The 72089-nt window shown below is 40.8% G+C and overlaps 1 protein-coding gene and 1 long non-coding RNA gene across 2 annotated transcripts; one reads left to right on the forward strand and one right to left on the reverse strand.

Moving 5' to 3' along the window:
- Window positions 1–11844: 11844 nt before the first annotated feature.
- On the reverse strand, window positions 11845–14322 carry LOC115014328 (ubiquitin carboxyl-terminal hydrolase 37-like). The gene is made up of 9 exons (XM_029441091.1): window positions 14196–14322; window positions 13981–14104; window positions 13744–13895; window positions 13176–13275; window positions 13009–13085; window positions 12765–12873; window positions 12570–12630; window positions 12284–12444; window positions 11845–12166 (listed from the first exon to the last, which is right to left on the reverse strand). The coding sequence occupies exons 1-9, from the start codon at window positions 14297–14299 to the stop codon at window positions 12161–12163; spliced, it is 894 nt and encodes a 297-aa protein (XP_029296951.1). The 5' UTR covers window positions 14300–14322; the 3' UTR covers window positions 11845–12160.
- A 5126-nt stretch (window positions 14323–19448) lies between these two features.
- LOC115014329 (uncharacterized) lies at window positions 19449–31218 on the forward strand. Its single transcript, XR_003832885.1, has 3 exons — window positions 19449–19600; window positions 28000–28091; window positions 30396–31218. It is a non-coding gene; the product is annotated as an uncharacterized LOC115014329 (long non-coding RNA).
- Window positions 31219–72089: the final 40871 nt, after the last annotated feature.

The raw sequence follows: 72089 nt of genomic DNA on the forward strand, positions 1-72089 counted from the left end.
GTGTTGCCAACTCCTCAGTAAAGGAAAAGAAATATCGGCAATACGTTGATATAAATTAAGGGTAAGTTGTGATCGTTCGAAGGACGCAGACGATACGCCGAACATGCCAGACATACGGCCCTGTCATACAGTTCCATATGGCAGAAACATATGCCGGCGTATATGAAAAGTAGCTCAAAATTTTAAAAAAAGAGTCCAAATACGTCCAACTTTTCCACAGCGGTGTTGTAGCTGACGTATACATAACGAATACATAACAAATTATTATATGTATGTCAAACCTATTGATAGCATATTTAAAACGTATCAGAGCGTCTGGCCAACGGAGCTGGCATTTGCCATTTGGTTCACATCATGCTGATGCTGGAGAACGGCTAGAATGCTGAATGCTGTACTGTAGAAACACGTTTAATAAATTACTTCGTCGTCAGGCATAATCTTAACATAGGTTATGAATAGGTTATCGACTCGTTATCGCTGTAGGATTTACCGTCAGCCGACGTAGCCTATATCTAACGTACCTCTAACGTAGTCACGTAGGTATTGACGTAGATATTGTCAGAGTTCAATTTGGAAGACATAGAGGCTGCAGCGAATCAATCTAACAAACGTCTTGTTCAACAAAGCATTTATTAATACGATAAGATAAGGATGGGTGACCATCCTGTTTCACAAGTCTCCTCTCTACCCCGGTCAACAGAATGGTCCCGCCTACTGGTTACATCCGTGTATATATCATTTCTGGTCTTTGACGTAATCACGTCACATCCTACGGGGTCTTCGAACGACTCTGTCAGGGGCGCTCTCATATTACGCAGTCACAATATCAGTGATTATGATCACAATGAGTCACAATTATCCCTGATATAATAAGACATTTATGAGTGAGTTGAGCTTCTTACAAGTTTAAGTATGAGCTTTATTTAATACATATAGTACCTAACATTTCTTCCCATTAGCTATATAAATACGAGCACTTGTCAGTTACTACACAAGAGGATACATACAGTATATCTCAAAAGTGAGTACACCCTTTAGATTTTTGCAAATATTCTGTTATATCCTTTCAGGGGATAACATTATCCTACTGAAACTTTGATATAACTTAAAGTAGTCAGTGTGCTGCTTGAATAACAGTATAGATTTATTGTCCTTTGAAAATTACTCAGTACACAGCTGTTAATGTCTAAACAGCTGGCAACAAAAGTGAGTACACCCCATAGTGAACATGTCCTAATTGTGCCCAATGATGTTGTTTTCCCGCCCTGGTGTCATGTGACTCGTTAGTGTTACAAGGATTCAGGTGTAAGTGATAAGCAGGGCTGTTAAATTTGGTGTTTTGGGCACAATTCTCTCTGAATGCTGGACAACATGGCACCTCATGGCAAGGAACTCTCTGAGCGGCTGAAAAAAAGGATTATTGCGCTTCACAAAGATGGCCTTGGCTATAAGAAGATTGCCAACACCATGAAAATGAGTTGCAGCACAGTGGCTAAGATCATACAGCGGTTTTCCAGGACAGGTTCCACTCGGAACAGGCCTCGCCAGGGTCGACCAAAGAAGTTGAGTCCACGTGCTCAGCGTCATATCCAGAGGTTGGTTTCCAAAAATAGACGTGCGAGTGCTTCCAGCATTGCTGCAGAGGTTGCAGAAGTGGGATGTCAGCCTGTCAGTGCCCAGACCATACGCCGCACACTGCATCAAATCGGTTTGTATGGCCGTCGCCCCAGACAGAAGCCCCTTCTGAAACCGATGCATAAGAAAGCCCGCAAACAGTTTGCTGAAGACAATGAATCCAAGAACATGAGTTACTGGAACCATGTCCTGTGGTCTGATGAGACCAAAATAAACCTGTTTGGGTCAGATGGTGTCCGGCGTGTGTGGCGGCACCCTGGTGAGGAGTACCAAGACAAATGTGTTTTGCCTACAGTCAAGCATGGTGGTGGCAGCATCATGGTCTGGGGCTGCATGAGTGCTGCCGGCACTGGGGAGCTGCATTTCATTGAGGGACACATGAATTCCAATATATACTGTGACATCCTGCAGCAGAGCATGATCCCCTCTCTTCGGAAACTGGGCCGTAGGGCAGTTTTCCAACATGATAATGACCCTAAACACACCTCCAAGATGACAACGGCCTTGCTGAAGAAGCTGAAGGTTAAGGTGATGGACTGGCCAAGTATGTCTCCAGACCTAAACCCAATTGAGCACATGTGGGGCATCCTCAAGAGGAAGGTGGAGGAGTGCAAGGTGTCCAACATCCGTGCGCTCCGTGATGTCGTCGTGGAGGAGTGGAAGAAGATTCCAGAAGCAACCTGTGCAGCTCTGGTGAATTCCATGCCCAGGAGGGTTAAAGCAGTGCTAGATAACAATGGTGGTCACACAAAATATTGACACTTTGGGCACAATTTAGACATGTTCACTATGGGGTGTACTCACTTTTGTTGCCAGCTGTTTAGACATTAACAGCTGTGTACTGAGTAATTTTCAAAGGACAATAAATCTATACTGTTATTCAAGCAGCACACTGACTACTTTAAGTTATATCAAAGTTTCAGTAGGATAATGTTATCCCCTGAAAGGATATAACAGAATATTTGCAAAAATCTAAAGGGTGTACTCACTTTTGAGATATATTGTATATATTAGTTAATTATATCACAGTTTCAAGCCAGTACTGAAGCAGCCGGCAATGTAGATTTTATGCGGCGCTGGCTTGAACAGGTCATATGATCTGATCGCGCTGGCGTGACAGTCGACTCTGTGAAGTAAATTACTCCTGATTGTATTAATCCACACTTGAAAGACTATCATATGTATTTGTCTACCTCAATCAATATGTATTTCTGCACTATTATGTATTTTCTGCACTGAATGTATTACGAGCACAATATTGAATGTAAACACAGTAGGAACACTTCCCCTTTAAGAGAACAGGTCAACAACCATCACTGCTGACCAAGGAGCGTAATGCCGCCAACGGGGACCAATGAGGAGAAGGTTAACGCCTTCTGCATGTATTTCATGAGATGTTTATGAGCCTTTGTACACACTTGGGCGGAGCCGTCAGACAGCAACCTGGGTGTTTCTTAGCCATTCAGTCTGTGGAAACGATGATGTGATTAGTGTCCTCAGGGTTAAAATGAATTTCAAACATGAAAAAATTAAGTGCATCATGGTACACTTTTTGCCTGTTTTCATGTTCATGCTTAGTCAGGACTTCCCGTCTATATTCAATAAGGAAGTCTCCTTTTTGCTTTGGTAAAGGCCCTGTCACACATGCCCGTATGGCGGAAACGTATACGAAAAACAGCCCACAATTTGTCAGAGTCCAAATACGTCTGACTTTTGATCGGATCGGATCCGGAACGTGTACAGTCGTATGTCTAACAGATTGATACGCATACATAACATATCCCATACATGCACAAAACGTATTCGACTAATACATAACATAATGGTTCTGCCACACAGGTCCGTATGGCGGAAATGAATGCAGGCGCATACGAAATACACGGCATTACGCTGGTGTGCGTCGATATAAATTAGGGGTATGTTGGACATAAGTAGTATACATCAACCCAGTATCAGAGAGCATGGAAGATGCGGAGAGGCTGCGTCAGGGGTACATCCTAGCCGTTCTCCAGCATCAGCATGATGTAAACGAATTGCCGTTTTTCCAGCTCCGCGCCAGTAGGAGAAGGAGGAGAAGAGGGCAACGGATGAGGATCTGGATCAGAGCATGGATCGGTAGGCGACGGCAGTATGGCATATACGACCGGCTCCGGAACGAGGACCACGCCTCCTTCACCAACTTCATGCGGATGCCCCCCGAGATGTTCGACGAGCTGCTAGCCAGAGTGGGTCCCAGGATAATGTGAAGTAAATAAACTCCTGATTGTATTGTGTCACATTTAATGATTATCACATGTACTCGTCCACCTCAATCAAAATGTATTATTGCACATGTATTTCTGCACAAATGTATAATGAGCACTATATTAGTTATGAATGTGAAGCACTGTAGGTTCTCTTCAAAGAGTTTCAGGTCTACCTCCATCTCGTCACAACAAGACTGCCCACCATGGGGCATAACCGCACCAACATGGACCAATGAGGGACGACGACACCCTTCTGTAGAGAATATAGCAAAATGTTTATGATGTTTTTGTACCACTTTCACTTTTACCAACAGACAGCTAACTCGCTCTTTATTGATTTGGACTGTGGACTTGGTTTGTGAAAGTGTCCTCGGCTGAGGGTATTTTTGAAATGCTGTCATCATCACTTTAAATAAATAAGTATCTTGATCAACTAGAAGTTTACTGGATTCATTTGAAAGACAATCACAGCGCCCTTTGGGCTTCAAGACCCAACAATAACCAAGCAGCATACCTGGTACAGGGCGCCGATTGAGCCTGGCCTGAAGCTTGCCCTGACTCTCCGTCACCTTGCCTCTGGGAGCAGGTATGCATCGATGAAGTTTGGCTGGAGGGTCCCTCACAACACCCAGTCACTCATCGTCCGAGAGGTGTGCCAGGCAATCATTGATGAATACCTCCACTCCTGATGGATGACGCACCATTTCCAACGAGTTCCGCATCAAGTGGAACTTCCCCTACACCTTAGGGGCACTTGATGGGAAGCACATTGCGTGCCGGTGTCCTCTAAACAGTGGGTCCATGTACTACAACTACAAAGGATTCTACTCCATTGTTCTGATGGCGCTTGTAGATGCGGACTACAAGTTCATCTGGGCAGATGTCGGTGGTGGGTATCTTGTCAAACCGCTTCCAGGTCCTGCTGAGTACCATGCAGCATCACCCGTCCACTGTTAAACTCATCGTCACCACATGCGTCATCCTGCACAACATGATGAGGATGCGGCACCCACGGCTCCAGAACCAGCAGCTTGACCGTGCAGAGAACACTAACCACAATTATGTCCCAGGTGCATGGAGACTAGGCCAGAACCTAAAGGACACACAGACAGTGTCTGGACCACCCAACACCGCCTTCATGGACGGAAAGACACAGAGGGAGCTCATCAAACACTGGGTGAACTCACCAGGAGGTGCAGTTCCGTGGCAATACAGGATGATCTAGGATATGAACATTTTGACATGTTGACCACACACGTTTGTATGACAGTATTATGTATGAATAAAATATGAATATATCTATCTAACCCCGTGTTATTACGGTTATTATTATTATTGTTTGGACAATGTCATTATATGTCTATATATTAACAGGAAGGAGACACTTATGCAATTTGGATTAACTGTAAAGGACACCACATTGAAGTCTGAACTACAAGCTACGTTTAATGTATGTATATGTTATGACGAACATATAAATGTAGATTGGAAGAGATTGGAATAGGTATTGGTGATACATTGACACTTTTAAACAATGAAAAGAAGGGATTACAGCCATTCAACAACTTTTATTACAATGAACATATTATAATGGAATATATACAATAATGGAATCCCTGGCAACACCTGTACACACACAATCACTCATCCTCCCTGTTGTTGGGTGGTGGTGTGTTCAGGTCACCTGAACACAGGTCCTGAAGCACATTCCCACCTTCCAAACCCAGGGAAACGTGCGTTACGCCTGATGTTGCCGACAGGTTTGGCAAACTGCTGCTGGGGTACGTAGGCTGAAGAGGAGGTGGAGGAGGCATACACTGCTGATATTGCACAGGTTGAGACGGATGATTGAAGTGCTGCTGCTGCTGCTGCAGAGCATACTCCGGTGTCTGGGAGGTCCATGATGACGCTGGTTGGGGCTGGTGTCTCCACATGCATGGAGGTGGCTGGTAGGCGTCATATGGTGAATGCGAAGAGGTGTGCGATGCATACGAGGTGGATGGATGTGCCGAACCGCAACCCATCACCTCGGACAGGATGCGGTTCATGGCCAGTTTCACCGTTTTCTACCTCCGCTTGGACATGGTCACCAGGCTGTCACGCACATAGTTGGCGAAGGCGGTACGCTGGGTGAGCGGCTGCTGGTGCTCCTGTCTGACCTGCAGGTCTCTGAGGGCTGCACCAGAGTCAGCGACGTGCTTTTGGAGGGATGATAGAAGGGCCTCTTCGACATCCTGCGCCCGCTTGCTCATGGACCCGCCAAGCCGCAGTTCCGCGCACGCAGCTTCAGCATAGTCTAGGTCACCGGGATGTCCAACGATGGCAGCTTTGATCTGCAAAGACACAATAATACAAAGAATAAGCGATATGACGGAAGATTATATAGTCATTAAAAGAATGAGGTCACAGATATATGTCATTCTTAGGGCCGTACTTACACTTTTGCAGGGCTCACGCCTGTGTCGGACAACAGACGTCAGGAAGACGAACTTGTTCTTGATCCACCGCTCCCTCTCTGTCAGCTCAGCTGCCCCATCCCCACTCTTTTTCTTATGGAGATGGGTGTTCGTATCCCTCAGGGATTTGAACCAGACTAAAAGATGGAAATCTGATGGGAATACAAATGATTGATATTAGTGTAATGCAGTGGTGTGCAGCGGGACTGTGAAACAATTAGGCCTATAGCATTTAACTATACACACGGTTATGAATGATTTGTAATGTACTTCAGTGTTGTCCATAGGTTTACTGCTGGGGGGGGGGGGGTGTTCAAGCCTTCAATACTATTAGTTAGGTTCAAATAATAGTGCACAACTCAAGTAATACCATGATTGCTTCTTTTTCGGTCTTCGATCAGGTCATCACTTCCTCCCGATTCGCTTGCATTTAAATGCAACTCCACCATCGCTCTGTGTGTACCTGGCCTGTACCACTACACCCGCCGTCTTCCCCCTTACTTCTTTCACATAATGGTATGACTCCACATGTGGCCGATCGTATGGTGTGCCCATCAAAATAAAGTCCCCTGCCCCTGCATGGACCGTCGCATAACAACAGTACTTTTTTATTATTGTTCACTCTTCGTTCGGAGGGGGGGGGGGCACAGGTTGGTCCAGGCTCTGTGTTACAGGGGCACAGGCCCCTGTTGGCCCCTATCCAGAACCGGATTCTTTACGTTCTCTCCTCTACCTTCCTCCGCTGCGTCTGACTGTAGGTGTGTGTGTGTGTGCGCGGAGTTCTGCCCTTTGCGATGCAGCACAGAGGAGTGAATGTAAATACGCAAAGCAAACACCGAAACGTGCACATATATTAATTAGTTAAATAACATAAGCATTTAGTGTATGTAATAACATAAGCACCTGTTCAATGTGACAAGTGAGTTGTGAATATAAACAGAATAACAGTCTTGAACTTCAGGGGGGGGGCACAGGGAAACACTGTACATTCGGTACTTTGTCCTACACAGTTATTTCACAGGAACAATAGGCCTTATATGCTTCGGCCTACATATAACGGCAACAATCATTAAAGAAAGACACCTGTTAAAGCGAGCCCCGTTTTAGCCATTTGCGCATGGTGGGAAGTATTAGAGTGTGCCACATCAAAGGCTGTCCGCTAGTGTGAAGGAGAATAGCTAGCAAGGCTAAATAAATGTGTAATAGAGGGTAATATCGGATATAAACACAGGTGTGCCTTGAGATCCCGGCTTGGTCTTTGGAGGCCTTGACACAGAAAGTTTGAAGACCACTGGTCTAATGACATGTGTATATGTTAATGATAAACGTCAACACAACAATATTATCTTACCGGTTCTGCCCATGAGTGCAGCCTGGTCTTCCCACAGCTTGCTCTTCTTGTCCGCCCTCCTGTAGTCACTCCTCTTGCAGTCCCAGATGATGGGATTCTCCCTGAGAAACTCCAGCATCATCTCCTCATGGTCAACGGACAATGAGAAGTCCGACTTCTTGGCCCTCTCCTCTTCCTCTTTGTCGCCTCTTGGGGCTGCACAGAGGAGTTGGAGGCGACAAAAGACTCACAGGAACCACAGGCGCTATCACGAGAAGGAGACGGAGACTCTTTGCGGCCTCTGGAGGAGGATGTTGATGGTGATGATGCAGCGGCCGGTGGAGATGGTGGCCTGGTCCTCTTGCCCTTTCCTCTACCTCGGCCCCTGGGTGCTTTCTCGGCCACCTTTCCCGTGTTCACGGTCCTCTTGGGTCGCATGTTGACTGCTTGGGTAATGTTATTTCTGTGATGGGATCGGCGACATATTTATAGGCACAGGTCACGTGATCGTTCGAAGGCCGCAGACGAAACACCGAACACGCCAGAAATATGGCCCTTTCATACTGAATATGTTGCAGATACGACAGACATAATTTATGCATAGCTATCAATTAGGTTGTCCACCCGGTATAAATTTGTTGGCTGTTGGGTTCACGTCACGTATATCGATTTACGACTGCCATACTTCGAACGTCTTTAATATGCTCGACACATGTTTACGGCTTCAGCGTTCAACACAGTACCCCAGCGTCAAAACGCCGTGTTCCTCACGAATACTACTTATGTCCAGCATACCCCTAATTTATATTGACGAACACCAGCATAATGCCGATATTTCGTATGCGCCAGCATTCGTATTCGGCATTAGAGTCAAGCAGTCCTTGGCAATGACATTCTCAGATCTCAGGCTCCCTCTAACTGTGCTCTGACAAATAAAAATATTTACCAATATGTAAAATATTATACCTTTTTAAAGTGACAAGTGTGATATAATAAACTCCTGAATGTATTAATCCACACTTGTTTACCACTATATGTATTTGTTTATCACTATCAAGAAGTATTATGGTACATGAATGTAAACTGAGCACTTTTAAATATGTATGTGAAGACATGTTAGAGGTACGACTGAAGATGACGTCAGTGCAAAGAGGCGTGGACACGCTTATGCGCCAGCAAGGGGCCTATGGAACGTGGTCCCCAGCCAACCAATACTTTTAAGGCTACCGTCATTTGCAATCTGATTTGATTTGATCTTCTTCTGGCACGGACAGGCTTGATTCACCTGGTTTGTTCACAAATGGGTCGCGGATCTATTATTTCGCAGTTCGTGGGTCATTTGTGGTTTGGAAGTACCGCTCAAACTCTTTTAAAAGCAAAGACAGGTGATCGTGCATCAGCTGAGAGAATGATGGCCTATGCTCAGTCTCTTCCAAAATTCCTGCTAATGTTTAAAACTTGTCAAATATCCCTCCGTTCACTCGCCGTCCCCACAATTCCAGTTTGGCTTTGAATGCAGCCACTTTATCTGCCAACTTGAAGACAGTTGCCATTTTCCCCTGAAGTGACAGATTGAGTTCATTGAGCAGGTTGAATATGTCTCACAAGTAAGCGAGTTTTGCGACCCATTCCTCGTCACTGAAATGTGCAGCTAGTGGTGACTTTTTTTCGGAAAGAAATCTCTGCAGTGGCTCTCTTAACTCAAACACTCTGGCCAACGATCTCCCTTTAGATAGCCATCTTACTTCTGTGTGTAAGAGAAGACGTTTGTACTCTGCTTCCATCTCACTGCTCGAATAGACACGAGTTAAGGGCATGTGCTTTGATGTAGTTAATAACTTTAATGACATCATTCAATACGCTTTTAAGTTCAGGTGACATTTTTCGGCTAGCCAGCATTTCCCTGTGAATGAAACAGTGCATAGACTCACATTCAGGTGCAACCTCCTTAACCCAAGCAGTTAGACCAGAAAGCCGTCCAGTCATGGAAGCAGCTCCATCCGTGCATATGCCGACACAAAAGGACCAATTCAGTTTTCCAGATATGTAATCATTCAGAGACTTGAATAGTTCTGAAGCTGTGGTGTTGGTTGGCAACAATAGTGCACATAACATATCCTCATGCACATCCTCATGATATATATATTGAACATAAACAAGTAGTATTGCTTTGTTGATATCAGTAGACTCATCAACCTGGATTGCATACCACGGTGATTTATTAATCCTTTCCAACTATTTTGTCTCAATGACCTCTGCTATTTTCTCAATTCGCCTAGTCACAGTGCTAGCTGAAAGAGGAACCTGTGCTATCTTTTTAACTTCCGCTTCTCCTAGAATTCACGTCAAATGTCCTTAGCATCGTGCAGGATCAATTATTTACCAATTGTAAAGGGCTCCTTCACCTTAGCAATACGGTTAGCCACTAAGTACGATGCTCGCAGTGCACTCACATTTGAAGATGGGTGGCCAGCAGTAATTGCTTCTGGCCTTCTTGTTCATGTTTGTTCCTTTCAAAAAAGTCCAAAGGCTTATCTTTTATTGTAGGGTGCTTGGTCTCCAGGTGCCGAAGCAGTTTTGAAGGCTTCATTGCCTCATTTACGAGTCTGTCGCCACATATTATGCAGAGTGGGTTTGGCGCATGAGAATCCACTGTAGCGATAAACCCATATTTTACAAAGGACTCCTAATATTGTCTAGTAAATGCCGCTTTCTTTTTTTTGGAAGTCGTAGGCTGTTCTTATTCTTCTGTCTTCTCATTGGGTCTTTTCCCCTTTCCAAAAAAGCTCTTTAAAGATGTTTGTCTTCCACTCATGTTTGCTAGCTTGTGGGCTAAGATTTTTAAGTAAAGTATCACATGGACAAGACTTGACCTATGGCCTTGACATGTCATTTCTCTAAATAAAACATCTTTCAGACTGATTATTTTTTTATTAATTATTTCTGTGCGGCCCTGTACCAAATGGCCCACGGACCGGTACGCGGACCGGTGGTTGGGGACCACTGGTCTATGACACCGATTAATGTTTGAATCTCTAACTGTTGCATTTGTTTAACACTCCTGAATAAAAAATGTATTTGCCCTCATGGCGTATTAGGGCAATTGAAGGTAAAAACAACAACAAAAAATTATTTTAATAATGTAATATGTATTATTATTTAGAAATGTTATTATGTAACTTCAATCTCAGATAATTTAAGTTTTTATAATAACATAAGATAGCAGCTTAATAATAAGAAAAATATTATAAGAATTTAAATACAAAATTAATACATTTTATTTGATGGGGGGGGCGGTAAGGGACCTGGATAATGGATAGGGGGGCGCTGGCCCAAAAAAACAATACAATTTTCTGTATTTTAGCAGGCTACGCTTGAACAGGGGCAGGGAGGGGTGACTGTCATCAACAGTAATCCAAATTTCTAATTAGAAATGAGTTAAGTTATTGGTTACATTTGGATTCAGCTAAACTTAATATCTTCAGTACTTTCTAGCTAGCTCAGGTTAGCTAACAAGAAGTGAAAAGCAACAAGCTTGTTCTACTGAAAAACGTTTCATAAATCTAAATATTATAATGCTTTTATTATTTTTAGCCAGCTTGACAGGTTGTGCCTGATTTATTTAGTTGATTTAAAAAGGAATAAAGCTGCCAGGAACTCAAAACACAAGAAGAATTACACAGGCGCCTAAAACATGTACGAAACGTCTACAATGTACTAAAAAAAGTTTGTAAAAAATGTGAAATATTACTTGTTCAAAAAACACATTATTTTTCTCCTGTCTGTCTGAAACACTCTGTTTTAGCGCCTGTCTCTTTAAGACCACCCTCCCGAAAACACCCAGTTTTTCATGATATGTCCCTTTAACACTTCTTCAACTGGAAAAATGTTCTCCGAAATTGAATAGGCAAAATGATTTTGGTGGCATAGAAATGTAATGTGTGTAGGAGACGGCTGTTTGTGGCCACACCCGGATACCGCTGTCATCTTAAGTTACTTTACACAGAGAATGTTGTTGTGGAGACATTAAAGTAAATTATGGGAATTACTTTTTCACTTTCAACCACAAAATGACAACAAATGAATGCAAGGAAATATTTTTAAATATTTATTTTTATTTATATATTATCAATAGTTATATATTATCTATATTTATAAATATATATATTTACAAAGTTAATATAGACCAACTCATCTCCAATTCTAATGATGAAAATGAACAATAAAAAGGATAGCTCTAGTCCAATCTACTGCCAAATGAGCCTGAAGTATGTTGGAGATGAATTCTGATTTGGCCTGTCTAGATTTTAGATTTAGAGGCAACGGTGGCGAGAGAAAAACTCCCTGTTATAGGAAGAAACCTCGGGAGGAACCTGGCTCTCTGGGAGAAGCCGCTCCTCCTGAGGGCTGTGGGGGCTACCTTCTGCTGATCCGGAAGTCTGTACTGGTCCTCTGTGTTCACCTTGTCTGAAGTCCCCCATTGCCGGGCTGCTCTACATTTGAGAACACATGAAACCCTTAGAGTCAGTACAGAGATCTAGGAATTTGGGGTAAACAGTTATATATAAACAAAATCAGAGTCAGTTGGACTCCAGGATGTGACAGAGTCCTCTCACCTGTCTTCTTTGGTAGAAGAGGATGAAGGCTGTATGCTGACGTTGCTGGATCACAGAGTCCCCGGTTGTGTGTGTGACCTCTGCATCGTTGAAGGTCAGCCAGTGGTCAGCGGGGTCATCTAGCTCGGTATCTGGATGAATCCCATCGCTGATGTAGTGTCCTGACAGGAGACAAATCATGGTGAGATCAGGTGTGTTAAAGGAAACATGTGTGTGTAATGTGTCTGAGGACCTGATTGAGGACTACAGAAGGTCACAGTCTGACTTGAGTGTGTGATCATCTTACCACTGTTTACTTCAGAGCCCAAGTGGCTGATGATGCTAACCAGACTGTACCAGCCATCATTCTGAGAGGGAACGCAGTTAGCAACAAGTTAGCTACACACAAACACACACACACACACACACACACACACACACACACACACGTAGAAATCACACCAGTACACACAGACCAAATGCTTCCTTTGTTATTCCTCACCTGGCTGGAGGTCAGCATCAGCTCTCTGTAGATGTGGACCAGGTCGCTCAGCTTCTTCATCTGCTTGAAGGGAGTGAAGCAAAAACGCTTCACATTCAGCATCAGAACTCTGTGGACAGGAAATAAAAACATATGAGCGGGTTCCACAAGACTGTTGCTATTTTTTCTTACTGAATTCAAATCAAGCAGTTCATTAATAAGGACTATTAAATAATCGATTACACTATCAACTACAGTCACTCACTTGGGCAGGGTCACGAAGGTGGACTGCTGGCTGGATGTGTTGGCAGTGCAGTCACACCTGAACTCCAAATCTGTCTCCTGAACAACACACAGACAACATGCTGTGAGATACACAAGGACTGTGTGTGTGTGTGTTCATGTCACAGAGACAGGATAGGCAGGTCTTACCATAAGGTAATCCTGGAGCATCTCCTGAACTGAGGCTCCAGGCACCAGGTTGAGAGACAGGTTGGTAAAGTCCTCCTTACAAGTAGACCCGGCTCCACATCTGCACATTAAAAGGGACAGTACACAGTAACAATCAATTGATCAAGACTATAACTTAGTCCGTGCATCAAAATATCAGTTTATAAAACAGATTTATTTTGAGAATTTCTTCAAATTTGGTAGAAACATCCACTTGGACATAAGGCTGAACTGATTGGATTTTGTAGGTCAAAGGTCACTGTGACCTCACAAAACACGTTTTTGGTCATAACTCAAGATTTCTGATGCTAATTAACAACAATTTCACATAAATCCTTTAAAGATAAACAAGGATATGATATCTGAATTGTAATGTTCAATTTATCTGTGCTATCTTTATTAAATATTCAGAGACTAAAGATATGAATGCAAACATATTTAGCAATATTGTGTCTTCAAATCAGCGAATGTTGGTCTGTATGTAAAGTGTCAAATGCATGAGAAGACTAAAACCTTTTCTCCTGCTGTGTGTCACATGTTTTTCTCTTACCTCTTGCAGGTCCTGGTGTTTCGCATTGTGAACACCAGGTGTTCCTCGACAGGGCATCTGTAGCTCCTTCCCATCATGGCGGCGAATTCCTTCAGTAGTGGGGCCAGACTCCTGAACTGATGGAAGACGGTCATCAGGAGCTCATGAGCGTCCTGAACACACGGAGACACACAGAGGGTTGGATGCACAGAAGACAAACAGAAGGTGAAACAACAGGAGTCAAAGTGGAAGACTCACTTTCTGGTAGTTATCCCCAAACTCAGGAGCCTGGACTGAGAGGGCCCTTCTGAACAGGTTGAGGGTCCTCAGTTTGTGGGAGAAGTCCATGGATCGTTGGCACAACACAACGTTCATGAAACTTCTGCAGAGGATGAAGACAAAATAGTGTTTGCTGTTATTTCATTTTTCCAGGAAAGATAACATGTGTGTGTGTGCGTGTGTGGCTACTGTACCTGATGAGTTCAGCCTCAGGAACTGAATTCCACACCTCCTCCTGGCTGCTGACGTCTCTGCTGAAGTCCTTTAGTGTGATGAGGCTCTGCAGGCTGGAGTTCATGTAGCAGATCTGGCTTGGGTTTGGAAAGCTGACACACAAACAAAACACGTGTCAACATCAGAAAACTCCGCAGTGACGAACTGGAGCTCACTCTCTCTCCCTTTTTACACTTTACTTTGATTATTGATTTCTATTGTTTAGTGACAGGACAGGGAAACAAACATTTCAATTCATTTCTAATAAATATTCTCATTTTTCATAAAAGAAAAAAGTATAAATAATAAAACAAACTGATCTTTGCACATCATTTGTTGCATTTTAGTTTGACAAAAAATGTATATAATCCTGTTTGTTTTCATGCAGATTTACTCACTCAAATCTGTCCTGCACAGCTTGGCCCTGTCTTGTCCCACCAGCAAGGGGTTCTGCAGAAGCTGTCCAGCTCCACGGGTGCCCGCGGTCCGCTTCCGTCTGAACCACGGCTCCCTGCTCTCGAGAGGTATGAGGGTAACCACAAGGACTGCCGGGCTTTCCTAGCCCAATGCTCTCTCACCTTTGAGCTTCAACCTTCCTACTTCCCTTCAGAGCGCTCTCGTATCGCCTACATCATCAATCTCCTGACTGGAAAGGCCCGGTCATGGGCTACAGCCGTCTGGGAACAGCAGGGCCCTTCCTGTAATGACTACAGGGCCTTTACCGATGAGATGCGCCGGGTTTTCGACCATCCAGTAGGAGGTAAAGACGCTGGTAACAGACTGTTCCAGCTGCGTCAAGGCGGCTCTAGTGTGGCAGAGTATGCTGTGCTCTTCCGAACCCTGGCTCCTGTGAGTGGGTGGAATGAGAGGGCCCTGATGACAGCGTTCCGGCATGGCCTCTGTGGCGGAATCAAGGATGAGCTGGCAGCTAAAGATCCAGTGTCAGACCTGGAGTCCCTAATTGACCAGACTATCCGTCTCGATAACCGTCTGTGGGAGAGGCGTCGTGAACGACAAATGGACAGTCGCCCCAGTTCCGGAGTCACAGCTTCAACCTCCGTTCCGCTTCAGTGGCCTCGGGAACCTCAGAATAACCCACCTTGTCCTGAGGAGCCGATGCAGCTTGGCGGTACTCGCCTGTCCCAGGCAGAACGGAACCGGAGGATGAGGGAGAGACGCTGCCTCTATTGTGGAGGTCCTAACCAATTTCGTTCCTCATGTCCCGAGCTTGCGGGAAGCCCAGCCCCGTCCAGGAGAGGGAGAACTGTGACGGGTGCGACCCTTACTCCCTCAGCCTCGACTTCGTGCCTGCAGCTCCCGGTCACCATCTCCTGGGGGAACCAACATCATCCTCTTCAGGCCCTCATTGACTCTGGCGCTGCAGGGAATTTCTTGGATCTCACCCTTGCCAGGGCCCTTCACCTGCCCATCTCCAGGCTGGACCATCCACTCTCAGTGACCGCCTTGGATGGTAGGCCCTTGGGACAGGGTACTGTGACTCATATTTCCTCTCCTGTTGTCTTGTCTATGTTTGGCAATCATCATGAAAAGATTCAGTTTAATCTTATTCATTCTCCCGAGTTCCCTGTTGTGCTAGGGTTCCCCTGGTTATCTCACCACAGCCCTCACATCAATTGGTCTTCAAGAACTGTGGTTGAGTGGGGTCCCAATTGCAAGTCCTCCTGTCTCCTCACTAGGGCTGTGCCTCCAGCCCCTAAGCTTCCTAGCTCTCTCGAGTTGTCCCGAGTCCCCTCAGAGTACCACAACCTAGCTGAGGTATTTAGCAAGAGGAGGGCCACTTCCCTGCCCCCTCATAGGCCCTTTAACTGTGCCATTGATCTCCTTCCAGGCTCTTTCCCTACACGAGGTAGGATCTTCTCCCTGTCACCTGCCAAGACCCAAGCTATGGAGGATTATATCAAGGACTCCCTGACTGCTGGGATCATTTGCCCCTCGTCCTTCCCGGCTGGTGCCGGATTCTTTTTTGTTGGGAAGAAAGACGACGGCCTCAGGCCATGCATAGTGACGAGTGGAAGACGCCGTTCAACACACCAACGGGCCACTACGAGTACTTAGTGATGCCGTTTGGCTTAACCAACGCCCCGGCAGTGTTCCAGGCACTCATTAACGAGGTATTGAGAGAGACGTTGAACCGTTTTGTCTTTGTTTATTTGGATGACATTTTGATTTTCTCCAAGTCCCTCCATGAACATGTCCATCATGTCAGAGTCGTCCTCCAGCGCCTGTTGGAAAACCACCTCTTTGTCAAACCTGAGAAGTGTGAATTCCATGTCTCCGAGGTGTCCTTTTTGGGCTTCATCCTGTCCAAAGGGAGTCTCAGCATGGACCCCAAGAAGACTCAAGTTGTCCGGGATTGGCCCCAACCCTCTTCGGTCAAGGTACAACGGTTCATTGGCTTTGCTAATTTTTATAGGAAGTTTATCAGGAACTTCAGTGCTGTTGCCGCCCCCATGACCGATCTCACCAAGAAGAAATCTGCCCCCTTTAAGTGGTCTCCAGTGGCAGAGCGGGCCTTCCAGGATCTGAAGGGGAGATTTTCCTCCGCCCCCATCCTTACCTTACCCGACCCCTCCCTCCCCTTCATGGTTGAGGTGGACGCTTCGGATGTGGCAGTCGGGGCTGTGCTCTCCCAGCGTCCGGCTGATGGCAAACTCCATCCCTGTGCCTTCTTCTCTACTCGCCTTTCACCTGCTGAGAGGAACTATGATGTTGGAGATCGTGAGCTCCTGGCTATCAAGATGGCTTTGGAGGAGTGGCGCCACTGGCTGGAGGGGGCCCAACACCCTTTTGTTGTTTGGACCGACCACAAAAACCTCGAGTACATTCAGAGGGCCAAACGTCTCAACCCCAGGCAGGCAAGATGGGGTCTTTTTTTTAATAGATTTTATTTTGTTTTGTCCTTCCGCCCCGGTTCGAAGAACCAGAAGCCTGATGCACTCTCTAGACTGTTTCACAGGTCAGATGGTGAGAGAGTTCCAGTACCCATCCTCCCGAGCTCGAGGATTGTGGCTCCTGTCCGATGGGGAGTCGAGTCTCCAGCCTCCACTCTTCCCTGACCAAGAGACTGATGTGGGTGTTCCCTCGGCCCAGAGCTTTGTCCGACGGTGCAGGCGGGTCTGGCGCAAGGCCCGGTCTACCCTGCAGCGGTCTGCACGCTAGTACCAGCGCCATGCCAACCGCCACCGCAGACCTACACCACCGCTACGTCCGGGGCAGAGGGTCTATCTGTCGACACGAGATCTTCCTCTACGGGTGGAGTCCCGCAAGCTGGCGCCACGGTTCGTGGGGCCCTTCAAGATCTTGAGGAGGATCAACCCAGTGGCTTACCATCTCCAACTTCCCCGGTCCATGCGGGTCAATCCCACCTTCCACGTCTCTCGCCTACGCCCTGTCGCCTAAGTCCTTTGGTTCCTCCAGCTAAACCCCCTCCGCCCCCCAGAATCATTGATGGTGGCCCTGCTTATTCAATCCACTGCCTAATGGATTCTCGCCGGGTGGGGAGGGGCCTTCAATACCTGGTGGACTGGGAGGGCTATGGTCCTGAGGAACGGTCCTGGGTCCCGTCTTGGCATGTTCTCGATCCGGGCCTCATCGAGGCCTGCCACCAGAGCCACCCTGATCGCCCGTGTGGGAACGTCAGGAGACGTTCATAGGGAGGGGGGTCCTGTCAGGGTTTTTGGACTGCAGTTCCTCTTTGGACCATGTTGGGTCGCCACCATTCATTTCTGTGTGTCATGTGCTTGTCTTTATTGTTTCATTGGTTGCACCTGTTCCTTGTTTGCTATCCTTTATAAGCTGCCTGTTTTCTTCTGTTCATTGCTGAGTCTTGAATTGTTGCCGGAGCCCAAGTTTGTGAGTTTTTGATCCGTCCCTTGAAGTGTCCGTTTTTGTGCCCTTGTCTCGAGTTCCTAAGTTGACTGCCTTTTTGCTCTTTAGCTCTTATGATCCTTTTACTGCCTGCTTTTCGTATATCCTCTGTTGATCCTGTTTTTGCCCAGACTTTACCTGTTGTCTGGAGGTATTTTGAGTTTTGTCCTGCCACCTGTTTGCTCTAAAAGTAAAGACTCCTTTTCTAACCCACTCCGAGCCTGTGTCTGTCTCTGCATCTGAGCCTATCACCCCTGGGTAGCACAGTGGTAGAGAGTCTGCCTGTCACATACATACATACATACATACATACATACACATATATATATACACATATATATATATATATATATACTTTGATAAACGCACAATACTTTTCAACTTGCACATGGGATTTGTTGACGATAGAAAAATACAGAACATCAGATTTAAAGAAATACTGGTTATTAAATACTCACCTCCTGTATTTAAAAGGTGGCTCTAAAATGTTTGTATCTGGCTCCATCATGGCGGAGAGCGACTGTAGTCAGTTTAGTACTCATAGACACATCACAGTTTAAGGGGCAAAACATTTAAATCCATAGAATCTCTGAAACCCTTCCTGAAGCATAATCCACTGTCCATCTGTATTATAGCTAAGTACACAACTTCTACTAAACTCAATGTGACAAGTATATCCTCACAGGCAGTCACATCCATGTATTGGACATAACAAGCAGGTTGAAAGTTTGTTTTTGCAAAAGCCACATATTTTAGCTGTGTCTGAAATCACTTTCTATTTACTATAAAGCACACTTTACTTTCCAACATTTTATTTGAGTGACCGAATTCCAACTCTAAAATGTGTAATGGCGTATTAGGGCCATTGTAGGTAAAAAATACAAAATATATCCAAAATAAATAAGGAGCTGGGGGACGGGGGTAAAATTCCGAGAAATAAAACTCACAGAAATACTGAGAGTCATGAATTTGTGAGAAATAAATCAGAAATTAAATACTTGAGGTGCTATGAAAATACATTGCATATCTCTAAATCATTACAGTGAAGAAAAAATCACAGAAGTCCTCAATTTAAATGTATCAGGAATTATTTGTTGACTTTTTCCAGTAACCCAAAAAAATTAAACAATAAAGATATTTCCTTCACAATTGAGACTTTTTTTTGTTTAGTTTTACTAACACGGGACACAGGTAACATGTTTTATACTTCTTCAGAATACAATCAAAAATAATCTAATTTTCATATGTATTTTGTATACCCTTTGTTCACAATTTATTTTGAAAACCGGACGTAGTCACGTGTATACTTCTGCTAACTTTGCAGCAGTAATGCGGGGTTTCGTTGCGTTGTAGCAGCACCTTGTTGAGTTGACTACTTGTTGAGTTGAGTCAACTGTTAATGCAGCTGCAGCAATAATGTTCATAAAACAACATTTAGGACTGAACTCAAGGGCGGAAGAAAATAAAACTGGAGATGGAGAAAGAACACAAGATAAAGGTATGTGGCAGTGTTGTTTTTGAAAGAATGTAACTGAATACTTTAACCTGTCAAGCTAGCTAAAAATAATAAATGCATTATAACCAGGGGTGCTCATAACCTTTTTAGTGAGTTACTCAGATGAGTACCAGGAGACAGTGTTTGGTTTGCACAGAATGTGCACACGGGCGTCTCCCACGCAGCCAGTTGGCGTAGTTTTGGCACAATTCCGTTATAGGCTAAGTACCGACGTTAACAACTGCCCCGTCTGTGCACACGGCGACTAACTTTGTCGTCCAGCCATCCAAGCCTGCCTCCTGGAAAAACTTCACAAGTCCATCTGTTATGGCGTGCGCGGTTCAGTCAGCACCAAGTTCAATCAGTCCAAGAAAGTCCGAAGTAAACTCTCCGTTGCTGGACACGATCTAAACCAGTGGTAATCAACCTTGTCCTAATCAGGAGCCACATTGACGAAAAAATATTTTTGCAAGAGCCACAATCCAAAAACGCTCCTTTCCTCCCTGAAACCATTATGCATTTGAGAATATGGATAATAGTAATATGTTACTAAGGAATGAAAAACATAATGTACAGTGCAATAACTGTGATTTATAATTTTCACTGCAACCACAAAACACACATTGCTGATAATCACAGTCCATAACAACAGATAACAGACAGTGTGTTTACTGATCATCACTGCCCATAACAACAGATAACAGACAGCATGTTTACTGATAATCACAGTCCATAACAACAGATAACAGACAGCATGTTTAATGATAATCACAGTCCATAACAACAGATAACAGACAGCATGTTTACTGATAATCACAGTCCATAACAACAGATAACAGACAGTGTGTTTACTGATCATCACTGCCCATAACAACAGATAACAGACAGCATGTTTACTGATAATCACAGTCCATAACAACAGATAACAGACAGCATGTTTAATGATAATCACAGTCCATAACAACAGATAACAGACAGCATGTTTACTGATAATCACAGTCCATAACAACAGATAACAGACAGCATGTTTACTGATAATCACTGCCCATAACAACAGATAACAGACAGCATGTTTACTGATAATCACAGTCCATAACAACAGATAACAGACAGCATGTTTACTGATAATCACAGTCCATAACAAGAGATAACAGACAGCATGTTTACTGATCATCACTGATCATAACAACAGATAACAGACAGTGTGTTTACTGATCATCACTGCCCATAACAACAGATAACAGACAGTGTGTTTACTGATAATCACTGCCCATAACAGCAGATAACAGACAGTGTGTTTACTGATAATCACAGTCCATAACAACAGATAACAGACAGCATGTTTACTGATAATCACAGTCCATAACAACAGATAACAGACAGCATGTTTAATGATAATCACAGTCCATAACAACAGATAACAGACAGCATGTTTACTGATAATCACAGTCCATAACAACAGATAACAGACAGCATGTTTACTGATAATCACAGTCCATAACAACAGATAACAGACAGCATGTTTACTGATAATCACTGCCCATAACAACAGATAACAGACAGCATGTTTACTGATAATCACAGTCCATAACAACAGATAACAGACAGCATGTTTACTGATAATCACAGTCCATAACAAGAGATAACAGACAGCATGTTTACTGATCATCACTGATCATAACAACAGATAACAGACAGTGTGTTTACTGATCATCACTGCCCATAACAACAGATAACAGACAGTGTGTTTACTGATAATCACTGCCCATAACAGCAGATAACAGACAGTGTGTTTACTGATAATCACAGTCCATAACAACAGATAACAGACAGCATGTTTACTGATAATCACAGTCCATAACAACAGATAACAGACAGCATGTTTAATGATAATCACAGTCCATAACAACAGATAACAGACAGCATGTTTACTGATAATCACAGTCCATAACAACAGATAACAGACAGCATGTTTACTGATAATCACAGTCCATAACAACAGATAACAGACAGCATGTTTAATGATAATCACAGTCCATAACAACAGATAACAGACAGCATGTTTAATGATAATCACAGTCCATAACAACAGATAACAGACAGCATGTTTAATGATAATCACAGTCCATAACAACAGATAACAGACAGCATGTTTACTGATAATCACAGTCCATAACAACAGATAACAGACAGCATGTTTACTGATCATCACTGCCCATAACAACAGATAACAGACAGCATGTTTACTGATAATCACAGTCCATAACAACAGATAACAGACAGCATGTTTACTGATAATCACTGCCCATAACAACAGATAACAGACAGCATGTTTACTGATCATCACAGTCCATAACAACAGATAACAGACAGCATGTTTACTGATAATCACTGTCCATAACAACAGATAACAGACAGCATGTTTACTGATAATCACAGTCCATAACAACAGATAACAGACAGCATGTTTACTGATCATCACAGTCCATAACAACAGATAACAGACAGCTTGTTTACTGATCATCACAGTCCATAACAACAGATAACAGACAGCATGTTTAATGATAATCACAGTCCATAACAACAGATAACAGACAGCTTGTTTACTGATCATCACAGTCCATAACAACAGATAACAGACAGCATGTTTAATGATAATCACAGTCCATAACAACAGATAACAGACAGCATGTTTACTGATAATCACAGTCCATAACAACAGATAACAGACAGCATGTTTAATGATAATCACAGTCCATAACAACAGATAACAGACAGCATGTTTACTGATAATCACAGTCCATAACAACAGATAACAGACAGCATGTTTACTGATAATCACAGTCCATATAACAGCAGATTATAGACAGCAGAAGAAGAGTCAGAAGAGTAATGTTGTACTTACTTCACACTCAATGTGATTTCTGACACTCTTTCTGCCGCACAAGTGATTTGAAGTCGGGCTCTGCGCTGGAAATGGCGATCCGAAGGGCCTCTGTTGTGTGCTGCAGACTCAATCTGTTTCGGTTGCGACATTTTATTTTTGAGAGCGCAGAGAATGCTGCTTCACACCGGTATGTGGACAGAAACATTGAGATGATGCGTCTTGCCAGTCTGGAGATATTTGGTAGATGCCCCACCAGTTTCCAAAAGTCCACGACATCTGTAATCCGAAACTGACGCTGAACTTCATCTGAGCTCTTTAACTCCACGAACTCCATTTGAAGCTGCACAAGTCCGAGCTGGTCGCTTATTTGCTTCATTTCATTGACCTCAATCAGGAATGGGTTTTTCACAATTAGAAAAATATTGCTATGGTCCTTGAAGTCGTGGAGTCTTGATGTGTAGTTTTGCTTGAGCTCAGTTAGCACGTCACAGAATTGTGATTGACAGGGCAGGAGAGCGTCTGCATGCATCGCCATCACTTTCTGCACGGTGGGGAAGAAACGGTAATCAGAACCACGGACACTTTGTTCGAGTACATCCAGTTTGTCAGAAAATACTCTGACAGCCGTGTAGAGCTCATACACGGTCTTGTTTCTTCCCTGCATCTTGAAATTAAGTTCGTTCAAGTGCTGCGTAATGTCACACAGGAACGCAACAGACAGCATCCACTCTTTATCATCCAAAAAGGGAAATCGGGAAGTCTCCCCTTGGCCGACAATGAAGGATTTCAGGGGTTCAAGCAGGTCCATGAAATGTGCAAGCATACGTCCTTTAGACAGCCATCTGATCTCGGTGTGTAACACCAAATCTCCATAGTGAGTGTCAAACTCCTCACACAGCAGTTTAAAATTTAAGTGGTTTCTTGCACGGGCCCTGATATAATTAACCACTTTGATTACATTTGCCATCACTTCATTCAGACATTTGAACTTAGCAAACAAGTCTTGTTGATGCACAATACAATGGTATGAGAAAATACCCTCAGCAGCAACCCCGCCGTTTTTCAGTGTTTCTTTCAGCAAAGCCACGGCTCCGTTCCTCTTACCAAGCATCGCCGGTGCGCCATCTGTTGTGAATGCTGTGATTTTTTCTGGTCCAATGTTAAACTTTTCTAATGTTTCCAGCACAGCGTTTTTTATTTCAATGCCCGTTCCATTTTCCAGTGAAACCATGTCAAGCAGTTCTTCTGTAATGTCAAACTTACTGTTGATCGCTCGGATAAAGATGAGTAATTGTGGCGTGTCATTGATATCCAAGCTTTCGTCCATTGCAAGGCTGACAAACTCAGCGGATGACAGTTTGTCCTTAAGAGTATGTGCAATGTTCTCTGAAATGTCTGATGCCCTCCTAGCTACAGTAGAATCCGAAAGTTGAATTTTTTTTGCCTCTCGTTCCAGGTCTTTTTTCTCAGGAAACAACGTTGAACAAGCCAGCAGTATGCAATCCTTCACCATTTCTCCATCAGTATATGGCTTCATCTTTTTCATCAGTTCATGTATGATTTTGTAGGAGGCCTCTGTCGCTCTTTCACTCGTATTAGTGTGGAATAAGTTTTTTTGAGCAGTTCGGTTCTGTTTGAGTCTCGCCAGCTTTTCCGCCCTCAGCTCTCCACCTTTCGGAAAGTCGGTACTGAACTTCGGGTGTTTTGTGTCGTGATGGCGCTGCAAATTGGACCTTTTAAATTGTGAAATGACGTTGTCACAAAGCAGGCAGATGCATTTTCCCGAACCGGTGGAGACGAAGAAAAACTTGAGTTCCCAGTCCTCTTTAAATGTTCGATATTCCTCTTCATATTTTCGTTTCCTATATTCCTTTGCCATTTTTGCATAGTGCTGTAAGCTAGTTTTCCCAGTGTGACGGAGCAATTATCTCGCGCACCTGCAATCAGAGCGCGAAACCTGAAATCATTTGTGATTGATTGTTCAGAGGGATGGGGGGGGGGGGGCGGCTTGTGAGTGATAATGAAATGTTGATGAATTCTGCTGACAATGTTTTTGTTTTTCGTTTTTTTTAGATTTTTTTTTTTTTTAAGTGAGACTTAAAAGAGCCGCAACTAGTCTTAAAGGAGCCGCATGCGGGTTGAGTATCGCTGATCCAAACGATCTCCTGCTCGGTTTTTGTGATTTCCTCAGATCCATCAAAAAGTCCATCCATCCATCCATCCATCCATGTTTTATGGATATGTCTAGTAGTCTACTTCAATGAGTGTTAACAAGAAACATGTGTTGTTTCGATTACCTATCAGTTAAGCAAAGGCGCGTAGTGACACAAGTGACTTTATGCAATCCAGATTTTTGCCGCGCATGCGTACCAGTTATGTGCACGCTGATTATAACGTTAACTAAATTTTGGATATTATTGTATTTAAATGTTTATGTACTCATAGCTAGTAATACCAATCCGACCACATGATTTCAAATGTAATATATCTGGAAATATACAAATTAATGGATTACGAATTTACCCCAATATCTCTGATAACCTTCTTTATCAAACCAAATCTTCTGAATTTTGCAACTTTCCCAAAAAAGGGTGGATCAGTTAATCTGTAAATCCACATGTACGACAGTTCCCTGATATATTTATATCATATTTTTTAACTTTATCTCAAGTACAGTAGATTCTGTACATTATTTTATATTGAATTAAACACAAATCCATCTTCTATTGTGTTTATTGCTGTGTGGCTAATAGTACAATGCTATAAAGTCTGTATATAAATAATATATATATATATATCCAGAGCAACAGTGAATCCTGGAGCAACTCAGGGTTACGTGCCTTGCTCGGGGGCACGACGGTGGCCGCGCCTGGTATTGAACTCACAACCTTCATAACCACTAGACCACCAAAATAATAATATGCTGTATAATAAGTGTTGATCATTAGGTGATCCGGTAATTTTGGTCTAACTTTCTGCTCACTTTTGCCTTTTTGGGTTGATGACATTGACTTTTAAGTTTCGAGCATCGCCGTAGTAACCACGCAGAGTAGAACTGCACAGTATCTGCTTGTGTTCACGCTACAGGATCCCGACGTATAAAAGGCCTGCTTCCTCATTAGTCTCACGAAACGGCATAACCTCTCCCACAGGATGCAAGGAACAGAAAGAATAACTTTTACTGGAGAATACATGAACAGAAGCACCATGCATCACACTAATGGTAAAGCAATAGAACCAGCTGCTTGGGTCAGTAAGAAGAACTGTGTTCAGAGACGGCCAGGAAGCAAAGTATGAGCAATGCGTCTTTATGACGTTTGCTAAGCCTAATTGTCTGCGGTTATCTATACCTTTTGCATTTTATGAGTTTTCCTAATTTACTAGTTTGCTCTTCTTGTGAGACAAACACAATGTTAGAATGTATTTCGCATCACCACCTTTTACACTATAAGCAGTACATTGAAGTTGTCAGTAGTATGCATTTACATAATCTCACATATTTCTTATAGTCTATTACTTTGTTCATTTCATTATGTTTTTGGGTAACACTACCTTATCCGGCTGTAATTTGAATAACTTCCCTAAATGTTTCCTAGGGGGTAAAGTATTAGTAGTACTAATTAGAGGGGCAATGAAACACGTCTGATTGATTGATTCAAAGTAATTGTTTGTGAAACCGTTAGTCTGTAAGGCAGAGCAACGGGTGTAACATGCTAAAATGTTAAATGTGTCTACAAGTAAGCATATGCTTTACCACAAATATATAATAAGGTTTCCAGTAAAAACAATTACAATGAATGAATAATAACTTGGTTTAAAATGGATCCCCCGATACTGTCAGAGCTGTAGACCTGTGACGTGACATCATACTTGAGACTTGAAAGCAAAAAGACTTGGTGACTCATTAATATATTTAAAAACAATGTTGTGCTCTGCATAGCTTTGTGTAAATTGTCATGAATATTTAGTAACATAACCAGGATGTGTGCAACATTGAGGAAAAACTCCAAATTCAGATTAAGTTCCCATTACTTGTAAAATGAATTTACCTTCACACGTAAATGCGTACCTTAATATATGCTTTGATTCACTACTTGCAACTGGACACGTGACTTGGACTTGCCCTGAAAGACTCGGTTTGATTCCTAGACTTACTATCAGAGACTTGAAGACTAATAATAATCTAAAAATCAGCTTCTGTCCAGGAGATGTCTGAGGTGTTTTTTAGGAAAATAATTTGAACCCATAAAAAATGCATTGCTGAAATAAATTCTAAATGCAACTTTGACAAAAATGCTTTTATAATATCAGCAATTAAGACATTTCATAATTAATAATCAAAATAATCTAAGATATAGAGACGGTACAGTAGGCCAGTACCTGTGTCTAAAAGCAGATTCAGGCCACCACTGGTAGCCAGTGAAGGGAGCGGAGGAGCAGTGAGCAGTGGGAGAACTTGGGAAGGTTAAAGACCAGTTGGGCTGCTGCATTCTGGATGAGCTGCAGCGGTCAGATGGCACATGTAGGCAGTCCAGCAAGGAGGGTGCTGCAGTAGTCAAGGTGTGAGATGACAAGAGCCTGGACAAGAACCTGCGTCGCCTTCTGAGTCAGTAGGGGACGTATCCTCCTGATGTTGTACAGTGTGTTTGCAGGAGCAGGTTGTTGCAGCGATGTTGGCACTGAAGGACAGTTGGTCGTCCAGTGTCACACCCAGATTCCTTGCAGTCCGAGTCGGGGAAACAACAGAGGTGCCGATATTGATGGTAAGGTCTTGGATGGGAGAGCCTTTCCCCGGAAGGAAAAGGAGCTCGGCTCACTGTGAGATATCAGCCAGACAAGCCGAGATCCGTGCCTCCACCTGGGTTTCAGATCTGGGAAAAGACAGAATCAGTTGAGTGTCATCTGCGTAGCTGTGGTAGGAGAAGCCATGAGAGTGAATGACAGAGCCAAGTGAGTTGGTGTACAGAGAAAAGAGGAGGGGACCCAGGATGGAGCCCTGAGGTACTCCGGTGGTGAGTTGACAGGGGTCCGACAGAGTCCCTCTCCAAGTTACCCTGTAGGTGCAATCCTTTAGGTAGGATTCAAACAGGGAGAGAGCAGAGCCTGAGACTCCCAGTTCTTGCAGAGTGTTTTACTGCACTCAAGATGGAGATGAAAATACAAACGCCTCGCACTTCAGTTATCTATGACTGTCCCCACCCTGGTGACTAAACAGATGCCGTACAGGTACAAATCAAAATGTGTGTGTGTCTTTGTACATATTTGTAATTGGGTTCATAGTTTGTATGCGAACACAAGCTTATATTAGAATTTGACCAGGAACTATGTGTAACCATAACGTTTTGTGCATGTGTTAATGTGTTATAGTGTGTCTTGTTTCTCAGCATCAGTGCGCATTTGTGAGTGTTCATGCTTTAACGACTGTGTGTGCACATGTTGGAGTATCTGAGTGTGTGTGTGTGTGTGTGAGAGCACAGCCAATGTTTTCATCTCACAAGATTCCCCTCCTTCAAAGCAGAGGCAGATGACAGAGGCGGCGACGGCTCTCCCTTTTCATACGCCAGTCAAAACATCCCCGAGGCTCTGCTGCAGCCCGGACATGCTGAGGTAACATCCCGCTCACAAACAGACACACACAAGTTAGTGGTTACTGTGAGTACAATACAGCACAGAATGACAGAGGGAGGGGAGAAGAGAGTTTAGGTTCTCAACGTAGGGACACGACAACAACAACAACACCCTCACCGCCAAAACATGATATATATATATATATATATATATCAGTTGGGACATGTTCCTACAGTCCATGTGCCAATCTACAAAATGGAGAATCATAATGAGATTAAACAAAATGTATAATTTAACGTAACCAAGCTATGAGGTCTTCCAAAGATTGAATACATAGTGTTAGGGATACTACTAACAATAAATTGAATTATCAATGAATCTTCCGATTTTTTTTTTCATTGTTTGGATTATAATATTTCAGAATGTGATGGCCGTCAACAAGACTAAGGTCAAATCTTCACGTTACGTTTTGTGTGACCGACCAATAGTGCAACGATATTACAATTTTTATCGGTAATGATAAGAAAAAGCAACAAATCCTCACATTTGAGAAGTTGGAATAATCAAATGTTTGGTACTTTTTGTTCAAAAGTCCATTGATATTTTTTGTTTAAAATTTTTGGTCAGGAAACACAATGAAAAGACACAAAACAAAGGACGAGCCTTGTGACTCAATCCCACACACACCGTAGCAGGATTAATCTGCTCCTGAAAATTGTCCCTCAAAATGCATTACTTCTTCCAGTGTGAGTAACATTTGCTAAAAAAAATAACTACAGTGACCAGCTGTTTTAGGAAATGACTGAATGAAGGTGAAGGGAATTACTTAAAAAAAAATCCAATCCAAGTATTGTGACCTGCTTTTAAAGATTTGCATCTTCAGTAGGAATTCCCAGTTTTGGTTTTCACAAGAGATTTGTTGACAGATAGAACAGTGCAGACAGGCTGAGAAACAGGTTGGCAGGAACAAGCCCGCAGCTTAGTGGATAAGACAAGGGGCAGGGGGTAGCTGGGGTTAGCAACAGTACGCAGAAAGATCAGCCAAACAATTCCAAAATCAAAGCAGACACTACATTTCAGAAAAAAAGACTGGAACTCTACGGCAGGAATGGAACAACAGATAATCTGGCTTGGAATGAATGAAACTTTGTGGGTAAATGTACGACAGGGCTGGGTAGGGAATGAGGAGCAGGTGGGGGTGGGGATCAGGTGACGGCGAAGTGCTGTGGGACAGGTGAGCGGAAGAATCTGGATCTAAACAGAGAGGTTAATGAGTGGGTAAAAAGACAGGCATGGAAAATATGAGAGAAATTGGATTGTGCAGGTCTGAGTACATGAGCTGTAATGCTCCATTGTTTCTGTAACATTTGATTGTAGATGCAAAAACATCCGCCTGAAACTATTATACTGTTAAATGTGATGCATGCATAAACAGAATACTTCTAAACAGCAGCACTGTCCACACATTATTTTTATATTATTCATTCTAGCCTTAAGGAAATACACAGAGATGATTCAAAGAAAATATTTTGTTACTTAATTTTAGACAGAAGAGGCAACACAAAGACATATTTATATGGTGTCTACTTTCAGTTTGTAATGTTTGTTTTAATTCCAATATATTTTTATACAATTATTTTATTTATTTTTGTAATTATCTTATATTATATATTTATGTGTCTTGTACATATTTTTAAAGTAATTTTTTCATATTTTATTGTATTCTTCTGTATTTTTGCAATACTATTAATTTTCTCTTACTATGTTTATGTTATCCTCCCAATACATCAGAGCAGATTCCTTGTATGTGAAAACCTACTTGGCAATAAACCAGATTCTGATTGTGTTATCTTTATTGCCACATTGGTTGAGACTAAAATGTGTTGATACAATACGGCCCTAAATAGAAAGTTCCAACCCACCAGCCATCTGCTCCTCATACCCTGACATCTCTGTCCTGCTCATGATTTCAGATTCCCATGAATCCTGTGGCTTTAATTATATTCTCATCCACCAGGTGGTGTGGAATCTCCACAGGATTCACAGAGGATCGCCTGCCTGCCATTAGAAAGTCATTAAAATGCCTTCAACCTCAAAACATAACAGCAGTGGATTGTTTTATTTTGATTTTAAATTAAATGAGTAACTAAGATGACTCGGCACAAAGCAATTACTCTTTAGCTCTGTGTCATAAAACGAACAGTAGACATATCGTGGCTGATGCAGAGTTTGGATAAAATCAAATAAAAACAAATACACCACAAAATTCTCTATTAAATCACTTAAAAATGTGCTCATTAAAGGGATACTTTTCTATGCATGCCGTTTTTGCCTGTCATGCAGTTGGAGCTGCAAAGTTGGCCGATGAGCTGCTGAGGAGGATCTGAGGGTCGTGATCAAGGAAGTGCATTGCTCAAGTTCTCTGGAGGCTCTCACGTGTCCGAGCTGGACAAGAGCTGAAGTCTCACCTTAGTCTTCAGATATGGAGGCACTGACACCAGGCAGGTCGGGCCAGGTGACACAAACTCCATTTATATTTGGACAGCAGCACTGAAACACTAAAACACAAGTGTCTATGAAAGTATACAGGTTGTACATTTTGTAACTTAGAAACACGGTGTTGTGTAATGTGTCTCATTTATGGAGGCACTATTTTTGAACGTGTTGAGACTACACTGTAGAGCTGTTTGCTGCTTAATTGTGTAATTTAACAGAAGTTTTACAGATTGCTACTTTTACTTATAGTTACATGCAATTGCCATACACATAGATACGGAGGCCCTGAGAGGCAAGTGAGACAAGAGATTCTGGTGATCCATTTTCTAACTCTGATCCAAAATGTTTTCTGTCCTGTTTATTACTTAAGGAAAGGGGGTTTGCCAGTATCATTTTTCAAAATTATTTTTTTCATCTGTGCTTGCTGTGTCTGTTGTAATACTCATTTCGGCCACAGGAGGCTGAAGTGCCCCATGTTCTAAATAGGACTAAAAGCATTTGTTTTCTTCCAGGTGAGTTTTAACACACAATATACAGTATGTATCTTGTGTTTGTATATATCTTGTGTTTAGAGTGTATTTGAGGAGAAAAAAAACCTCACCTGGAATAAATAATAATAAATCATCCTATAAGTGTTTATCCTCCATTAGAGCCCATTTCACATGTGACAAAGGGGTGAAATGATTGCAGCCGTTTGCATCACTTAGCCAGAGTAAAGTTTAACTTAGCCATAGCTAATTAGACTTTGAATGGACAAGTGCAACTTTATGTACATAACTGCTTTAATTTCCCTAGATGGATATACAAAAGTAGGCTATAATTATATAATGTAATTAGGCAGCAGAGACACCAGAAATTAGACTGGTATCTTCAAATCTTGAGGGCAATGATAAAATGCATCATCTCGTAAATTATAACCTTCAGTAGAACCTGTAATGTCATACACTATTTCATATCGGCTGATATGTGATGGTCTGGATCATGACAGTGGGCTGTTTACGGTAAGCGCGTCATTTCCGATTGTTAATGTTTCTGTGTTGCTGGTAGCATACTTCGGCAGCTCCAGCTTGACTCAGTTAATGTTGTTATATTCTTGATCACATCGGCTAATTACTTGTCATCTATCTAAACCTATACTTGTACTTCCTAAGCACTTACAACTCTCTCCTTATCCTCCTTCTCTTAGCGACTCTCGCTAAATCCTCAATTCTTTACGCTCCGTTCGGCTCTGCTAACGTTAGCTGCTGCAGCTCGGCAGCTAGCGATGGCATCTCCCTCTTCTCTCTCCTGCTCGGTGTGTTTCATGTTTAGCTATTGCTCTGCCTCCTTTAGTGATAATGGTACGTGTATTAAATGAAGTTTATACGCAGGGTTGGAGGCGATAGATGAGCGGCTCCGCACCATGGTTAGTCAGCGGTTAGCAAGTGTAGCTGTTAGCAAGCCCCCTATAGCCGGTACGGGCCGACCAGTGGTATCTCCTGTTAGCCGGCCCCCGGCGGGGCCCGAGCAGCCGGGAGACTGGGTGACTGTCCGAAAGAAGTGTTATCAGAAGCCCACGGTTCACCACCAACCGCTTGCTGTTTCTAACAGTTTCTTCCCACTCAGTGACACACCAGCTGAGAAGCCAACTCTGGTTATCGGTAGCTCAATTTTTAGATACGTTCATTTTGAGACACCAGCGACGACAGTCACGTGCATTCCTGGGGCCAGAGCGAGCAACATAGAAGCACATTTGAAACTGCTGGCTAAGGCTAAACGTAGATACAGTAAGATTGTTATTCAAGTCGGCGGTAATGACACGCGATTGCGTCAATCGGAGTGTACTAAAGTTAATGTGGAGTCGGTGTGTACATTTGCCAAAACAATGTCGGACTCCGTAGTTTTCTCTGGTCCTCTGCCAAATCTTTTGAATGATGACATGTTTAGCCGCATGTCATCGTTCCGTCGCTGGCTCTCACGGTGGTGTCCAGATAATGATGTGGGCTTCGTAGACAATTGGCAGACTTTCTGGGGAAGACCTGGTCTGATTAGGAGTGACGGCATCCATCCTACTTTGGCTGGAGCAGATCTCATATCCAATAATATTACAAAGTCTATTAGTGGACCTAATCCATGACAACCCAGAGTTGAGACCAGGACAAAGAGTTGTAGTCTTACACACTTCTCTGTGCTTCTTTCTGGGCAGTCACCCACTCAAATTCCCATAGTGACTGTGTCTGCCCCACGACCACTGAAACGAATCAAGTCTATGGTTAACAGAAGAGGAGTTATACATGAAAACCTAATTAAAATAAACACCACCACTGCAAAAGTGCAACTAAATCGAAAAATTAAATGTGGGCTCTTAAACATCAGATCTTTATCAACGAAAGCTGGATTGGTAAATGATTTAATATCAGATAATAAGATTGATTTAATTTGTCTCACTGAAACCTGTCTGAGACATGAAGAATATGTCAGTCTAAATGAATCTACTCCACCTGGTCATATTAATACTCACATTCCTCGAGGTACTGGCCGAGGAGGTGGAGTTGCGGCCATATTTGACTCAAACCTCTTGATCAATCCTAAGCCTAAACTAAACTATAACTCTTTTGAAAGCCTTGTTCTTACGCTCTCAAACCCAACATGGAAAACAATAAAGCCAGTTTTATTTGTTACTGTGTACCGCCCTCCTGGTCCGTATTCTGAATTTCTATCTGAATTCTCAGAATTTTTATCAAGTTTAATCCTTAAAACAGATAAAGTAATTATTGTAGGTGACTTTAATATTCATGTGGATGTTGATAGTGACAGCCTTAATAATGCATTTATCTCAATATTAGATTAAATTGGGTTCAGTCAAAATGTACATGAACCAACTCACTGTTTAAACCACACTCTGGACCTTGTTCTGGGATATGGTGTTGAAATTGAAAGTTTATCAGTGTGTCCACATAATCCTCTTTTATCAGACCATTTTTTAATAACTTTTGAAGGCCTGTTACTGGACTACAAGCCAGTAGGCAAAATATCCTACGCTCGATGTTTATCTGAAAGTGCTATGACTACATTTAAGGAAGTGATTCCATCAGCACTTAATTCAATACCAGGACTCAATATCAATATAATGGAGGACTCCAATGCTAACTTTAGTCCCTCCCAAATTAATCATCTTGTTGATAGCGCTGTAGCCTCACTGCGAATAACACTCGACTCTGTCGCTCCTCTAAAGAAGAAGATCATAAAACAGAAAAAGAAAGCTCCATGGCTTAATTTACAAATCCGCAAACTAAAACAAAAGTCGAGAAATCTTGAAAGTAAAAGGTTTTCCACAAAATTGGAAGAATCTCGTTTAGTCTGGTTAGATCATCTTAAAACGTATAAGAAGGCTCTCCGTAATGCCAGAGCAGCTTATTACTCTTCCTTAATAGAAGAAAATAAGAACAAGCCCAGGTTTCTTTTCAGCACTGTAGCCAGGCTGACAGAGAGCCACAGCTCTACAGAGCCTTCTATTCCTATATCTCTCAGTAGTGACGACTTTATGAGCTTCTTTAACGATAAAATTATAATTATTAGAGACAAAATTAATCTCCTCCTGACCTCAATTGGTAATGACTTAACTTCAACTGCCGGACTTTTAAAAACATCTGTAACACCTGAAATATATCTAGACTGTTTTACTCCAATCAACCTTAACCAACTAACTTCAACAATCTCATCGTCTAAGCCATCAACCTGTCTTTTAGACCCGATTCCAACTAAACTGTTTAAAGAAGTTTTAACCTTAATTAACACCTTGTTATTAAATATGATCAACCTGTCTCTATTATCTGGCTACGTACCAAAATCCTTTAAAGTAGCTGTAATAAAACCACTTCTTAAAAAGCCTAGTCTTGATCCAGAGGTTTTAGCCAACTATAGGCCGATATCTAACCTTCCCTTTCTCGCAAAGATCCTTGAGAAAGCAGTTGCAAAACCGTTGTGTGATTTTTTACATAATAATAGTTTATTTGAGGTTTTTCAATCTGGATTTAGAGTTCATCATAGCACAGAGACGGCACTGGTGAAAGTTACCAATGACCTTCTATTGGCATCAGACAAAGGACTCGTCTCTGTTCTTGTCTTGTTAGACCTCAGTGCTGCTTTCGACACTGTTGATCATGACATTCTACTACAGAGACTGGAACATTCTGCTGGCATAAAAAGAACCGCATTAAGCTGGTTCAAGTCCTATTTATCTGAGCGATCTCAATTTGTACTTGTTAACGATAAATCCTCCATGTCAGCCAAAGTCAGTCTTGGAGTTCTGCAGGGTTCTGTACTTGGACCGATTCTATTCACCTTATATATGCTTCCTTTGGGCAATATTAGGGAAGGAACCACTCTATAAACTTTCATTGTTATGAGGATGATCCCCAATTATATCTATCAATTAAACCAGATGAAACCAATCAATTGGCTAAACTTCAAGCATGAAGGACATAAGAACTTGGATGTGTAGCAACTTTTTGATGTTAAACACAGACAAAACTGAAGTTATTATACTTGGCCCTAAACGCCTCCGAAACGCATTTTCTAATGACATAGAAGCTCTGGATGGCATTAACTTGGCCTCCAGCACCACCGTAAGGAATCTTGGCGTCATCTTTGATCAGGATCTGTCGTTTAACTCCCACATAAAACAAATCTCAAGGATTGCCTTCTTTCATCTACGTAACATTGCAAAAATAAGACACATCCTGTCTCAAAATGATGCAGAAAAACTAGTCCATGCATTTGTTACTTCAAGGCTGGATTACTGCAACTCATTGTTATCAGGTTGTCCCAAAAAGTCGCTTAAGACTCTTCAGTTGATCCAAAATGCAGTGGCACGTGTATTGACAAGAACAAGGAAACAGGATCATATTACTCCTGTATTAGCTGCTCTGCACTGGCTCCCGGTAAAATACAGAATAGAATTCAAAATCCTTCTCCTGACTTACAAAGCAATTAATGGTCAGGCTCCAGCATATTTTAAAGATCTCATAGTACCTTATAAACCAACTAGAGCATTACGCTCCCAGACTGCAGGGTTACTTGTGGTTCCTAGAGTCTCTAAGAGTACAATGGGAGCCAGAGCCTTCAGCTATCAAGCTCCTCTCCAGTGGAACCAGCTTCCAGTTTGTGTTCGGGAGGCAGACACACTCTCCACATTTAAGAGTAGGCTAAAGACTTTCCTTTTTGATAAAGCTTATAGTTAGGGCTGGCTCAGGTTTACCCTGGATCAGCCCCTAGTTATGCTGCTATAGGCTTAGACTGCCGGGGGACACCTCCCTGCTCTCTTCCTTCTCTTCCTCTGTCCTCCCCTCCCTCTCTTCTTCTCTCTCTCTATCTGTATGCATTTATGTAAATGTAGTTACTAACTCATCATCCGGGGCATCATCCCCGGAGTGTCTGCCAGAAATCAGGATCATGAATCGTGGCTGCGCCTGCTGACCTGGTCCTGCTGGACACCGGGAAGCCTTTTTGACATTTTCCTGGATTCATCCATACTTTCTTTTTTTTTTCAACACAACATCATTTCTGTTAAATGTTGTATTTGTACTATGTTGTTTATCCTGTACACACGACATCAATTGCATGTCTGTCCGTCCTGGGAGAGGGATCCCTCCTCAGTTGCTCTCCCTGAGGTTTCTTCCATTTTTCCCCCTTTAATTATGGAGTTTCTTTAAGGAAGTTTTTCCTTGTGCGATGCGAGGGTCTAAGGACAGAGGGTGTCGTAACCTGTACAGTCTGTAAAGCACACTGAGACAAATGTATAATTTGTGATATTGGGCTATACAAATAAATTTGATTTGATTTGATTTGATCCCCGGTGAGCCACAACACTTTATCTTTTACTTACAATATGTTATATGTTGTTATGTATTTCATCTCCCAAATATGGTGTTATGTGTTACCATATTTCTTTTAAATGTACCAATTGGTCCAGTAAGAAATTGTATTTCCAAATATAATGACCTCACCTTTCTATCAGTGTGTGATAAGCCAGAAAAGAACACAGCCATCAAACAATCAAAATGTCAAGGTATTTCTTTAAAAAGGTTAAGTTAAATAATGAATTAGAGATTAGGGAACACACTTCTTCAATGCCATGCAGAGAAACAGATCGATGGTGGCCAAGGTCTGGCTTCAGACTCAGACTGGTATTTTCAGGCGGAGAGGTACCAGACTCACACCTCTCCTGTCTGTCTCCTCATTGACAACAGATCAGCGCGGCTCAGTAAGGATCAGTAGCCTGGAAATGTCAAAAGTGTCACAGTGAATCAATTCAAATCATCAGGTCCCGACTTCATAAAGACGACAACTTAGAGCCTCTCAGGGAGAGAGAGAGAGATGAGGTACACTTCAAGAATGGAAATAAGTAGCTTTACTTGACTTCAAAATATAAATGCACCCTAAAAGCTTTTTAGCACGGTTGGAAAATGAGCTTCACTTGATGTACCCTGTGTTTCTGTATTCAGCTATGTTATTGTCTAAATTGCTGACACGAAACAGCTCAGACTCAATGGACTGCTGTGTGTCCTTGGCTAATCTCGCTTCAACTCCATCCATAAGCCTAATATTATTTTGCGCTCATTTATGACTCTGTCCTCATGTGGTTGCTTTGATACACAATTGTTGAAAAACCCTATTTTATTGACTGTTTTATATATATATATATATTTCCATCAACACTGATGTATATGATTGTGTCTCAATAGGATTGTGCGTAGTGTGTGTTTGCGGTGAGCGTGTGGTTGGGCATCAACCCTGCGTTTAAAAGAGTATTCTTTGGATCAAAAAATAGACTGACACTTCAGGTCGCTGTTACGCTGTATAATGTTTCACGAAATTAACATATATTGCAAGACAAACAAGCTCTTCTGTATCTAAGATGACATCCAGCATGAAATAAACTACTATGTCCTGAATAATATCTGTCCAAATGGAGCCAAGTATGTGAAACATATGCAATGGTAAAAATGTCCATTCACAGCTCATGTATAAAGCTACGATGGTGTGTGTGTGTGTATATATATATTAAAAAAATATATATATTATATATATGTAATATATATAATATATATATAAATATATACATTATATACATATATATATTTATATCTTATAACAATACCCCGTTACTTCTGCTTGACAAAATGTTTCACATTCTCAAAGACATGTCCTGCTCTGGTGACTCAGTGACTCAAGTTCAGAATGTGCTCTGAGCATCATGATAACCTTTCTCCTGTGTCATCCTCCGATTCGTCTTTGTCCTTTACTCCACTCTTATTGGGGAAAAGGAACAGGATTCTGAAAAAAATAATTAAGTGCTGTATGTAATTTTTCATCTCTGACGTCAGATGAGTCAGTAAATGGGCCTGTCTTATAAAAACTATGCTAACATTTGTGGAAATGCCAAGAGGGATTTACTGTATGTCCCAGAGAGCACCATTGATTATTTCTGAAGGCCCTGACACCATTAAAAACTAAAGGATACAGCTTTTCTCAGGACTCTTCAGGATGATGTACAGCCATTAATAGCTCACTAATCATACTCATTCTGACTTCTCCACAGCTACAGAAGTTAAAACAGGGATGGCTTTCTCACACTGCTGAAAACAACACAACATACATAAGAGAATATTTACATTTGTCACTTAAGGTATGCAGAACACCATATTATCACAGACCTTGTAATATGTAACATATGTAATAGTTTTCATGTTGCCGTCAGCAGCGTCATGACATCAAATGTAATACAATGATGTATCACCTGCTGTTTGTCTGCTGGTCTGCACCAACACACCTTTTCCTCATTAAACATGACTGCTTTTGGACTATATCCAGTGCATCTTTATTTATACAATAAGCATATATAGTTCAAGGTATTTTGTCTGAGATGCCCTTGTAGGTAGATTTCCCTGCGTCCAGAGACACCTCCAGCTAATTGAATAATGAGTCTACACTGTAAGTCATAATCAGGTACCCTCCCATGCGGCCTGAAAACATACATACAGTTCTTGCTGAGCTGTCCTCGTCGAGGGACTTCCACCTAGAAATAGAGCGTACACTGTCAGGTTACCTAACATTTTGTCCGGTCCCATCCGGGACTCTAACCTACATGCCTTCGTTTACCAAAATATGCAGTAACTGAGCATGTGATCTCTTACTGAACAAAACATCTTAACTGATGCATCTGCGTAATGTATTATTCTATATACAGTCCATGCAATATTATGTCTACAATGCAGTGAGAGAGGTTAAGTTGAGGGCTTCTGAGGGTCTCAGCAGACACCCACAATAATGCTTCTTTCCTGGCTGAACCTCTGCTGACTCATTTGACACTAACTCTTGATGAGAGCTGATTATTAAGTCCATTAATAGGTCTCATCACAACAAGGATCAACACATGTGACTCCCCTCTGCCTGCTTGAACAAATGCCCCAGAAGCACCAAGTAATTTCAGCAAATGACTCTTTGGCAAATGAGCTCTTTGATCAAGTTACTGTTGGGCGATGAGAATTACAGTGATGACATCTCAGGCGGCTCGTGATGTAGTGTACAGCTGTGGTTTTGAGGTGGTGCAGAACTCGCTTGTTGAGTAATGTGATGCACACAGTGACCAATCTTCTCATTTAACAACAGTAATTTATCAAAGAGCCAATATGCCAAGAAGTAAGAACTACTCACAGCCACACCGTCTTGGAGGATACTTACAGTCAGTGATGCTTTGCGCTCATTTCTGTATTCCATGTGATGTTAGGTTGCAGTCAACACTGAGGCTTTGTTCTTGTTAGCAAACAAGATGTCTTTTTTTTTGCCACTTTGAAGTTAATTTGTAGCTCTTTGTTGTGCTTGTTAGGAAGGGATCTATTAATGGCCCGCATGAAGAGGAGGAATGACTAAAGCCACCAATAACTGTTAACATGCATGTCAATATTGATGTAGATGATGTAGGATCTTTTATGCTACAGACTGGGAAACAATTCTGGGCTTAATAAATAAAATGTATTGACATATTTTCTTCTTCTACTTCGTGTTCTTTTCAAACCTATATTTCTTCTCCCAAAAAGTGACTTAAAACTATAGTATGTAGCTACTTAAAGAGGCTCCGAGTCGTGTAATTTTCATTTATTATTCAGGATAGTTGCAGTTTTGACTTGCATGGCTCCAGATATTGTTTGCTTTTCTGCTTTTATAATCCGAGTGTTTTAGTACAGAGAAGCTCTTGGTTTTACCACATGATTCTGTACCCCACGTGGCCCCTCTCCTGCTTTAATTGTTATAGATTTATCAGCCCGCTGCATCACTGATTTCTCCTCTGTCCCTCTCAGATACTCCCTTACAATCTGATGGGCTCTGAACATCAGGGCTATTAACAGGCTCTGCCAAGTTGTTGTTACCGGTTGACCTTGAGTGACACAAAGACACAGGGAAAGAGACAGAGGTACGAACGCATTCCATTAAGTAAATGTGTTTATTGTGTTTACCATACAGCAGCAGGGCAATGGGAAAAATGGCATTAAACCTCTTGAATATATGAAACATGTAGCAACAGTGTGATAATAAAGACACAGGGCAGAGTTTGCTGGCCCACAATAATACTTGTGAGAGTGAAACAGTAAGAGAAATTCCCCTCAGGTCCAATCACATTAAGCAACATTTCTAAATCAAGAAACTCTGTGGGAATATAACAAGAATCGATATCTCCTTAGGCTCTGGCCTCTTGATTGGGATATCATAGGCTGAAGCCTGAGAGTTTATCGATACGTTTTTGATATCCTATATGTCCAACAAGTAACTGGTACTACTAACAAGTATTGTGTGTGCACCCAAAGCCCTGATACATCTTATTCCTCTGACAAAAAGCACCATTGTCCAAAAATTATTAAACACACATCCATGAGCCACACTGTTATGATACACACCCAACCGGAAATAGGCCACAATAAATGCAATGTTTATTCTTGTTTGAGTAACGTGCTAAAAAACTAAAGTTCCCTGCTATTAATAAGCTTTTTTTTTAAATTGATAGTATATATCTGTGACATTTTCATTAAGTACTAATGTGCTGAGAGGCTGAGTGACACAGACAGGGACGAAAATAAAATAAAAGTGGAATTGGACTAATCTTGATCTTTTCATAGAATATGTTCACAATAAGAAAAATATTGCCAGCCCTAAGGCCTTTACACACTGGGGGCGTTTGTGTCTTGCGATCAATTCGCAAGTCTATTAATTAAAACATTTTTTTTGTGAACAAATAAAAGGAATTAACCAATCCCGTTTGCGGTCTAAATTGCACCTGTAACAAACTTCATTTTTCATTCTAACTTTGACAAAAGCTGCACATACAATCTTATCTGTTCGTACCTTTCACAATAAAAGCCCTAGACATATAATAATCGCAGGCTATCAGAGTGTTGTTCTGGCATCAGCAGGAAATGGACCCAAAAACACAACCCACAGAGAAAAGGGGTTAAAGTAATAGTTTTTACTTACAACAAAAAAGGAAGTCAAAAAATAACTCAACAGTACAGAGTAACAAAAAACTAGACTAAACATTTGTTAAGTGACAAGGCAAGATAATAAGCTGTAAAGAGTGTAACACTGGGGAAATTGCTGGAACACTGACTGGAACAGATAAGATGAACTGGTACAGACAAAGGGGAAAGCAGAGACTAAATACACAAGTAGAGGAAGGTGATTAGAGACAGGTGAAACTGATCAGGACAGGGCAGGTAATCACACAGGCGGGAAACACACAAGGGCAGGAAGTGAAGTATCTGAAATGAGAGACAAGGGAGATTCTACCAAAATAAAACAGGAAGACAACTAAAGACAGAAAAACAAGGAGAACACAATTTAGACAAGGGGCTGGGACATGACACAGGGAGTATTTTCGCACTTTCGTTTTGATTAGTCCCAAATGTTGTAAATGATTGTTTTAAGATAATGTGCCAGTATGTCTCTAATGTGTATATTAAATGTTAATATTTTAAAAGATAATCGCTGGAACTGAAAACATGTTTGGTCTTTCTTGTTTGTGTTCACCTCATGTTTGTGATCTCAGCACTCCTGGAAAACAGGATGCCATCAATCACTGTTTTCCAAATATTAAATAAAGGTTAAATGAAAAAAAAGATTGATGTGACCTTCTACAATCATGACTTTGGCAGTGCCAAACTTAAATCAAGTCTTCTACCATCAACCTTGTAGATAACTCCGCGGCAGAGAGGGGAAAGCCTAACTCATCCCTCTCAGACTTAAAGTGATTTACTAGGGATTGCAGTTTGAGAAGGCTGACCCTTCTGTTTTACCCACTGCTGACCTTTTCATGAAACTCCCAATTAAAGTCCATCATTTAGACATGGGGGTTCAGCGTACGTCTCTGTAGACTTTAACCCTGCCACTATCTACACCTTAAGTCAAGAAGTCCGCACTCTTACAGCACGTAGTTTTACAATCATTCAGCGAAAGAAGATTTCACCTGAGAATGTACTGTATAGGAGTTTGTTCTGAAAACGTTGGTGTTGGTGGTCTTATGATATATGATAATCATCAATAACAAACTAGTCCCATGTCTAACTAAAAATCTTACGTCATGCAAATACTTGCAAATGGACAGAAGTCAGCTCCAATGGAGACGTCAAAGTCTGAATTCAAGGCTTCATGTGTCCACTTTTATTGAATAAAAGACTGAATCGGAGCTGCAGTCTGTGACTGGAAATCCTGAGTCCACAGAAGTGAAATGTCCTTAGCTGACGTATCCAAATGACTTTTGTGATCTTGCGCCACCATGGGTTCGAGATGAAATGTCACAGTAAGCACTGGAAGGATGTCCATGACTTTCATGTTCCCCTCAGGAGAAGGAGGCCTTTTTCAGGTAACACATACAGTAAGAAAAGCACAGGCGTAAATAATTAAATGAATTATTTGATTTCAGGTTCCTGGTGTCACGCTGGCTCACTGTCACTACAACAGAAACATCATTAGTGTGGTTATTAATGGCCTTTTGTAATCCTTTCGTTTTTCCCCTGACCTTCGATACATCACTGCCATGGGGTCAAAATGTCTCTGCTCGAGGACCAAACAACTACAGAACTAATGACATTTTCATTGGCCTCAGCTGTACTTTATGTTTAGCGTTAATTAGATAATGTAAGATGGTGAACATGGACACTTCATACCTAGACATCAATAAGCATTGGCATTGTTAGTTTGCTGATGTTAGCATTTAGCTTGACGAGCAGCTAGAGTTGCAGCAGTTTCTCATTTCTTTACAAATTTGTGAAAATGTCATAATAATTAAAAATATTCTAGGATCACATAGGAAGTTGTTGTTAAGGTTGATATCACCAATCATATTTCAGCATTTGGCTTGGTCGCATATTGGCCTTGATGAGCCACAAAGAAGAAGACAAAGTATACTACAGCAGTCTGCAGGGGAAAGATGAATGAAACAGAGACAGGAAAAAGAGGGAGAGAGAGAGAGAGAAAGAGGGAGTCATCATCCTCAGCCAAAATAAGAGTCACCCTGAGGTAAAGAAAGGGAAAGACATAAATAGAGAAAGAAGTTAGAAGACAGCAAGATGAAAGAGAGAGAAGCTGGCATGTGCAGAGATTGAGAGACAGAAGCACACACATGAACACACAAACACACACATCCAAAAAGAGAGAGGGGGGGGGGGGCTTTTGAAGGCTTGAATTGAATAGATTGCTTTGAGGTGAGGATTGAAGAGATGATGGCTTTTAGCTGTGAGGGAGGCTGCCCAAGAGGTGTGCCCCAGAATCAGTCCGTCTGAACTCAACTGTCAGCTGCTGAGGGATTACAGCAGGCCAGGTCAAGGAGAGCACATGCTCTCACAAACAAGGTGTCACTTAAAGCTGTATACTGCTACTGCTAGTAACAGTAACAATCATCACGATAATAGGAAATGTATTATAAAAGTGCTTACTCTGAACTACACAGAGACTAATGACCTCCTTTATTTTCAGCAGGCTCCACTATCCTAATATCCTATCTGCTCGACACCGTAAAGTTATGAATCAGGAACAATTGATGTAGAACTCTGCTGCCCGAGGGACTGGTGAGGAGCAGGAGTAGAACACACATCACACTGACTTTTGGCATTGATTTTTAAAATTGACTACATGGCCCAACACCAAGCTACTTGTTGCTACTTTAAAAAAAGTTTTTGAACGTATAAACCAAAATGTCCCCTCAGGTCCGGCAGGACTGGCCTTTTAACTGGTCTGACGTATGGGACAGACACCTTTGCTCAGGCATGCGGGCCAACGGACCAACCTGCCAGAGGATCTGAGGGGAACTGAAACTGTGGGCATAATCTATACATTTAATTGTGATGTGTAGAACTTTAATCTCAGACCTCGGCATATTTTCCTTTTTTTAAGTCTGCATTTGACCTCAAACTTCCCATGCATTCATGATCCATTGTTTTACTTATACTTGTATTTTAAATGTCTTTTTACTTGTAAGTCACATGTAAAGTACTTTGAACCACACTGACCTCTATGAAAGGTTTATTAAGATGTATTAACTCAAGGATCCAAGAGGGCTTCAACTGGCTGTTGATTGACAGCCATTGGGGATTCATACTTGGAATTTCTTTATGCAAGGATTCAGATTGTGTGAAAATGTTCTAAAATGTTCTTGATAAAATAGACAGTTTGTGAAATCAAATCAATAATCAACACAGTTTAGGTAAACAACATACAGTCTGGAGAAAATGTGATGAGGTCCTGATGAGGTTCGTCATGAACATATTTGCAAAACCCACACTGTCAGCACTTCCTACTTCTTTTCCTTCAGCCTAGAACATTCATCATGAATACTTAATGTTGTCACAACAGAAAAAACTTGACAACATCCAAAAAAAAAAAAAAAAAGTTATATTGGCCCAAATCCCGATCCTATGGACTGTGTCTGACTTCTGGAAATACAATATATAAAAACATGTGGTGACAGCTGTCGGACAGGGAAATGCATTCGGCTCTAAGTCTTATTGTCTATAAAAACAATTGTATTAGAACCTAGAATCAAAATTGTGGTTAAAAAAGAAACTTTTGCTCAAAATGTCCTCATAGAAAAAATACATATGTGAGAGAAATTTTAGACATAGCAAAATGAAATGCTGACACAACAGCTGAAAACAAGAAAAAGCAAAACTGCACTTTCATTTATCATGATGATTCAGCTATTATCTTAAGTTATTTCATCTGCAATGATTTCTCACTATATAATATGATCGATAATTTAATAATTTATATTTCCAACAGTTTGTATCAAACATCATTCAGTATTTCTAATGGTTGTGGTATCTGGTTGGCAAATGTGGGAGAAGTCTGTAAAAAATTATTCTCTATTATAGGTAGCAAAACCTTCAATGTTGTTGTTTGTGCTTTTCTGTAGATACGTGTCTTTAACCATATCTAAAAGTACGTTTCCATACAACTAAAATGCATTCTCATTTATTTCGATCACGGTCGCAACGTTAATGTCACGATCTGGTTTCCGTGTTTCCTGTTTTAAATGTTCACTTCCCGATGTGTCTTGTTTACTTCCTGTCCTTGTGTTTTCCCCACCTTCTGTGATTGTTAATTTGATCCTCCTGTATTTGCCTTTCTCTCCCAGCTGTGTCTTGTTCCTTCGTTTAGTTGTCTCATTGTTATTTGTCAGTTCGTCATTTCATGTTATACCCGTATTGTTGGATGTGTTCTCGTGCCTCCTCGTGCTTTCCTGGTTTGTTTGTTCAGTTTACTTTTTACTAGTGATGGCGAGAAGAAGCTCCATCCAATTGGTTCACTCATGGGCCGAAGCTTCATGGTGCTTCATTTGATCTACTGCGCCATCAAGTGGACAATAAATGTAAAACCGGCAGAGTGATTATAATGGCATGGCTTAGGTGTGTGAAGTAGTGATGGGCAAATTAAGCTTTTGTGAAGCACTGAACCACTTCAGCCAATTGTTTCCAAAATGGGTTCATTACTCAAAGCTTCTGGCTGCAGTGGATTTAAAGTATCTTTGCTTTGAAAATTCTTTGACGCACACATCTAAGACTGAATATCATGTTCTATTTAAAAATAAAGATTGATAAATGTTGTGTTATTGAGAAAAGAGAGCTGAGTGCTGGGAAAATATGGCAGGGGGCGATTACTTTTTGGGCTTTTTATGCAGTTTAATATTGGAGAGCAAGAGAGTGAAGGGGGATGATGTGCAGCTAACAACCGCAGATCAGATTCGAACCTCGGGCTGCTGAGGCAAGCCTTTGCTTTGTGGGTCGATCGCTCTTCCAGCTGAGCTACTGGGGCATCAAAGGGGATGATTATGTGGGATGGGGAACAGTCAAATATTTTTATTGATGTACATTATTCTTTCAACAGATTTAGATTTGGTTTCTTTACTTGCTCACAAGGAACAGATGATGCTGGCGTGCATAAAAATTGTTTCGCTAGTTGGCTGGCTCGCTCCATAATGATCCAATACAAACGCAATACCAACAACTCAATAGCAACAACGCATACTACGACAACAACACACACATTTACGGTTATAATGTGTTGAGGCGCTCAAATTCAAAACTGTCTCAACCTGTCAGAATCGAGACGAGGCAGTGCCAGTGAATCACCTGTTTGGACCGTGAACCAGTCCGGTGATTCATTCAGGCAATGAAACAGTTACTGCTTCAGACGTCATATGTCACGTGATTTTAAGCAAGTTTTGAAGCAGTGGTTCTATGGAATTGTAGTTCAGGGTTTGCAGCAAATATCAAAGCTTCATTGTCGCACTGCGGAATATGAACAGCACTCTCCTGGGTGAAAGTCCTGTGTCCGACTTCCTGCATAAGCGGACTTCTGTGATACATCAAAAACAAACGTAACCTGGGAGAAAAAAACAAGTTTCCCTTTAGACGTAATTGTCAATGCAGTTTCACTGTATGGGTAGCGTGATATTTCAGAGACCAGGCTGATATCTCAGCGTACCCTGGGAGAAAAAAACAAGTTTCTCTTTCGACGTAATTGTCAATGCAGTTTCACTGTATGGGTAACGTGATATTTCGGAGACCAGGCTAATATCACAACGTACAACAACATTCACTATGACATCACCACCAGCCTGTCCTCGTACTTCATTAAGACGAACTCCCAGCAGCCCCTGCAGTAACTATCTTTCCATTTCCCTATTTGAACCTTAAGAGTCCACAACAACCTCAAACAGTAGGTCTGCTGTGTAAAACCAGCTGAACCATGAATCTTTGAACAGAAGCCTCCCAGGGTGCCGCACAACAGCAAAACAACACTGTGCATTAACACAAGTGATCAGAGATTGCTCCAAGTCTTAATTCTGCATTTCCCTTCTTGTGTCTCCCTGAGCTGTCAGCTGTGATTGATGAAGTCACTTTGACCCTCTGTTGGTTTCTCAAAGCCCAACTTCCCCTCGAGCTGTGGGGAACTTCCCTGCTGCCTCTCTGTCTCTCAGCTACTTTCTTTGAGTCCCCCTCTCTCTTCCTTTGGCTGTGGGGTAGCAGTTTTCTGTGTGTCACTTCAGTTTTCCCTCTTGCTCCGGCTCGGGGCGACGCCTCTCCCTCACTCCCTTTAATCTCCGCTCTCATTTCGGTCGAAGGTGACATCTCCCTCTCTTTATGCCCTTCTCTTGCTCTCTCTTGTGACGGCGATGGATGTCTTTTTGTTCATTTAACTTCTCGAAGACAATACTGCTGCGTTCTGTCATCACTGAGTCACGACTGATGGTAACCCTTAGGATTAAAGAGCACAGAGGACAATATTGTCAGCAGGACACTCAAAATCGCAGAGAAAATCCTTTAAAAAACACGTATTTAATGTATTTATTTAATTACATCCATTAAACAAGAGACCACTGTCATGATTGTAAAACTACAGATTCTAACTTCAGTGAGTATCAGTACAAGTCCATCAAACTTAAACATGTCCCCTAAATCTCTTAGGGACGAGGCAAAGGTGGAATGTTGGCAAACAAATTGTCTGAGTTTGGCAGAGACAATTGTTTTGCATTGAGTAACACATAATATTTGTTGGGTCATATGAAACAGTTTTGGAAGGCACTGACAAACCAAGCCCTGTGGATAAGGGAGTCAGATCAGAAAATGCAAATGAAGGTAGTTTTTGAAAGATTATAACAAAAAAGTGTTTTTGTTCTGTAGGTATACTTTAACACGGTCCAAAGAGAGTATCGTCAGGCCTTTCAAAATGACAAATTTTACTTTTAAATGAAATCTCACAGCACCGTCACATCTTTACATGTTGTAGTGAAATTGTCACGTATTCTGCTCAATGTCTATCTTAAATAAATAGCATACCGGCATATAAAGCATACTTTATAATCATCTGTGGAATACCATCAGACTGCTAAATTTGATAGAAATTAATCTCCTGGTCGAGGTAGGTTATGTACGATTTTTAGAAATGGGTTGTTTGTCCAACCATGGAAATAGGTCAGTGAGCACACCATACCTTTTTTAATCTCTGAACAGAATCTGAGATGCTGAAATGTTATTCTGAAGCTCAGGCTTGGTGTCCCAGCAATGGGTGTGGTGCTGCACACATTACAATGTTGTTCATTGCTGCAGTCTGTACATTTAGTTCTTTCAACTACTTTTCTCACACACCAATGAATTCCCTGAGAACGTGCCTGCTGGTTGGAATGTAACAAACACTTGTAAATGATGAATTAGCTTTAAGAGGCTTCAATGGGAACAGAACAATTAACCTTATGGTCATTGTCTTGTTGATCTATTAATCTTTTTTGGTACCAAGGCTTTGTCACTCATAGCCAACAAGAGCGCACAAGAGCTCTAATGTCAGCCAGCGTAGCTCCCAGCTTAGTGATCCTACCACCTTCATGCGCCTTTGCATAAGGCCATTAACAGACCATAGTACTGTTTTGGAGTGTTTAAACCCATTTATAACAAATTATGCATACATAACTGTCAGCTATTTTTCAGCACAGCACAGGTTTTAGATTGATGAATGTGATTTTTGTACCCTCAAGGCAGTCATCGGTTTCAATTAATGTTGAAAAGGTCACAAAGACTTGAAACTTTCTCCAAACAGTCAGATCACAGACGAGAAGATCGATTATGGATATTCTCATCTTACTCTCGGCAAGGAAGCGAACAAAAATATTATCTAAAATAAAGAACTATTCCTTCAACTTTTTCGGTGTTAAATTCCATCATTCAACACTTTGACATGTTTTACAGTATTTGTCTGTCAAATTGTATGGTGTCACCATCTGAAATCACACTCACCAGAGAAGAGTTTTTAAATCACAGTCTAAATGCGGGTTTCTACTCCCCCATGCTCTGGTCATTAACCCACACTGTATGTGGTATATTAAAGTCATAGCTCCGACTCTTTGAGCCCACATTTAACTAAAGATAGCCTCTCTCTGTATGACATCTATTTATCTCTTCCACTCTCATTATAGTTCTAACTCTGCCACCCAGTGAGGACCGTGTCCTTTCTCGCTCTCCACTGAGAGATTAACAAGGGCATTTAAAACATATTGTATTAGTACAATCAGGCATTCGGTCGCCTTTAGCTCCCTCATTCTCCGCACTGACTTTTTGTTCAGAACATTTAAATGTAATTGTCATGATCAAGAGTATCCAGTTTCTGCTGTCATTTCAGAGTTTCCTCCAGTGGCTCCGTCAACACAGTGGGGGTAAGCTGTTATTAACCCAAATGTAGTGCATTATTCATATGGGATAATTTGGGCAATTGATTAGATTGACAATACACAATGATAGCTGATATTTATTATTTAACAGCTTTAGATGGAGAATGTATATTGAATATATCATTATGAAAGTAACTTTGATAGCACTGTGGAGAGACTGCAGCAATATAAATCCATCACTATGTTATGTGCTCCCTTTTGTGAATTTATCTATTCTGCTATAATTTCAGCACACTACTCAGATGAAGGGAAGTAGCAAAAATAGATATTTTGACTGCTTTTGCCTCTTGTTGAAATGTCAGTTCATGTTCAACACACGGACTTAAAGTCTTTTGAAGGTCATTTTCGTAGTGGCCAAACCGTGGAACCAGAACTTCCGGGCCCAAAAATGCTTTTTTCTTATAGACTTACATTGGGAAAGAGACGTCAGTAAATCAAAGGGATACTTTTTTTTTTGTATAAACAATTGAGTAGCCCTTATTTAAATAAATATGTCCTAAAAGTTGTAAAATTCACTAATAGTTGAATTCATAGTTATTTTTATTCCTCCGTTCATGTGAATGACCCGAGACAGAGCGGCTGGAAGGCGGGATCGAAAGAAAAGGAAGAAAGGAAAGGTGTTCTTGCTGTACGGGCCCATAGATGCGGAAGATCTCTGGAGATCCAGGTAATTTTATCCCTCAGCAGTCGAGCCATTATGGCTTCATGCACCACTGAGTAACTTTCACAGGAATGAAAGGGACCCCGCCTCCAACGCTGTATCCAATTCTTTTAATTCATCCATGGTCTCGCCACACACTGGGTGTTTTGAAAAAAATATGAATGTATGTGTGTGACTTTGTTATGTCAAACAGAAAAAAGGAAAGCAAATGACACAATAGCCATTTTATATGAAAATATAATGACTTATCCTTTATAAATGTGCAATCAAAACAGAAGTGCGCCTGAAATCATTTTTTACCAGGATTTCAGGCGGAATTTGTCAAAGTTGTCAGATTGAGTCTATGCAGGCAGCAGTGAGCCATTGTGGCCTTTGGGTTTGTTGTCTTCCTCTTTGATCAGGTGTTTAAAGTCTTTGCTCTTTCTATCTTAGTTTCCCTGTTCCCAGCTGTGCAGCATGTAGTCAGGTAGTTTTGCAACACAAGAGCCTTTGAAATGTAAATCACAAGTGTGTGTGTGTGTGTGTGTGTGTGTGTGTGTGTGTGTGTGTGTGTGTGTGTGTGTGTGTGTGTGTGAGCATTTTAGAAGCTTTGGATGAAAACGTAGTTGGCAGACGCGCCGAGGCAATGACTAGAAAAGCTCAAAATCCACAGGGGCCCACTTTCTTGGGAGCCACTCGTCTTTTGTATAATTTCAATAAACATGTCTAATATTCATTCAGTGTCATTATATCTGGTCCTTTTTACCCTCACAGCATGACGTTGGAGTCTAAAAGGTTTTATTTTCTTATTATTATTTTTTCCACATGACTACTTTTGGTCAGAGAATAGATACATACAGTTTTTAGCTGTAGATGTAGACAAGGATTAATTGAATAAACTGATCCCCACATTTCTTTATATTGCCGTTAACTGCCATCAGATTAAATTTCGGCCTCATGGCCCAGTATGTTTGAAATTTTAGCTGATATCTAAAGGTAGACTGCAGCCACCTGGAGCAGCAGGAGGAAGCCAACTGATGGTCCGAGTTTTCAGGATGGCTGGATTTCTAAAAAGATATTTCTGAAGTCTGACTGTAACCATGCCAACTATTATCCTGAGACCCGAGCAGCAAGTGGGCACCGGTATGTAAAATATGTACTTAAATTGGAAAACAAGAAGCAAGAAAACATCATATAGCATTTGTCAAAGCAGAGGTTTTAAAAAGTGCTTTATGGATAAAAAAGAAAAGAAAAAAGGAAAGGTCGAGACAGAGCTGTGTTTGTTATTAGGATATTAATGATGGAGGATATCAAAGTTACAGTGTGGCCAAGGGGCAGCAGATATAGTCTTATTTTCTTCTTATAAGAAAGCTTTCTTACATATATCACATGTTCTAAGTGCTTTTGTCTTAGTTTGGCATTGATGTACATTAAATCTGTTAGCTGGCTGGTGAAAATGTAAATTGTTTATTTATATAACTCACTTATATAAAACATAGTTATTAAGATGGGAAATAATAATGGTGGCAATTACTTTCTCATGCTCTTTCTTTGAGACTCTGATCAAAGGCTGTTCAGTCCTTTGAACCCGACAGAAACATTGCTTGAAAAGTCGCACAGCTGCTTGTCAGACTAATAATTCACTTCTCACTGTGCAGACAACAAAACATAATGCCAGTTCAGCTCAGTTCAGTTTGTTAAACCGCCAATAAGTGATTATTTTTTTGGCCACTTGGGTGCCACAGAAACTGTAAATACAATATTGACAGCAGACATTTAACTGTTTGTATATCCAGCAGATATCGAGCAACATTATCATTCATTTTGAGCATAGACTTTACTTTTTCATTTGACCTACAGTACATACTACAGCTGCCCTTACAAACTATGTACTGTTGTATGGGTTGCAATTTGGACATACTATTTCGTCCTAACGTGCCACCTTGAACTTAGATCATATATCTGCTTATACGTATCTGCAGCACAAAGGATTGTGGGTCAGAAAAGCATGCTTGTATTCTGCAAAAAGTGACCGGATGCTGTAGGACCTGATAGTTCTTGGCATACTGCATTGGACATATTAAGTATTGGGACATACTAAAGATTTTTCTGGATTCTGAATACTATGGTAGTTTGGGTAATGTAACGCAAGGTGTATGTAAGAAGTGGACGCCGTCACCGTGACGCCACCCATTGGTTTGTGGACTACGGTTTTGAAAACCTCAAGTTTTACGTTTTGGCCGTCGCCATCTTGGCTTTTTGGAACTAGAAGTGACAGGAGAGGAAGGAGCTAGGCACAACCGAACACTTTTAGACGATCAAAATGTTACAATTAACTTCCATGAACACACAGAAAGCACCCAGACCAACAGCATGGAAGCAACCTGTCAATCACAAGGTAGCCCCGCCCTAAAGCATATGCTACTTAATCGTCTATTTCATAAAATGAACATCATGCTGTGTTGAAGAAGACTTGAACCTAGCAATTGTGACACATAGTCAAAAGAACCCAAGACCACGACTCAGGAGGCAGGTTTAAAAAACAAAGGCTTTACTTACAATAAATACAAGGATACAAAAATCCAGGTAGGCAAACAGTGTTATGCTAAAGAAAAATCTATAATATACAGGCATGGTCAAAAACAGATCAGGATAAAGACAGTCGGACAATAATCTGAACGCTTGGAAGCTAAGGCACATGACACAAGACACTCTGGCAGCGGATGCTGGAATGGGGAACAGGTGAGTGGGTAGGATGAACAGGTAAAGTGAAGACAGACAAATGGGATTGGCAGGGTCTGAAAAGACAAGAGAGTTAGATCACAAAAACTGAATAAGAATGGTATAAACAAGCAAACGCAAAACTATGACGGACTGAGACGAATAACTCAACACTTTCTCATAGACTCATATACAACCGGAAGTCCTGTTTCTGGCCACCTGGTGATTGAGAAGGCATTATTCACTCCTTTTTAGTTCTGAGGTGAAGCCAACGCGGTGCCCGTGGGCACTTGGTCTCCCGCAGGGACTACGTGAGTCGCCCGCAGGGCATGTTCTAAAAATAGCCCTAGTCACCATGAAGCTCCATCTAATATTTGTATTCAATTGTTTTGCTGGTAAAAAAAAAAAAATCAATAACACTTGAATTATTGTTTATTTTAAAATGACAATATTGAATATAGAATTAAAAAAACAAAAATGTTTTATGTATATATAAATTCTGACCCTGTCGGGGCAAGCTAAATCTCCATTTCCCTTTTCGCTGAGGCAAGCTAGCTAGAGCAGCGAAGATGGGGCGCTAGGAGCGTTTTTTACGCTAAACATGGAAGAAAAGCGAAAGAAAACAAACTATTTTCATAATGATTGGGAGGAATAATTATAATAATAATAATAATAATAATAATAATAATAATAATAATAATAATAAATGTTATTTATAAGCGCACTTTTCATTTGCGTAAACAAAACAAAACAAAAAATTATAATTATAAAATTATATTATATTATAAAAATTATTAATTATGTTTTACAACAGTGAAAGAAAAGTATGTATGTCTCATTTGCGGGGCGACGGCAAAGCGGCACATTGTGGAGACACTTCGGTACGTGTTACAGAAGCTACCATGTTAACTAACTAACTAACTAACTAACTCCCCACCTGCAGCACTGCGGGCAGAATAAGCCATAAATTAAAGTAGATTTGGACCGCAGCATCTCTTTTCACGAGGCCGGTGAACAAGTCACACAATGCAACGGAAGCTTCATTTAGAGCTGCACATTTTTTAAAATAAGGAACAAGAAAGCCTTTTCGGACAGAGAGTTCTTGAAAGGTGCAATGATGTTATTGAAAACTCTGTTCTAAGACGAGAAGAAAGGTTCCGATGTGATCTCCTCTCTCTCTGATGTTACAAAGTTAGTGTTTGTACAAACAGGATATGATTTGAAGATGTGACAGTTAATGATTTCCTTATTTGTTTTACAGAAGTGATACTTTGTACTAAAATATAACTAGTGTGATTTTGAACAAAATGCTACAAATGTTCTCATTCATACAAAACTGTCAATAAAGATATTTACAAAAATATCAGAGATGTGATAACTCTGACTTTCAAATGTTGAAATAGATTGAGAACATAAATAAGTTGAAATATATCTGTGTTTCCTACCATGGTAAATCATTGTTAATAATCATTGTGACGAATAATTAACATTAACATGTGATCTTCACATATATTAATATTTATTATGATTATTATTATTAATGATAATGATCATTAAAGGTGACCCGTGCAACTATGTTATTCAGGAAATTTGTATCAAACAAGTAGCCCTTCGTATTATTCAGTACCCTTGAAGTAGCTCTCAGTATCAAAAAGGTTGGTGACCCCTGATATATGGCTTAAAAAGGTTTTTGTCTCACTCCGGCATGGAGTGCCTGTCTGGGTTTCTTCTAGGTATTCTAATTTCCTCCCATAGTCCAAAGGTGTGCAGGTTGGCTGAGTTGGTGACTCTTAGACCCCATTTTATCTGGCTTAAACCCAAGTGTTGGGCAAGTTACTTTACACATGGCTTTGTAATATATTACACATTGCTAGTTACTTTCACTTAAAAGTAATACCTTACTTTACTGTGCAGAGTAATACGTTACTGATTACACTACTTAGGTGCTACTTTCACCAAAATAACCGCAGCAGTCCGACTAGGCTTTATAAAATGGAAGAGGGTAACGAGCTGTCCAGGTTGTATCCCCGTACCCGAGGAGCAGGGTCCATCCCCCAGTGACCCTGCACAAGATAGATGATGAGGGTTTGTTTTTAGAAAAAAAAAGATGAGGTGACCACAACTGGATAATAACAACAGCATTAACAACAGTAGGTGATTTTGCTGTAATGCTTACCAATGCAATCACCAACTGTATCCTCAAAGGTAATAGAATAAAAAAGTTCTTGCTTTTCGAAGCCATTCATCACTTATCACTTAAGTGCTGCTGCGGCTACTGGCAGAGGCTACCCAGGAAATGTACAGTTCTGAGTTCTTCTGTGTTTGTTGTGGTTCTGTGAGTGAATCGATGGAAACTGAAATGTTTTAAGTTTGTAGGTGAATGGATGGTAGAGCTAACACGTTTCTTCAATGTCACAACAGCAAATGTATATCTATATACTTCTTAGTGACTAAATATTGATTGATTTGTTTATTTATTTTCATTTTCATTTTCGGGGTCAGCTGGCCAAAAACAGCTCAATGCAATGGGACAAAATGAATCCTCTACATCAAACCTCATAATGACTAAGCTATTGGCAGGCATATGCAGAGTCACATCTCTCTAAATGCCTGGTTGTATTTTGTTGTAATATTGCAGCTGACAGGAGGCAACAGTCACACAGAGAAGCTCTCCAAATGAAGCCATTGTGTACTGTTGTGGACAGCATTATATTCCTGGTCGTGTTTGTGGGTTGCTGTAATTTTCTTAATCCTGCAGAGAATAATGCTGTGACAACTCAATAGCTCAATATGCTCGTTCCTGCTATAAGACATTTATATGTAAAGTAATTTTCAATGAACATGGCCAAGCTTGGCTTTAATGCAAAACACTTTACCTTTCAAACGGGGGAGCTGGAATTTAGGATGACATTTTATTTAAAAGTTGGCAGTGTTTTCAGATTAATTTTAATCTTAATTTAATAAGCGTGGCACTGACACTGTCAGGCTACGGCCGTGGTTGAGTCACCCTGGGGCCACCCATGCTCAAAAGCTACTTTCATAATGTCATTTAATAAATTAGTATTTTTAACACTGCTCACTCTTGGTGATGTTTGCTATTTTAGAGTATTTTCCTTTGTTATATAACTAAAGCACACACACATACTGCTGTTATTTCACCCTATTGCTACCCCATTTGGTCCAAAGTAAACTTAAGAAAGGTGGGGAGTGGACATGAGCGGGCAGTAGGCAGACAGACCTGTTAGCATCAATAAAACTAATTGTGAAACTAATGATTTTCTTCACAAATGCACTTCAAAGTGTTTGCTGCTAATCTAGAAGGTTGGCAGGTGAGATAAGGAGTAATGAGCTGAGATTTAAGGTTATCTATCCATGCTGATTTGTGAGGAAGTGGTAATTATTTATTTGTCTGTGATTTATTGTTTGTGGTGTGCTGATGTTACCCTACCTTTGAGGGCTGGAATTTTGGAGCTTTTTTATGGTAACAATCTCAGCAGACTTTTTTTGGGGGTGGAAATCCTAACTTTGTAAAGGTTTTAAGAGCAACTTAAAGTGTTAACACTTCCACCCCCCACACAGTGCCTTGCTCCTGTGTTCCTCTATCTTATCCCCTGTCTACACCTGTTTGTTGGTGAATGTCACAGCGGAGGAACCAGCTTCACGTTGACATGTGGCATGTCAGGTTTTTGCTGCTGATAGACAGAGTGTGGGATACAATACTTAGCTTCTTTGTACAGCAGGAATTATGCGAGGGAGAATTTAGGAATTTAATGTGCATTTAAACACACTGACAGTAAGGACAAGCTGTTTACTGTCAGGGATCGGAATAAATTGATAGTAAGCTAAAGCATGTGTATTCTATTTTATGCCATAATTTTTTACATTCAGGGACATAATAATTTACTGACTCAAACAAGTGGCTTTAGATCTAAGTTACGTGATAAAGGTTGTTGAATTATCAATGTTTGATGTCACGATAGGCAACCACAGATATATTATTGTTTAAAGCTTCTATTAAGGTAACCATAAAACATGCAAGATAACTACAGTATAAACACAGTATACAGCCGTCAAATTTAGTTTCACCAAGGGAACATTTATGTTTGTTACATTTGTTTAAAGTCTAAAACTCTTTTGAAATTTGTAACTATGTATGTGAACAGTTCCAAAGGTTTTCTTCAAAGTTGTGTGAGTAAAACAATGTATTAGCAAAAAAAGATCCCTAACTAGCTCCCACAAGACACACCAAAGCAGTAGATTCAATTTTTCCTATGAATGCAGAATACTCCTTTGATAAATGTGTTTGTTAGGGCACAAATAAAACACCTTGTTCAATGCAAAGTACAGCGAGTGGCTCAGGTCAGCACGCTGCATTTGGGGCTATTCAGCAGCCAAATCAATGGGATGTGTGAAGGATCAGGTCTTACTGTTCTCTTTCTCAGAGACATGACGCAGCAAAATGCAAAGTAACAACAATGTTTACGAACTAAAGTAGATCAGAAAGAAGAAAGGACCAGAGGAAATGAAAATGTCTCAAAGTCTAAACATGAAGATGGTTCATAAAAAGGAGAAGCAGGGTTAGGTCTTTTTGGGGCTCTAAAGTGAGATTAATAAATCCACCTTGACCACGCACACACACACACACACACACACACACACACACACACACACACACACACTTCTACTACTACTACTACTACTACTACTACTACTACTACTACTACTACTACTACTACTACTACTACTACTAATGCAGAGCAGCATGTAACTTGTTACCATGTTAACCACCATAAAACTACATACTGATAAATACAAAAATACTTCCATTCAAACTAGCATTTCCAGGTCAGGTTTTAAAAGTTTAAAATTGTGAAATCTCTTCACCTCCTACCAATGCAAACATAAAGAAGCACACCACTGCTGTACTGAGATTTAATTCTAAACCTCTGACCAAATGTTTTTTCCTATACGTGTACACCACTCTATTACAATATAGTAAACTGTCAAATATGGATTTCTGTCCATGATTATATGGACCACAGGTGAATTGTATTTTCCCTTTGAGGACTTTAGTGCTGTGAATCACATTTTAATGAATACTTTTCTTTTTTATTTCCATAAAGAAACGATGATTTCTGCTGTTGTTGTTTTCAAGTCTCAGCTTTGTTGAATAGTTTTCCCTGAAGAACATTTAGGGGAGCTGCGGGTCTGTGACTCCCTGCAGAGTTTTAGTTCTGGAAAACTCTCCCCCTGATTGGCCATAGCAGGGGTTGAAACTCTTCCAATGTGCCATAAGAATGATAATGGGCTATTCCCACTCTTTTCTTTATGGGCTGTATCATTTTAGAGACTATTTGGAAACAGTATGAATTTTGACACAGCCTGGCAAATCTGCATTCATGGACGTGTCCCAAGAAGCTTTTTTCCTTTTGAAAACACATTTTCTTCATGAAGGACATTGTGAGGATGAAGGTTAAAGAAAAGTATATTTGTTGATTAAGGTTTTGTTCACTTTTGTGGATCCTTTTTTCCCTCGCTGCAAACTCATCTTCCTATTTCATCATCCCTCTCCCTGCTCAAATAAAGACATTTTATTTCACTCACTCTGAATCAGAATATCAATCAAATATAAATGTCAGAATAAGTGTGACATTATGTATGTATTAGTATTATGTCACATGATGACATGTTACCGTGAAAGACATAAATGTGATGGACACTAGCAAAAAAAAACCAGAGGCTTCAATTTAAAATGTGTCTCGTATTCCATCTATATGGAATTAAAATGGCTGTACAGTAGACACACTGAAATTATATATCACTCACAGTCGTCAAGAGCAGATTGCAGAATTTTCTTTCCTAAATGATATCTTTTAAAAATGACAGCTCGCTTTTGTTCTGAAGGGTTTTTTGCAATGATGTTATTATGTCCGCCAACTTAGTCTTGAAACCTATATGTTTCACTTTGTTGTTGACAGGCAAAAGGTGCCTCAACATCGGGGCGTCAGCAGGAGAGGGCTGGCCATCTGGCGTGTCGGGGATTTTTCGCGTTGGGCCAACAAAACTGTCTTTTTTCTTTTGTGTCTGACTGGTCCATAAAACAGGTAGATTGGCCCATTTCTTTTTATAATTGACACTGGGCTGGCCCAATCACATCTTTAAACTTCTCCCCCTTTGGGCTCAGTGCCTTTGTTAAACAGCGCGTATGAAAGAAAAAGTGACCAAATGCAACGGGACGCAGTGAGAAATTACAGGCCAAAAAAAGATAGGCCCGAATGTTTTATGAATAGCCCCGGATTTTACAGACCCTTTTAGTGATTTGCTGCTCAGAGTAAACTCAGGGCCTACAGGGAGCTCAACAAAATGCTTAATAGATATGAATGTGCTATAGTCTCTCTGTAACATAACAGCCTGTCAAAATAAATGCAGATGTGTGTGTGTGTGTGTGTGTGTGTGTGTGTGTGTGTGTGTGTGTGTGTGTGTGTGTGTGTGTGTGTGTGTGTGTGTGTGTGTGTGGTCAGTAATGGAAGTTTAGTGTACAGGTCCAGGTGGAAATAAATCTTGGATTTTTCCAAAATAGAGAAGTTAGCCCATAGTAGCTTTAAAATAATGTTGCAATTGACTGTTGACATTCTTTATTTAACCTTAACCCTAAAAGCAGACACAGCTGCTCTTTACAGCACACATGTTTGTGGATTTTTTTCGATGGTCAAATAATCAGTTTCCGAAATCGACTTAGTTAGACTGGTAGAGGCTAATTACAGATTTTGGCAGACTTTGGGTGGATTCAGTGTTCACTGTGGCTTTGAGGGACATTTGTGTGTGAGTGTGTGTGTGTGTGTAGGGGGGGGGGGGGGGCGGTGTTACATGCAAATTAGCTTTTAATTAAAGTTCAAAAGATAAGCTTATTCAAAAGGTGAGATGATAAAAAAGAGATCTTAAAATAATTTTAACATAACTAATTTGCATGAGAGACGCTGCTGAACTGAATGTGCGGCACTCCAGGATCCAGTTAATATGAATCATCATATTAACAAGCTCCCTCCAGTGTATATACTGAAACAAAGAAAAAAATGTTTTGGCTAACTGCTGGTTAGAAATTTACAACACGGATATTTTCTTTGATGGTAATGTTACAATCAAGCAAACAAAGTCACAGATAACATATTTTGTTATTTGTAATCACTCACAACCAATATGGTCACAAAAGCATTTACTAATTTTTATCAGGGTGGGGATTAAGGGGAGGACCCAAAGGCAGTGCACAGGCGGAGAGAGATAACAAAAGATGAGCTTTATTTAACAAAGCTGAAATTCAAAAAGGTATAAAGCAAAAACTGAGGGATCAAACTAGGATAGAAGGATGACACAAGGGAACACCAGGATTCATAGACACAGCAGGACCAACCACACCAGATAACAGTGAAGAAGAACTGACGAGGAACAATGGGACAGACAGGTATATATACAGACAGACACTAATCACATGAACAGGACACAGACAAAGACACAAGGGCAGCAGGTGGTTGCACACAGGAGGATCAAATCACAAAAAGAGGGAAAACACAGACAGGAAGTAAAACTACACATGACACAAGGGGAGTGTACTTTACGAAATAAAACAGAAGGCCAGGCTCATGACAATTTTAACATATACAGTACAGAAAATACACATTTAACAACAAAAACCAAGCTTATTACAGAAAAAGCTACTATGGGGAGAGGACTCGGCAACAGAGCCTGGCGTTCACCACAATATTCCAGTGGGGAAATAAATATAATACATTACGAACTAGAATCTCCACCAGGTTTTTCCAAACTTGTGAATCACCGTAACCCTGAGAGGTCTTTGAGCATGCAGTCATCAGTAGTGGGATGTAAGATTAGCCGCGTACAAATACACAAACAAAGACAAACACACGCGACTGAACACGTGTTATGATGTAACACGATTTACAAAAAGAAACTAGTGACCTTAATTAGCATTAATATTGTCAAGTTAACCTAATAATGGAGAGTGGAGTTATCAGCTCATGCACATACTGTTTTACTAACAAGTGTCTTCTTCTATGATAACTTCCTGTGGTTATAAAATCATCTCTCACGGTATTTAGCTCCTTGAGATTGCTTTTAGCTTGGAAAGGAGCTTTACAAATAAAAAGTATTATTATTATTATTATTATTATTATTATTATTATTATTATTATTATTATTATTATTATTATTATTATTTATAAATGCAGTAGGCTTGCCGCGGTGTTTGATGGTACGATTACATTACTTGCCTGGCTGCGTTTAGATTTTTTTGTTATTACAGAAATAGGCCCATTCGGTGAACTTTTTGCGATTGAGCGCCCATGTCATCAAATAATGAAAGATTGACACGAGGGAGGAGAGGTAACAGACAAGACGATGACGGAGGATTTAGAGTCAAAGCAAAAAGCAAAAAGCAAAAGCACCTATTTTTGTAAACCCAATGATAAAAGGTAGCGTGATAACTTGAATGAGGGAATCTGTAAAGTTTTGGTATGTTAAGGCATGTGACCTGCGACCTGTGGCTCCGCAGCAAAAGCTGGACCGGATAGAAAAGACACAAATCCATCTGGTAAAGATCAAAGCAGCTGCTCTACAGAAATTGAGCGTCATCTGCAAATATCTTTTCTTGTAAAATGTCAGGTGTAATCAGTGACACTGGTGTTGACGGAAGTTTATTCACCGGAGGGAAGTCCTCACCGTGTCATCCCTACTATGCAACACCCTCCTCCATTAAAGTGTAACTTTAGTTCACCTTACTTTAGTGTGAGGCAACTATTATATCATGAAAGCCACCAGAGCCTTGTGGAGAACTCTGCTTGAAGCAACACAAATACATCAAGGATTACGTGTGATTGGGAATTTTGCGAATACACACATACACACTCGCCCCGCACCAGGAGTCCTCCACTAATGACGAGCAGAAGCACTCGCTTTATGGACGATGACCTTTACAAGCCCAAAGGTTAGGACCATTAAGTAGTGAGTGTCTAGGGAGAGAGAGGGAACACCAGGAGAGAGAAAAATAGGATTTCTAGCCATCAATATTTGAAAAGAAAATGTCTTCTTCTCGTCTCGTCTTTTTAAAATGTTTTCCCATTTGTAAGGAAAGATGAAGAGTACAATAGAATGAGAGGTGATGGATGAAGAGATCACATGAGAGGAAGGGAGGGTGTTAAGAGGAGATGGAGGGGGGATGAAGGGCAAACCCTGCTAGTATTTCCTTTTCTACAGAGCCCTGTAATCTGTGCTTAGAGAGGGAGACAGAGAGAGAGAGGAAGAGAAGTGGAAAGTGGAGAGATCAAAGAACATTACATTCCTTTCCTGTTGAGATGCAGCGAGGGGGAGAAGAAAATAGCGGAGGCCTCGGTGTGAAAGGAGAAAGAATCTGCGCTCCCATCCATACATCCATCCAGACTTTAAAGCTGAGGCACCGTAGCAGCTGAGAGGCTACTTAGAGAAAGAGCTGCAGGACGCCCGGGTTCAGATAATCCCCGAGAGAAATGACAGGAGAAGACAGTGAAGGTAGAAAAAGTTTGGATGAAGAAAAAGAAAGGATGCAAGATGACAAGGGTGAGAAAGCAAGGAATAAAGTGTGAGGAAATAGAGGAATGAAAAGACATCTTGCAGATAAAAAATAAATAAATGAAAATTTATGAAAATGCTATTTTTCCAGAAAAGAGCTGCAGAGTCAGTGACGGCAAACTAATCTGTTTTGTTTGTCAATCAGAGTTCCTAATGCACACATATCATCTTTCTCCTCCCATCAAATCTTCTTTGCTGTCTTAATCTGCCCAGCCCAGCCAAAATGCCTATATACTCCCAATCCTATATAAACTGACAACCTCTGCCTTAAGGAAGTAAAAACAGTTTAGAAGAAGCTTTGTGTTTCTCCGCTAGAATATTTACTTAAAGACACACACATATAGGCAATGCCTTGCAAAGATCTTACGTATCTCAAATACTGTTCTTTTTTTATGTTTTAAGATTTGTTTTCTGCCTATAGAGAAGCATACCAAATGCTACAGTACACACACACACACACAATTTGCATGTACCTTCATTAGTGAAGTGGGTTGGAAAGATAAAAAGAACATTAGGGGTCTTATCTGTCACTTGGATTCACCTTGCACATCTATCTTGTGGAAAGACATCTTGTGTTTTGAATAGTTTAAGTGTTCCCTGCAGTTCTGCTGTTTTTCTCGACGTGAACAGACCAATACGTTTGTTTTAGCAGCAGCCCAAGAAGAAGGTTTGTGAAACTAGGTGGGCTCCACTGGAACAGTTGCACTCCATACCAGTCTCTCAATCATAAAATATTGTGGTATTGGCTGCTCTAATAAGGTAGAAACAAATAATTTGTATTATATTTATGTAAATGTTCACAAATCTATTCTACAGACATGACAATTGATTTATTTGACATAAACAATAACATACTTTTCATTGATTTCATCATCACACATTTTGGCTACTCAACCGGTTGCAAAAATAAGTCAGATTGTATAGAGACCTATGAAGTTAATTTAGTAAATTATGGTGACATTTAGAGTAAAATAGAGGATAAAGCAGGGTATGCTTTAGGGCGGGGCTACCTTGTGAATGATAGGTCCCTACAACACAGTGTTTGGATGTTGTCCGTGTCTTCATCTTATATCTTTAGCCAAAATGCTAAACTCTCTACATCGACATATACAGTCTTTACATTGGACTTTCATTATGGTCTTTATCTGTGACAGTTGACAATGCCATTTATGCAGCACTACCCCTCAAAAAGTCTCTTTAGATTTCTGTTATTGGAGTGTAAAGTTTGTTCTTAAGAGGTTTAACAAGGACTGATTGAAACATTAGTAATGTCTCCAGAATATTATACTCTACATTTCTTGGTCTGTTGACACATATAGCAGTGTGATCTGTTCAACCCCAAACAATAAGAAAGTAAAGCCAATGTCAGCAAAACACAAGGATGAAAAAGGTCTATTGATATATGTGCAGTAGCTACTAAGAACGATTGATGTCTAAGCTTGAAGCATAAACAGGAGTATAACTTTTCAGAACTTTTAATGTTGGACATTGGTTATTTTATTGTTAACTACAGTACAATGTACAATTTACCATAAATGGACAATAAAAACAGTTTTCTACGTTGAAGGTTTAGCGCCCTTTGTATCCTACTGCTCACTGCTCTTCCATCATCCTTCCATCAATGTTTGCTATGGGATTAAACATCTATTTGTCTGTGTATGTGCCTGTGTGTGTTGTTTCATAAAATAAATACAGAGAGTTACATATCTTCCGGGCACTTAAGGCTCCATTTACCTCAGAGATATAAATCAACAGCACTTAGAACAAAGTGGCAACCGTCCAATGTATCTCCCATAGATGTGAATTATTCAAATTATCACAACCATGTAATTTAGAATGTGATTTCTCACACAATATCCATTTAATCCTATTGTCAATTTGAATTGTCTTCAATCATGGTTAAACTAAAAATTACACGAAACTCAGGATCAGGATTTGTTCCTCAGATGCTCGATTCAACATTTTAACTCTGAGGAATATCAACTACCCTGAACTCTCACTGTAGTGACCCCCCAACCTTGCTGTCATTGATCCCAATTTATTTTAGTTTTATAATATGCTTTTTCAGCCTTACTGTATGATATGTGAATAATGCTGGGCAGGAGATAGGGGTTCTACTATGGAGGCCAGTCTACAATGTATGCTGCATGGTAATGGCTTTGGGAACACAGTCCAGGGGGTGAAGTTGTACTCATATGTGACCTGGAATTTTAACGAAGCTGCATTTTTAGAATGCTAATTACTGTGTAAACCATATGGCAGCCGTTAGCTATAGTGACATTTTTAAAGATATTGTATATTATGAAATTGCTGGCATAGCTCTTGTGTTCTATCAAACAATAGGCTTGTGGTAAAGGAGCAGATGAAAGGGAAAGAACATGCTCATGGGGCAGTTAAAAATATTGTAACACCAAAGTTAGCATGGCAGAGACCTCCCCCAACTCCCTCAGCTCTTTACCAGATGTGGAGTCGAGATTAATAACCTCAATTTATAATCAGGCCAGGTGTGGTCACCTCTATTTCGAGGTCCTTTAATTAGGTGTCTTGATGGAATATAGGAAGGAAGGGACTGAGGCTGTTATCGGCAGATCCGAAGATAACTTATCTCTTTTTCCTTCACTCTTTTATTCATCCTACTCTTCTCTTTTCCACTCCCTTTCTCTTTTCTTTCTCCTCCTCCTCAACGATATAATTCTCCAAAGGCCCTGCCACCAGAATCTTTTAATAATCCCAAAGCAATTTAAAGGGATTTTAGCTCAACTCATCTCGAGGTTCAGCTCCTCACGGACCCAATAACAATCGCAGTAACCTCCTTATTCCCTCAACTTCAAGTATTGATTATAAGGCAAGGCTAATAGGGGCGAGGAGGTCATCTCTGCCTTATTTCTTTGGACATTTCTGTATGTAATTAACTGCACCCCCAATCAATTAAAGTGACACGCTGCAGTGGTGATTCATTCAACTAATGGAACCTAAAAGGAGGGCACGTTTAAGTGGGAAAAGTTGTTATCCATTCATGCACATGATGTGTGTGCTCATGCAATTAGTCATAGCCAATTCAGTGACACATGGATAGAGATTAATTACTCTTCCTTATCAACAATAGACCAATTTATTGTTCATAGTGTTTTCATGTAATGTATCAGTTTACAATTAATTGGGTGTTAATTGATTCTATTTCCTCTAAAAGAGTTGTGTTTCTCAAACAAACCTGGAGCTTACTTTTAGAAAGTCCTTCATCATTTCAAGGTGGAATGTTTTACTGCTCGTCTTTCAAAGGGCAAGGATTAGATTTGATGGGAATTATGACCCTCTCATTCATCTGTATGGCCCCCCGAGTCATTGACGTTAATGACACCATAATGGTCATAAGATCAACTTTCACTCAAGACCTTCAAACTCGGGCAAACTTGAACACTTGCTTCGAAGAAAAGGCAGAATAGAATTTAGCGTCTGCTTCTATTTTAACCTTACTGGCATTGATATGTAACATATCACGTGGTGATGTGTATCACATGAGAAACCCAGGCATGCACAGCATCAAGCAGAGGTGACTTCACACATGACACAAACCCTGTCCATGCTGCTGATGCTCCTGTGCACAGGATTGTGATAACAAAACACAGGGGGCTCCACGGGGAACGCTGCCTCAGGTACTGCTGAGCTGATAAAATAGTAATACATGCAGGAACAGGACCTTACAACTCTTATCCCCAAGGTGCATAGTAGAAGTACCCTGTTCCTTTTTTAATCTACCAGGAATGTAGGTATTTGATTGCCCAATTCAGTTAGTTGTTGGATGCATTGCATTGTGGTAACAGTTTAAACCTTTTTGCCTGGTCAGCATTGCATGTTTTATGGGAGCACTCTGACTTGGTACCATTGCAGCCAAGCATTTTGTGTCTCTTTGTAGTCATTTTTTATTTTGTTTGTTATTTTCAATCTGTTTGTGTCTCTTTGTAGTCATTTTATGTCTCTATGTGCTTGCTTTGAGTCTCTTCCTGGTTGGTGGGGTTAGTAATTCATCCATGCCTCGGTGCCACATCTACAGAATGCTTATTCTGAAGATAACCCGCCTCCAGGAAATAGCCATTGCTCTCACTGTAGAGTCAGACACTTAGAGACTTATCCCTTTTACTCTGCTTCTATATGTTACCAAACTAACTGCCAGACATATAAATGCAAGCATTAAAACCTTAAACCATGTTACAAACCCAATCAGTACCGTGACAAGGTTTAGCTTTAAGCAGTGTGGGTGGAGACGTACTGATAAATATTTTCCCCTTGGGGCTCTCTGTAGATGTGCTCGCTGCTGAGACTGTTCAGTTCTAAAAACTTGTAAATTGGATTTGACCTGACTCTGACTCTGCTGTTGCTGAAATAATCTGTTGTACAGACAGATTCTTTCTTATATCATCTGTATTGTCGGACTCCCTTAATCAACCACTGAAATACAAACAGTGACATCTTTAGAACATCTGAAATTGACACTTCATGCATTGCATTATAATTCTTCTCATCTTGTAATAATAATAATAATAATAATAGCACACCCCACAAAAAAACACAAAAGACACCCAAGGACACCGTACAAAATACAAGAGATAATAACAGCAGGACATTGGAAGGGAGAGCAGACAAACAAAACCAGACATATGGTGGAGACACGTAAAGAAAACAAGAAAGAGAAGAGGGGAGGACACAACACGATGGGAACTACAGAGAGTGGGCCAGTTTGAACAAGTGAGTTTTGAGTTCGGACTGTTGTAATAGTTTCAGACTGTCGGATGTGTGGAGGGACGGAGCTTTATGTTGCCTACAGCTTCATATTGTCATGATTTCAGAAGCATAAAGCAAATACTCGATGCATGTAGTGATCCAGACCCAGCTATACCGAGGCAACATAAAACTTGAACCTCCCGGCACTATTTCTGAGTTTCCTCAGTGTTCTGTGTTGAATCCTGCTCACCTGATGATTGGTTAACCACTTGACACCCTGAGTTTCTGTATCCCTGCACTCGGGTTGTCCTTATCTGTGGTTACACACCCGTCGTCATCCACCACTTTGAAAAACTGTAACCCACCTCTTCAGCCCCACCGACATACTGGTGTTTTTGCCAGGACAAACTCACACTTTGCAGTCAAACACTATTCAAACCCAATAAACTTTATTTTAAAGTTGTAGTGAAAATACCAAAGTTCCAAATATGTGAATAATATGTCTATGATTTAGTGTTGAAGTTGATTGAAGCGTAAATCCCTCAGTGCGTGCGATAGTGACAGAGAAAGCTGAGTACTTCCAGCGCCGTCATTTAACGTTGCAGTGATGTAGTTGGAGGCAAGAAATAACTACGGACGACTTCATCTTGGATTTCTAGTCTATGCCTCTGGCTGGCCAGGGTCCGTTCTTTAGATGCTGTTTGTAAAAAGAACTTCCTAAACCTGTTGGAAGTTCCATAATGTAAATAAAGTCAAAAGAAAGAAAAGTACAGAACTTTCTTGTTTTCTTCGCCTGTAATGCAAACTAGCTACCAACAGCAAACATGGCATCCCAAAATATGAGTGCAGAGGAAGTATACATTTTACAGAGTGTTGGCTTACTCAGATATTCAGTCCTATTTATTCTGACCAGAGTATACAGCTGAAGAAGAGGTCGAGGCTGCATATGTGTCGGCGGGGACCATCTGGGCGCCAGAAGCTTACGCACAATTCACCCTGGTACATGTAGGCACTGTCGGCACAGCTCCGCGAGCAGAAGAGATTAGCATTCTCGGTCAATATAGCTCTTACAAGGTGGAGAGTTTTACCTTTAAACTCTTGACTAACTTCCATCCTCACAATCACTATTCAGCAGTATCATCAATATGAAAATGATTAAGGGTGTTCGATTAAATATCTGTGCACTGATATCACTGTAAGGCTCTTTGGCTAACAGAGCCACTGAAGCACATTACAGATGATCTCTTTGATAGAGGGTGGAGATCATTTTTTATTAGAACTGTGAGAGAGTCACTCTGTTGGAGCTCCTAGTTATGGCTCCAGCCAATCAATTAATTTGCTCTCTTTGTCAAAAGTTAATTTAGCAAAACCAATGTCTCAGACGTCAAATATGCCTTTATGATGATACGATTTTCCTCTGGACATATGAATGCCTTTAGTCTTTTCATTTCCATACAGATAACAGAGAATTGGCAGTGAAATTACAAAGCAGTGAGGGAATAATTGATGATAAATAAGGGGGAATTAGAGAGACAACAATTAAAAAGCACTATTTTGATATACAGATACAGCAGTTAAAAAGTGAAAAGGCCAAGTATAAGGATACATTATACTTATAAATTGGGGAGATATGCACCAGTGCATGAAAAAGAGAGATATGCTGGTATATTATTATATTAATGACTACACTTAACATTCTTAACATCATTAGGTTTAAGGTTCCTGTAGAGTTGTATACCTTTAAGAGTTTATCTTTGACAGCAAACCCCTAAAGCATTTAGCACCAGGCAAACACTAAGATGTATTTTTACTTTAATGATCTGTTTCTGTGCAGTTTGTGTAGGTGGTGATCTTCCCTGTCTGTGCAGCTATCTCTGCTCACACTAAATACCTAGCTCATCTTCTGTGTATTCCAAAAAAATCTATTAAGCTAAAAGGCATCCCTTCCAATTTGTCTCAGAAAGGTATTTTCCAATACCTTTCAATCCAGTGATAGAGTGTAGCATTAGTTTAAATGGAATTTAATGAGATTACAATTAGATTAGCAAGCATATTTTTCAGGAAAACAAACATGTATCATGTAGCATGTATCTTCATGGAGAGGCTGCTTTTGTAAACTGTAAAAAAATGTGGCATTGTAAAACTGATGTTGGAAAATGAGCCACTGTAAACATCACGTATGTTGTACTAAAGGGAAGGTCTGTTCCCAGACTATATGCTGCTGCACACTAGCAACCTGTGGTGCAGCTATAAAAAGAGCAGAGTTGCATACAATGATGTCATGAAGATAGAGTGTGTGTGCAAAACTAAGATATACTCACACGTCAGTGATGCGTGAAGCTTATGTATAAAACAACACGCCCTCATCCTAAAACAACATACAGTATTAGACCATTGGAGAGTAGTAACAACAAGCGCGTGTTGTGAAATGATCACGTGGAGAAAAAAAAACTCTGTTAGGTTTTAACCAACAAAATTAATCAGTTAAGGTTGAGAAAAAGATCATAGTTTGGAATAATAGGAGTAAGTTTGCGAATTGAATTAAGTTACCCATGTAAATAAAATAGTAGCTCAGTCAAGTGCGTAGCATGGTCTGTTAACAGGAGAGGTGCCTGCTGGCCTCCTGGGCACTGCCGAGTTCTTCTCTTCCTTCAGCAAAGCACCGGAGACGCTGTATAGTAGCTGCCCACTGCTCCTGATACTAGGATGGGCTAGGTGCAGAACCACTGTGTGTAATAACATGTGTGACGATAAATTTGAATCTTTTACTTTGTCGTCTGACTTGCTTCGTCAGCCACTAGAGGATGCCGCCTAACAATAACCCTACGAACTCCACATTTGCAGTCTGGTAAATGTATGTTTAGACCGGCGGGCAGAAAAACACCATATTTGTACATTTTGGTAACATGTGATGTCATATTTCATGTTATTTGCACATGTGTATGGCAACAGCAAGAACATCCCAGTGTTTAATCCCGCTGGGGTTCTTTGTGTGTGTAACTTGTTACTTTTCTTCCTCATCGAAAAAACGTTCACATTTTCATTTGAATCCTTACGTCGCCACTATAAAGCGCACTTAAAAGCCTTTAATTTTCTCAAAAAGCGACAGTGCACCTTATAATCCAGAGCACCTTATATATGGATTAATTTGTGGTTGTGTTTACTGATCTCGAAGCGATTTTGTGTGGTACACGGCGCTCTGTCAAAATGTTTTAGTACGACTTTGGTAAACTACAAAGCCGCACCGCTTGCAGCATTACGGCTACCGTAGTCAGGAGCGTCGCGGAATAATACATACTGTACTTCACCATAATATTACAGTGTGTGTGTATAAGGACCCCAAAATGGCACCTGTCAAGAGACACGCTTACGACGCGGATCTCCGTCCGAGGGTCTCCGTCGAATCTCCGTCCCTATTGATCTGCGACTCCATGCACGCCCTTCTCACCGATGTTGTCAAAAACAAAGTGAAGCAAACTAATTCGGAGTTTGCCATCATTCCGGGTGGATTAACTAAAGTACTCCAGCCGCTAGATATTGGTGTCAACAGGGCATTCAAAGTTAAACTGTGAGCTGTGTGGGAGCAGTGGATGACAGAAGGCGAACACACAATCACCAAGACAGGGAGACAGCGCCGGGCGACTTACGCTACTATCTGCCAATGGATCGTGGATGCCTGGGCTAAGGTATCAGTCTCAACTGTGGGCCGAGCTTTCACGAAGGCCGGAATCATCACTGAACAGCAACGACACTGACTCGGATAATGACGAGAGGGATCCAGGCATGCTGGATGCCGTAATCGCCCAACTGTTAAACTCGGACACTGAAGATGAAGACTTTGAGGGATTTGTGGACGAGGAATGAACTGAAAAAGTGAGTGTATTGTGTTGTATTTTTACGTGTTATAACTGAACAATTTTGAGAGTTATTGTGAATACGCTAACGTTTGATTTGGCAGTATCAGACTGTTTTTTTTACGTGTTACAACTGAACAAGGTTGGGAGTTATTGTGAATACGCTCATTAACGTTTGAACAATGTTGAGAGTTATTGTGAACACGTTTAATAAAGTTTGACTGACTTATCTGACTGTTTTGTTTCGCTTAATGCGCCTTATAGTCCGGTGCGCTTTATATATGAAAAAATATCGAAAATAGACCATTCATTGACAGTGCGCCTTATAATCCAGTGCGCTCTATAGTGCGGAAAATACGGTACATGTGAAAACTATATAATTATGGAAGCAATTGAAGAGCTGCTGCCAAGAAAAGGATGTCATGGAGGAACTCAATGAATATGAGGGACATGGTGCAAACATAACCTGCATAACAGATCACCCAGGATTCAAATCAAAGTGTCTGGATGTGTGGGTGTTGCAGACAGCCTACCAAAGGTATTCGAAGAGGGACAGACAACAAGCAGGTGATAAGCCACGTAATGAGTACGTTACTTGTGTAATGTGTAGAGCTCAGAAACTTTGATGTATTTTTGGGAAGTCGAATGGTCACTCTGGCAAAGTTACAGAATACATAGATAAATAAGCAAATAAGGTTGAAGTGATTACCATTAGCATAACCATAACGCGTTATATGCTATTTTAATTCAGATATTATACAATTTAAATTCTGTTATATTATATTATTTTAATTCTGCTATTTTATACTATTTTATCTGCTATTTTATACTATTTTAACTCGGCTATTTTTATAATGGTACTTCAGACTCATTTACATCTACACTGTGATTATTGTACTGTAAATGCTCTTATTTTGTCTTTATACTAATTGTTATGTTTTTGCTGTGAAACACTTTGTGCTGCAATTCTTGTATGAAAGGTGCTATACAAATAAAGCTTATTATTATTATTATTATTATTATTATTATTATTATTATTATTATTATTATTATTATTATCTTGTATTTTACAGAATGTATCACTATATGGCATACCGCCAGCTGGTGAGATTTTGTTGGGGAATACTTGGTAAGAACCATCATGTGCCATTCAAAAGATCTGTGCTACGTTTCCATCTGACAACTACACGTCGTTCAAGTATCAGCACTTTATTAGAGTCAATAACAAAACACAATGTCAG

The sequence above is a fragment of the Cottoperca gobio genome, chromosome 10 (genome assembly GCF_900634415.1).
Source record: "Cottoperca gobio chromosome 10, fCotGob3.1, whole genome shotgun sequence".
In the NCBI taxonomy this organism is placed as follows: Eukaryota; Metazoa; Chordata; class Actinopteri; order Perciformes; family Bovichtidae; genus Cottoperca; species Cottoperca gobio.

Coding starts and splice junctions, on each gene's coding strand:
- LOC115014328 (XM_029441091.1), bottom strand. CDS start 14,299: ATGAACTCCAGCCTGCAGAGCCTCATCACACTAAAGGACTTCAGCAGA. Junction 13,086..13,175: donor TGCTCCAGGATTACCTTATG/GTAAGACCTGCC, acceptor TGTGTTGTTCAG/GAGACAGATTTGGAGTTCAG. Junction 12,874..13,008: donor ACCTTCGTGACCCTGCCCAA/GTGAGTGACTGT, acceptor TCCTGTCCACAG/AGTTCTGATGCTGAATGTGA.